This window comes from Ursus arctos, unplaced genomic scaffold, assembly GCF_023065955.2.
Source record: "Ursus arctos isolate Adak ecotype North America unplaced genomic scaffold, UrsArc2.0 scaffold_19, whole genome shotgun sequence".
In the NCBI taxonomy this organism is placed as follows: domain Eukaryota; kingdom Metazoa; phylum Chordata; class Mammalia; order Carnivora; family Ursidae; genus Ursus; species Ursus arctos.
The window spans coordinates 15,935,908-16,007,996 of record NW_026622863.1 but is presented as its reverse complement, the minus strand read 5'-3'; the positions used below and the strand labels follow the sequence as shown (position 1 = coordinate 16,007,996).

Sequence of the window (72,089 nt, the reverse complement as noted above, 5' to 3'; positions counted from 1 at the left end):
GGAGAAATAACACCCAATACCACCAAAATATAAACAATTATAAGAGAATATTATGGAAAACTATATGACAACAAATTGGACAACCTGGAAGCAATGGATAAATTCCTAGAAACATATAAACTACCAAAACTGAAACAGGAAGAAATAGAAAACTTCAACAGACTGATAACCAGCAAAGAAATTGAATCAGTAATCAAAAATCTTCCAACAGACAAAGTCCAGGGCCAGATGGTTTTATAGGTGAATTCTACCAATCATTTAAAGAAGAGTTAATACCTCTTCTTCTCAAACTATTCCAAAAATAGAAAAGGAAGGAAAACTTTCAAATTTATCTATGCAGCCAGCATTACCCTGATACCAAAACCAGACAAAGACTCCACTAAAAAAGAGAACTATAGGCCAATATCCCTGATGAACACAGATATAAAAATTCTCAAAATATGCTAGCAAACTGAATCCAACAATACATTTAAAAAAATCATTCACCACAATCAAGTGGATTTTTTTCCCGGGTTGCAAGCGTGGTTCAATATTCACAAATCAATCAACGTGATACATCACATCAATAAGAGAAAGGATAAGAACCCCATGATTATTTGAATAGATACAGAAAAAGCATTTGACAAAGTACAACATCCATTCATGATAAAAACTCTCAACAAAGTAGGTTTAGAGCAAACATACTTCAACATAATAATGGCCATATGCCAGAAACCCACAGCTAATATCATCTTCAATAGGGAAAAACTGAGAGCTTTTCCTTTATGGTCAGGAATAAGACAGGGATATCCACTCTCAGCAATGTTATTTAACATAGTACTGAAGTCCTAGTCACAGTAAGTGGACAACAAAAAAAGGGGGGGAAAGGCATCTAAATCAGCAAGGAAGGACTAAAACTTTGATTATTTGCAGATGACATGATAATCTGTATAGAAAAACTGAAAGACTCCACCAAAAAATTGCTAGTACTGATACGTGAATCCAGTAAAGTCACAGTATACAATATCAATGTACAGAAATCTGTTGCATTTCTAATACATCAATAATGAAGCAGCAGAGAGAAAAATTAAGGAATCTATCCCATTTACAATTGCACCAAAACCAATAAGGTACATAGGAATGAACCTAACCAGAGGTGAAAGACCTGTACTCTGAAAACTATAAAACACTGATGAAAGAAAATGAAGATGACACAAAGAAATGGGAAAACATTCCATGCTCATGGATTAGAAGAACAAATATTGTTAGAATGTCTATACTACCTAAAGCAATCTACACATTTAATGCAATCCCTATCAAAATACTGATAGCATTTTTTGCATAGTTAGAATGAACAATCCTAAAATTTGTATGGAAACACAAAATACCTCAAATAGCCAAAGCAACCATGAAAAAGCAAAGCAAAGCTGGAGGCATCCCAATTCCAGACTTCAAGTTATATTACAAAACAATAGTAATCAAAACAATATGGCACTGGCACAAAAATAGACCCCCAAATCAAGATCAAGAGAACAAAACAGAAAACCCCAAAATGACATACAAATATATGGTCAATTAATCTTCAACAAAGCAGGGAAGACTATCCAATGGGAAAAAAACCCATCTCTTCAACAAAAAGTGTTGGGAAACTGGACAGCAACATGCAAAAGAATGAAACTGGACCACTTTATTACACCATACACAAAAATAAATTCAAAATGGATTAAAGATCTAAATGTGAGATCTGAAACCATGAAAATCCTAGAGGAGAACATAGGTAATATCCTCTTTGACACTGGCCATATCAACTTCTTTTTAGATCTAACTCTGAGGCAATAAAAGCAAAAATAAACTATTAGGACTTCATCAAAATAAAAAAGCTTCTGCACAGCAAAAGAAACAATCAACAAAACTAAAAGACAACCTACCGAATGGGAGAAGATATTTGCAAATGACGTCTCTGATAAAGGGTTAGTATCCAAAATCTATAAAGAACTGACAGAATTCAACACCCAAAAAACAAAAAATCCAATTAAAAAAGGGGCAGAAGACATGAACAGATGTTTCTCCAAAGAAGAAATACAGATGGCCAACAGACACACGAAAAGATGTCAACATCACTCATCATCAGGGAAATGCAAATCAAAAGTACAATGAGATATCACCTCACACAGGTCAGAATGGCTAAAATCAGCAACACAAGAAACAACGGGTGTTGGTGAGGATATGGAGAAAAGGGAACCCTCATGCACTGATGGTGGGAAAACTGGTATAGCCACTCTGGAAGATAATATGGAGGGGCCTCAAAAGGTTAAAAATAGAAATACCCTATGATCCAGCAATTGCACTACTGGGTATTTACCCAAAGCATACAAAAATACTAATTCGAAGGGATACATACACCCTGATGTTTATAGTAGCATTATCTATAATAGCCAAATTAGGGAAACAGCCCAAGTGCCCATCAACTGATGAAGGGCTAAAGATGTGTGGCATATATATATACAATGGAAATTACTCAGCCATAATAAAAGAATAAAATCTTACCATTTGCAACAGCCTGGATGAAACTAAAGAGTCTTATGTTGAATGAATAAGTCATTCAGAGAAAGACAAATACCATATGATTTCACTCTTATGTGGAATTTAAGAAACAAAACAAATGAGCAAAGGGGAAAAAAGAGAGAAAGAGGCAAACCAAGAAACAGATTCTTAATTATAGAGAACAAACTTGATGGTTAGTAGAGGGGAGGTGGGTGAAGGGGATGGGTGAAATAGGTATTGGGGATTAAGGAGGTACTTGTGATGAGCACTGGGTGATGTATGGAGGTGTTGCCTCACTGTATTGTACACCTGAAACTAATATTACACTCTATGTTAACTAACTGGAATTTGAGGAAAAATTTTTTAAAAAAAGATTGCCAATACACACACAAAGATCAATCAATCAGTCAGAGGTCATTAGACTTCTCAATTATTAGTATTAGCTATCAAATCCACCAAATTCCGATGCCATAAAAGTGGATTGTTTTCATAATTGTGGCATATTCTTCAAACTGTGTGTCCCCAGATTCCGTCATCTGATCACCAGCCAATAGACTCCCCAGCATCCCATCACACAAGTGTTTGTACTTGTTGATTTATGTAACACCTATAATAAACTAATGCCTTCCTTACAAAAGTTCCCATTGTTTTATCTCCTCCATCTTGATTTTCTTTTTAAGATTTTATTTATTTATTTGACAGAGATAGAGACAGCCAGCAGGAGAGGGAACATAAGCACGGGGAGTGGGAGAGGAAGAAGCAGGCTCCCAGCTGAGCAGGGAGCCCGATGGTGTGCTCGATCCCAGGACCCTGGGATCACGCCCTGATTCAAAGGCAGACGCTTAACGACTGAGCCACCCAGGCGCCCCTCCATCTTGAATTTTTGTGAGTAATGTTCGGATCCCAATATAACTATTCTCAATTACTCCTGCTGTTTATCTCAGAGTCCATACCAGCATATTTGGATCTCTGAGCAAGTAGAGATGAGGAAGAAATTTCATTAAAGCTTGCTGACATTAATCAATAAGTAATGGCTGCTTTGACTGTGAATTGAAAACTATTCTGAGACCAGTGAAAATGAATGTTATAATCAACGAGGGATGCCTGCCATGGTGAGGAGGGAAGGGGATGGCTGCCTGCAGGCCATTTTTACCTAAAGAGCTGAGATATCAAATACATAATGCATGAAAGTTTCCCTGGATACCATGTGTACGTGGTCAATGTTTGCCTTTTATGGGCTGCTTTCTGCTATCTTCTGTCTCATTTCCCAATTTTTAAAAAGTCAGACGCCACCAGGAAGAGCACCTCAGTCAACATATGTCCAAGTTTTAAACATTTAAGGAGTTCTTCCAAAGCCAAATGCAATTGTGAATGTTGTCTGACTAATTGATCGTACAACCGAGGAAAGAAAAGTAGATAATGGCAGATAGGTAAATGAAAAACAGATAATTTAATGAGAAGAGATTCTATAAATATTATCAGATGGAAGAATTATCAAATGAAAAAACCCACAAACACACAGACAGATCCTCTGTTCTTTCCATACAAAGAGAAAACTCATATAATCAGAAACTCATAGATGCATGTTATCCAGGAACTTAACCATACTGAAGTTAAAAACATGCAGAAAAAAACACTTTAAGAGTTCTTTTTAAACAAAGCTAAAAAGTGAGGTGGTACAGATTATTTTAACAATAGAACGCGTTTGGGGCACCTGGGTGCTTCAGTCAGTTAAGTGTCTGCCTTCAAATAGGGTCATGATCTCAGGGTCCTGGGATCGAGCCCCACATCGGGCTCCCTGCTCAGTGGGGAGACTGCTCCCTTTGCCCCCCCCCCCCACTCATTCTCTCTCTCTCTCTCTCTCTAAAGTACATAAATAAAATCTTTGGGAAAAAACCCAATAGAACGTGTTTAAGAGTTAACAGTATTTTAAATGATCAACGGTAATGATGATGATGATGACAATTGTAGTCCCAGGTGCTGTACAAAGTGCTTCTCATGAATTACTCAATTTAATCAACACAACTGAAGAAGTAGGTATTATCAATCTCCCCATTGTCCAGAAGAGAGAATGTATTTGAGATACTGAACGGGCTCAAGGTCACACGGCTCTAACACCACGGAGTTGGGACATTACAGCTTACTTCAAACTCCTGACTCACAACAACCCCATGGTACTGGCACAGGAACAGTAACACAGTCACCACTAATAAGTCTTACCTTCATCCAAACTCAGGTCAATTTCCTGTACCACGCATAAAAAAGACTATGATGCTAAGTGTAGCAGTATAAATCCTGAAAAAAGTTGCATTTGTAAAGATCCAGGGACAGCGTCTTTTATATTTCCAGGGCCTGTGCCTCTGTCTTTCTCGGTAGTTTTATGATCTGTCACTACTTGAGCAGACAGCACATCAGCAAGTTTGCAGGGTAATCTTTTTGGACTGATCTCATTTATGCTTGCCCATTTCTTGCCAGTAACAAATCTTGTAAAAACACTTAGCGTTCCAGGGCTTTTCACATATAACTCATCTACCCGAAGGTTTAAAAAAGTAATTCACAACACAGCTCTCCATCAAAAGAGATAATCATTTCCATTTCTGTCTTCATGTAAGATATAATAATTCTGTAATTTATGGGGCCACAGAAGCTCTATGACTTATATCATTTGGAGCATAATGTGATCTTCCCTGATTAATAGCTGCCATTTATTCAGAGACTGTGCAGGACACTTTATATTTATTGAACATTCTCACTTAATTCTCACAACAATTGTAAGGGAAGCTATCATTACCTCCACTTCACAGTTTCAGCAACAACTGTAGGTCATGCAGCCAGTAACCAGAGCCGAGATCAAACCTGGGGAACATCGATTATTCTGTCAATGAATAAAGGGGCAGGAAAGCAGATTGAAGGTTGGTGCCATCTGTTTCATATTAACATTTGCCATTTTATGATTTATTTATTCAATCGACCTTTGCGAAGCTTTATCTAGATATAAAACACAATGGGATTATTAAATTATACATCTAATGGGTGGAATATTGAAAAGGGTATCACCACCCAGAAACCAGTTGCTCAGCTCTATGGCCGCTACACTGATTCTCAAAGCTGCATCTCTTACCTGTTCCCTCCCATCCTTCTAGACCAGGGTTTCTCAATGGTCTTGCTACTGACTTTTTGGAGCAAAGAAATCCTCATGAGGGCCGTCAGGTGCATTGTAAGATTTTTAGCAGCATCCCTGGCCTCTCCCCCACTCGATTGCAATACTTCATCTCTCCCCGGTCATGACAATCAAAAATGTCTCCAGACATTGCCAAATGTCCACTGAGGGACAAAACTGCGCCTGGTTGAGAAACCCTATTCTAGACTAGAAATTTCATCTAAAATAATAATAATACTATGTCTCAATAATATTCGTCATGCTTTTTAAATTTAACTTCTTTGGTTAAATAAACTCTTGTTGTGTATGACTATGACCATAATGACCACACAGCATATGGCACCTAGTCAACGCTTAAAGAAAAGTTGGTTAGATGAACATATGGAATGACCAAAGCCAACTCATCTATTTATTAAGACACTGCTTTTGAAAAGAGGCGATAATGATTATCAGGCAGAATACCCAGATGAGTATCATGGAGAGTAGTACCAAGATGACCACCCCAGAGAGTATCAATATGGCGACCAAGGCACTGATTATTAGATTGACACAGAGGAGCTCAGTATCTAGCCCATTGTTTTTATTCAGGGAGAACCAAGCTAGCCTTGAGTAATTTTTATCTTGTCTTCCTAAAACACAATTACGCTTATTGTACCTAAAAGAAATATTGCCTTACATACATTCCCTTTTCCTTTTTCTGCCTCTTTCCTAAATAGTTGCTTTTTAATGCTGTAACAGTTCAATCCCACAGCAGAAGCAATAACTTGCATCTGAAGTAGAAAAGAATACTGTGAAAGGGGAGTACTCTTGTACAGTCAATTCTCTTATTCAAGACCTACGCATTTTTACAATCTACTTAATAAACTGGGATTAAAAAAAAAAAAAAAACCCTCATTGAAAATGAGTTTTTAGACGAGCCAAACAGGGTGCAGTTTTTTGGTCAGAACTGGCCTTAAGAGAAGTACAATGTAAAACTAGTAAAAGCCAAGCCAAAGAGACCTCCTTAGTGCCCATCCAAAAGTATCTGCAGAGCAAATGGCTTTGGTTTTTCTGGCAGACATATATTTGACATTGATTCTCAGCAATGGAAATATCAATACTCCAAGGTCATCTTCCAGGTGTCCCATTTCCAAAAGGAATTGGAAAGCATTTTTCTCAATACAACAACATAAAATCTTAATACTAAATTTTATATTAATCATATCATTCATTCTTCAATCACTCTCTACACTGTAATTGAATCAAGGTCAGAGGAGATTTCCAGGTTTATATGTTTATCACATTAAGCAATAAATGTTACTGAGTGAAAGAATGCATAAATGAAGGAGAAGAAGAAATACATGTTTAGATAAGTAAAAATAAAACATCCCCTGCATGATAACTTTAGACCTTAACTCCTTACCCCAGACAAGTCGCACAAATTCAGGCTCAAACAAAATCTTTTTCTCCAGAAAATTTTTAATTGTCTTATCCATAACGTATTATGTAGTTCAAATAAAAAGTTTTGAGCATTTGCTTCTCTAGTAAACATAAATTTGTTCCACAATATTCAGGTAACAGAAACATTTAGTGTTTCTGGCACCAAGTTAATTCTTGAAAGGGTAAACCAGATTTCAAAAAAAAGTTATCATTATCTTCCACTCTACTTTCACCTCGGACTCCTCTGAGAACCATGATCTAATGTGGTAGAAGGGGCAGATCTACCAGAGCCAACATAGATGCCATACAGACTGAAATTAAGCATCTTCTCGAATGTTTTCTGGAGCAGCACTGCCTGCCACAGATCCCTCTGAAAGAGGTCTTCTCTACGACCAATAAGCTCAACCCTACTATTCCTCATCAAACCTCTGAGGAAACGTCACCTAGAGTTTAGCTTCCGTAAGTAACCTAGGACCAATTTCCAACAAGAGCATGTGAATGAACAGGCCCTTGATCTTCATGGTACTGGAACACTCTTTTCCACACCTCCTTGCCAAAATAGCTGCTCATCCCCTCTCTACTCTTTGGAAGCCTCTCCTTCTCCAAGATGGGATACTTTTGTCTCCCTCACCCATGGACCTTCCCTTCTAGGATTATCCAACATTATCATCCATTAATTTGCAGGTTTTTCATATTTTTAAAGGTCTGTTTTCACTGGGGATGAAAGTGGCCTCACACCTCCAGAAATTAAAGACTTCATTATCTAAAATAAGAGAAGGGAAATGACCTCTCATTATCTTAATTATCTTACAGCATCTAAAACCAAAAACCAATTCATAGCTCAGGGGATTACCATGTGACACCTATTATGAGGTTTGTAATAAGGCAAATAACCAGATTCTTCAGAGTTATGCCTATGAGTATTAGAATTATAAGCTATATGAAGCGTAAAACTGACCTAAAAACCCCAAAATGTAAAGCACTGAAATGAACACAAAATCTGTGCCACACTTTGGCAGTAGAAAATGTCTTCTCTACCTTTGAGTGGTGGGAACTATTTAACAATTTAGAATATAGTTATCTCTATAATTTTTATAGTTATTAATAATATAGATATGTATATTAGAAAATTGTATAGCTCCAATTTTCTCCAGGAATATAAAGTTTTTTTGTCATGGCCTCCAAGCAAGAATCAGTTCATCCAGCATGTGCTAAAGAACACTAAATTTTAATAGGTTACTAAATATTTCATTGAATGATACCTTTACATTGGAAATTAATTCTATATTTGGTTCTTAGTGATATAGAATTGGATGCAGTAAATGTTTTCCATCTTAATGGTATATTTCAAGAAAATAAATGAATTTGTATTTTCCAAGAAAGTATTTTCCATGTAACATTGGCTATTACCAACTATGAAGAATTGAGGACACCTGATTCTAGAATTTCTATATACCAAGGCTTTGGGAATTTGATCGGCCTCTTAGAATTATATCCAATATATACATAATGACATACCCACTTCAGATGTTACCTTAAAAGATAGCAAAAAACAGAAACAGGGAGGCTTAGAAAACTGACCAAAACCTGACTAAAAGAAAACGATTGGAAAGTGTCCATCCATTGTTTACATTTTTATTGAAATTGGCATTAATGAAATTATTACATATACAGAGACGGTGTCTTTCAATGAGGTTGTCTCAACATTAAGCTTTCTTTTAATTAGCAATTTAAAATGTGCCATATGCTTTTGTACACTGTGTTGTATATTGCATATTTTAGAAAAAAAGAAGATTCCTTATATAGTACTCCTCTAGCTAACAATGGAAATTTGGTTCTCACTCTACCCACTATTACTGCCAGAAACTGCTACGTCTCTGAACACAATCTTGGAAGTGATACATCTGTCGAAAAACTGTAACAGAATATGCTACATGGTCCACACCACATGGATGGAGCTAGGAGCCCTTTGCTGTAGTCTTTGACATTGTTGCACATATTCCTGGATCACCAAATTTACTCAAAGATTTTTTTTACAAAAATAATAAACTGAACAGGTTACAATGTAAGGATACATTTATGATAATATGTATGCTAATTATGGAAAAATTAGCACAGCCTGAAATTTCATGCTTTATCTTAAGTATTAATTAAAAACAGGGGTGTCTGCGTGGCTCACTTGATTAAGGGACTGACTCTTGGTTTTGGCTGGAGTCATGATCTCAGGGTCATGGGATTGTGATCTCAGGGTCATGCCTGTGTCAGGCTCCAAGCCCAGTGCAGAGCCTGTTTTAAGATTCTCTCTCTCTCCCTCTGCCCCTTCCCCTGCTTGCTCATGTGGGCATGCTCTTTCTCTCTCTCAAATAAATAATAAAATAATTTTAAAAATATGAATTTAAAAACAACTTTTGCTCACACTGAGCTCATTTACCTCCTGATGCAAAAGCCAGGATACAGGACTTTTGTCATCTAACGCCACACGATCTTACCCATGTTGTTCATTAGCATTTACTTCCTCATTATTTTTTTTAAAGCTTTTATTTATTGAGAGAATGAGAGAGAGAGAGCATGAAAGGGGGGAGGGTCAGAGGGAGAAGCAGACTCTCCCCTGAGCGAGGAGCCTGATGCGGGGCTCAATCCTGGGACTCCGGGATCATGACCTGAGCCAAAGGCAGATGCTTAATCGACTGAACCACCCAGGCCGCCCCTTCCTCATTATTTTTTAAATGACTTTAAAGTTCTTAGAAGATGAGGTATTAATCAATCAATTCTTTATCCATTTCTCCTTATTTTGATCTGATCCCGTAATCCCAAGGAAACCTTCTAATTTCAACACGTTCCTTGCAAGAATTCTAAAGATGTCTCTGTAGAAAGATACAACTATTTTAAAATTCTAGTTTTTATAGAACTACAAAAGGTCTTTCCCCTGTGAAAAGTTCTAAGTTTGTACTTGCCCCTGATAATATATTTGTGTTAGAGCTTCTCTAAGCATGACCTGGCGTTCAGATTGGGTCCCAGACTTGGTCCTACAAATGCCTCCCTGTATTCCCATGAAGGGCAATCACAGAAGCCTTCCATCTGACTGCTCGCTGAAGCAGTCCTCAGTGACTAGAAGGTTTGGAGTGTGGAGTAAGGGAAAGAGAAATGAAGAGAACTTGATAATATAATTACTTCTAAATGTGAAATAAAGATATCACATTTTTAATTTCTGATAATATGAAATCTCTGCTATGCCCAGATTAAAACTACCTAAATTGTTTTTCCTCTATTTATAAAAACAATACATGTTAAGAAGAATTTGGAAAATTAAGAGAATGAAATTAGAAAAACAAAACAAAACAAACCTTGGTTCCATCAATTCAGATATAATTGGTAAAAGTAGTTTGAAAGAATATACACAAATATATGATATTTTCATACATATGCACACACATACATATATTCTTATGATATATACCTCTATAAATGCATATATGTATTAATAAATATAGATGTATTCACACATAAACATTTGTGTGAATGTAATTGTATTGCTCATCCTAATATGTAACTTTTAACCTGACAACCATCATCAGCATTTTCCAGTCACTGACCATTCATCTACAACATTGTTTTTACAAGTTTTGAATGTTGGTTTATAGATGGACTACCACTTATTTAACCAATTCCTTCCTGTTTGGTACTTACATGTTTATGTGCCATAGTTTATCTTTTAGTAGTAATACCACAATAAACATCCTATCACTTAACTCTCTCTTCACAAACATAATTGTTGGGCCAAAGAGCACAACGAATGACAGCTTCCTTTGCCCGATTTCATGTTAAAATAAGTTGAATCATCAATAGCTTTTTGCTCTACCATTAACATAGATCACAGCAATTTTCTAATTTCTAATACAATGCACACGTATGTTAAAAAATGTTAGACCTATTTGAGTGAAAAACTTCAATAGATAAGGAAATTTTAGTGACCTGCTTGGGACCTTTTAATCCATATGACACTATGCCTATAAAATACTTTCATTTATATTTACCTTTCCTGGCCCAGCCCCCTTCCAGTATGAATTGATATGGTACCTGATGATAGAATATTAAATAGGTCATTGGTTAAGATTTTGAAATTATATATCACTTAAAGATATGGGAGAGCAGGTAAAAACTGTTTAGAAGGAGAAGTATTCAGTGCAGGAGAACTGGAAAGCCTGGGAAAAGAATTTGATGGGAAATCATAATTCCTGACGGTGCTGTTTTTTACTTCAAACAGTTTAAGGGGTATTGTGGATTATTACTGGTTTATATATGGTTAGGACGGTGGGGTTCTGCATTTACAGAAGACCCGTAAACATCAGAAAGACAGTTACTGTAGAATTAAGTGTCAGAACAAAGGAATAAATAATGGCATGAAACTGGGTGATAAAAATGAGAAATAATTACAAATAACAAAAACAAATATTTAAGAAACCTCTTGCTTTTTGCCTATTAAAACCAGAGAAGAAAATGGAGAGGAAAAGAAGGAGAGGAAGAAAAGACCATTTTTGTGGAGCATTTTGTATTATTTAACTGACTATAGAAGGGCAGATGTTTCATTATTTCATTGCCACCCTATCACACAGAAAGCATTCCCATTTTCTCTAAATCCTGCTTGAACGTTATACTGGCAATTCCCCTTTACGTAGAGTATAGCTTGAGTCGGAATGCGCTCCCTGTTCTCCTTGAGGGCCATGGAATATATTCAAATCATCTTTATTTTATTTAATGAAGACCTGAAAAGTGAATGTCACCTTCTTACATATTGTATGCCCTCACCGATAATAGCTTCATTTGGCATGAATCAATTGATGGCCCAAAAAGTCCTCACTTTTCAGTAACAAGGTAGAGAATTTTAAAATAATCATATAACATGTTGAATTATTCAATAAATAACCATGAATAATTAATGCCAAGAAGTATAACAAAAGTCATCACAGCTTGCTTTACAGAGAGTTTCCCTCAGAAGATAGGTGTCATTGATTTTCAAAAGAGAGCTTCAGAATTGGGAGCCCAAAAGCTGTAAGTGAAGCAATTTATATAAGAAGTCTACACATGAATAAATAATAGCGGAATGAATGAGTCACCTCACTAAAGATATACTTCATAGCAGGGATTGAAATAATGGTATATTGAATATACTTCCTCAAATGCGTTGAGTGATCATGGAACCAAAATGGGCCTCCAGCTAGAAAGACCTTGGAGAGGGGTTTTTGTACCAAAGACACAGTGAATGCTGGTCTGGCATCCACCAGTCAGTTTGAGTTAGATCCCTACAGAGGTGGTAACTGAGTCTGCCCTGGGAAATGTAATTCTACTTCCTCTTTGTTCACAGTACTTAGGTATTCTCAAAGATAATTAATCTCCTTGGCGGGGCGGGGGGCAGGGTGGAAATGTTGGGGGGAAGGAGGAGGAGTGTAGTGGAAAAAAACCCATGAACTTCAGTTAACTTTTCACAACTGTACCCCATGATATGACACTCACACCAGTTAGACCATTAACTTATTTTAATTCACGATGCTTTTTTTTTAAAGGTCCTCCTGCCTAGACAAGAGGTTCAAGATACACTCATTCTTAACAAAATTCTGAGATACAGCCAGGAAAGAGACATCTGAATTAGCTGCATGCTTGTACTTTACCACCACATGAATACTCTTTAATCCGTTACACTTAGCTTCTAAAATGAAAAGGTGTTCGCACTAAAGGTCACGCCAAATTATTCTTCTAACTTAGAAAATGGCTTCATAATAGGGAACAATTTTTAGTATTTACTTAATGTCAGACAATGTTACAAGCTAGAGTTTGACCAATGTTTTCTGTAAATGGCCAGATAATAAATATTTTCAGGTTTGCAGGCCACAGAGTCTCTGTCACAACCACTCAACTCTGCCTTTGTTGAGTGAAAGCATCTGTAACCAATACATAAGCAAATGAACACAGTTGTGTTATTTATGGACACTGAATATCATGTTCTTCATGTATCAAAAAATATATTTTGTTTTAATTTTTTCAATCTGTAACAAATGTGAAAACTATAGTTTGTGGGCCAAACACAGGAAGCAAGCTGAACTGGGTCCACAGACTAGTTTCTCAACCTTTTTGTAAATTCAGGTGTGCACACACCCACACACACATTCATGACACTTAATCCTCACAACAACCATGTAAAGTAGTACTATTATTATCCCTAATCAGAAGATGAGAAAATTGCTTAAGAGGTTAAGCAACTTTATCAGTCACACAGTAAATAAATGAAAAAGAATATTTGAACTCCCTTCAGAGCTATGTTTCTAAACACAGTGCTAGAGTCTTTCCTCCCTGGAATGTGCAGGCAGAACTTTATTCTTTCACTTGTGAAATGTACTAGAAATATGTTATGCTCACGCGGTCTTTTCTCACGGTTGACATCTGTGAGAAATCAGCACTGGGACTTAACTCCCCCTTTAAAGCTTGCCTGTACTTCGCCTTCATAACTGGTCAATAGGACCACCACGTGAAGCCCCCTGAAATATACTGGCACCCAAAAATATTTACTGACTTAAAAACTTAAGAGTGCATGAGAAACAATGTTGAGTAGAAATAAAGCGGATGAGAAGTTGGTGCCATGCCCTAGTTTATTAGGTCTACTCAAAACCAAATGAAACAAAGAATGCAGCCCTGTAAGAGCAAAAAGCAAACCCACCAATGTTCTTTCACTTTAATAACTGAGAGAATGTCAGAGAAGATTAAACTTCCTCCTTATGTAATCAATTACAGATTTGGATATTTGATTCAACTAATTGTCCATTTCAGAGTTGATCATCATTTTGGAAGATTACATCTATTTCTTACTGATATTATCAAACGTGAGAAGTACAAATGCATTAAGAAAATTAAATCCAGCAAAGTTATTCAGTTGAAATGATATTCAAGCAAGTCCCTTACTTTGCCACAAACTGCAAATTGCCTCGCTTATAGAACCAATTAGCTCTCATCTCGCTGGCTAGTACAAGAGCATACAGAATTAATTATATGAGTGGTGTCATTCACCGTGATCACCATGGCTTGAGAAGCTTGTTCTTGGTAACTTGCCCTTTGATGTTGCTGGTAAGACGAGGGCTACTGAGAATCAAAAAGGAGACAGTCCAATTATTGGGCACATCATCTGACAGTAACAGGAGAGGAAGTAAATAAAAATATGTGGGAAAACTTATTTTTGATAATAACTCAAAAATTTACTCCAACACCTTCCAGCCCGGTATGAGATTGGTTTAATTTTCGTGCTTTTATATAAGCCCCTTCCTCCTGTTCTGTGCTCAGTACAGATGGGGAACAGCTGGTCACCCCCTCATTATGACTTCCCTCAAATATATGATGACGGTAATTAAGTCACATTTCGACATTGCATTCTCGAGACTCAATAATTCAGATACTAAATTGTAACATAAAATTCTTATGAAATTACCTCATTTCTAATTTTAGCAAACTAAATCATTACCTACATTAAAGCCTGGATTCCCCTCTTAAAATAGAAAAGTGTGTTTAGTAGAAACTTTCTCTCACGTATATAGTAGCCCCAGATGTGACTTTGGAATCAGATATTCACTCACTCTTTCAGCAAATACTGTTGACATGACAAGTGTCTTTCGTGTAGCAGGCACTACACCACATGCTGGGAAAGTAACCGAGAAAACACGGAAATAGACTCTGCTGCCATGAAGCTTTCATTTTGGTGGAACAGAAAGAAAAGAGAAAGTAAATAATTAATTGCACATTGTGATAAATGCTACTAAGTAAATAATGGAGACACCAAGATAAAGAAAGAAGAGTGATTCAAGGGGAGAGCGGGTTCAAAATTCCAATTTTGCTACTGGCTTGGGTAAGTTACCTAATTTTTCTAAGCTTTTATTCCCTCATCTATAAAACTGATAAAATAGTATCAGCTACTCCATAGGGCTGTTTTGCAGATTAATTCAGGTAATAATTATAAAAGCAATTGAGGCCATGCCATAGACTTTGTAAAAACTCATTAAGAATAATGATGATTACAGGGTGCCTGGGTGGCTCAGTCAGTTAAGCTCCAGACTTGGTTTCAGCTCAAGTCATAATCTCAGGGTCATGAGATTGAGCCGGGAGGAGGGCTCTGTGCTCAGTAGGGAGTCTGCTTCCCTCTCTCTCTCTCTCGTTTAGCACTCCTGCCTTGTGCCCTCTCTCTCTCTCAAATAAATGAATTAAAAAAAAAAAAGAATAATGGCGATTATATTGGCTAACACTTTTTGTCCTTTTCAACATGGAGACAAAAGTCAGAACAACCATTCTGGCATCAAGAATATAATCTAGAGGGGTGCCTGGGTGGCTCAGTCAGTTGAGTGCCCGATTCTTGGTTTCAGCTCAGGTCCTGATCTCATGGCTCCTGAGATCCAGCCCCACATCAGGCTCCGTGCTCATCGGGAGTCAGCCTGAAGATTCTCTCCCTCTGCCCCTCACCCCACTCTCTCGCTTGCTCCCTCTCTCTAAAATCTTAAATATATATATATATATATAATCTAGAGGCTTATGCTGAAAAGGAAATACAAACCTTCATGTATTTAAAGCATTTACACATAAATTATCTCACTGATGGTTGTTACATATCACTTAAATTGGTGAATTATTTAAATAATCTGTATAAGGTGGTCAGTGTTATAAAAGTAATTTCCATTCACTTAATATATTATGCAAAGACATTGCTTAGACTCTACTGTGTGCTCTGGCCAGAGAGGCGTAATGTCCACACTGAAACGATTTGGCTTCTGTTGTGGATAAAATGACCAACAATGTGAAGCAAAGTAAAGAAAACAAATCTAAGACAAATCAAGAAACAGACTCTTAACTCTAGAGAACAAACTGATGGTTACCAGAGGGGAGGTGGCGGGGAGTGGGGGGAATGGGTGAAATGGGTGATGGGGGATTAAGGTGTGCACTTGTCATGAGAAGCACCGGCTGCTGTATGGAAGTGTTGAATCACTATATTGTACACCTGAAACTAATATTACACTGTGTGTTAACTAACTGGAATTTAAATTAAAAAAAATTAAAAAAAAAGAGAAAACAAGTCTGTATTTGAAATAAATCACCTCTCTTCTCTAAACTATAGTTTTCCTATTGGTAAAATGTGTAGCTTCATGTACCTGGCCTTTGAGAGAACCTCCTAAATTTGATATCTTCATTCTGTGACTCTAAGACAGCAATTTATAAAATGAATAGAATAATAGAGACACAGATCTTCCCTAGGAGAAGGTTACAGTCACTGTCAGTATTAAAAGCTCAACTAGACCCCAGGCTTCTAGATGACCAGCTCACATTTACTTGTTCCTCTTTTCCTCCTAAACCAGCACCTCAAAGCCAATGCTCGTTTCTAGCTGACAATGATCACATTTGCAAAATAAGTTCCAACCTTCACTGAGTGTATGACTTTGGGAAGAGGTCTCTAAGACCCAGTTTCCTCATACATAAAGAAGAGTTAATAAAATACTTACATCAAAGCGCTACTGTATGAAGAGAAATGAGCAATAAAAATGCTAGGATATTACTTTTCACTGATAATTTCTCAATAAGTGTTAGCCAATTATTATTCAGTGGCATATCCATACATATTCTTCAAATATAAAATGTGAATAGTAGTACCCCATGGCATAGATTTTGTACAATTAAAAGTTGCTTTCTATGCTGAGAGAGGAAATCCAAAATCAATAATCACAAGAATAGACAGGCAATATCCACAGGAATAGTTACATCAGAGTTTCCCAAATCATGTTTATGAAGCACTAGCCTTAAACCCTGTGGGAAGCAAAATCAAGCCTTCCCTCTACCTTTGGATTTACAATACACCACGGCACACTAAATTCACTGACCGATGGAATCCCAGTACCAAGCAAAAGTTGCCGAGATAGAAATATTTCAACAAGCTAGAGTGATAGAGTCCCCACTATTCATCGCTCTGTGGGGAAGACAGCAACGATAGCATAAGCATTCCCAGGCAGAATTCTTCACATTTTCACAGTGAGATCATAAAGGCATTAAGGTACATTAAATATGTATCTTCACATGTTTAGATCCATTACAGTTTATCGTCTTAAAATGAAATCTGAAAATTGCCTACTCCCCAAGTATAAATTAATAAGACGCGTGATGGGATTCCGGAATATCAGCAGTATTAGCTCAGTGATTCAATTGGCCAGGTCTTGTGGGTGTTCTCTTTTCTACGGTTGCTTTTAAAACGAATGCAAAGCAAAGCAACAAGCCTAATCATCATCAGAAAATACAATATTACCCTCATGGATATCTTCAAGTTAGAAGTTTATTCCCCGGCAATTGTTAAAGCTAGAGTAGAGGATGTTGCATAGGGAGGGCCAGTGGAAGTATAATTAAAATTACTAGTTCAGAGACGAAAAGCCACACATTATCAACTCTTCAGTAAGTAGTGAAGACAGCCTGAGGGCAAAATCCAGGGTCGCTTTCCTTCTCAAGAAAGATATTTCTAAGGGAGCATAAACGGTGGGGGGTGGATAGTGACCTACACAGCAGAGTCAGAAAAGAAAATATAAAGCCAGTGCTGTAAAATAAGAAAATAGAAAGTAGAAAGTCATGGGGAACAATCGAGGAAACAAAACATATTATAATCCTTGCATTATTAGCTTGAATTTCCTTATGAAACATTTCCGGTTGCACGACTTCCTGGTGGTACGATGAGTTGCCCTAAAGGAACTTGCAAGCATAGTCAGTACAGATGGCTAGGACAGAGAGCGCGCGGAACATCCAATGCAGTCTAAGTTCTCCCTGTGCTTCGGGAAACTTGCTGAATCATAGGCATTCATCTTCCTCTCCACTCTCTTGTCCCCCTTGGCGATCCAGAATTAATCAATATTTAGTCATCAGTGTTGCTTTATAAATTCAGATCAGACTGGAAGTGATATATAAAAGATATATCGTATAGAAAAGGAATGGAATATCCAGCAAAAGGAGGAAATTCTTTTTTTTTTTTTTTTTGACCTCCCACTTTGGTAATTGTCAAAAGATATAATTAAGCTGATTCAGTTTGCAAAGAATTTAGATGTAGAAAATAAACATTAAAAACTAATCTAGGACTTTCAATTTAGGCAATTAACATATTAGATATGCTGAGAAACTACCCCACTCTATGATAGCTAAAGGTGCTGAATAATATACTTCTAAAACTCCTTTGGCTAAATAAAGGGAAACCCTCAAAATCCAAAAATAAAACAGGAGTTGGAACCCAGAGGGGTAAGGCAAGGTTTTAATAACCATATCAGGAACACAGACATAAGGCCCCAAATCCACATAGCATGGACAGAAGATCATAAATCTCCCACATTGTGCTGAATCTTCATAGTGCCAGACTTTCTGTGAAACTGTAAACTAGGAGAAAAAAATATCATCCCACAAGGGGAACTGGTAGGAAAATCATCTTAAGCCTAACTTTAAATAGAGGAGAAAACAAAATCTCCTATGATTATGCATAATCACTCACTGGCCATCATTTGCCTTCAGACACAAATTCAAGTCAAGAATTTAAGGGGTGCCTGGTTCAGTCAGTTAAGTGTCTGCCTTCAGCTCAGGTCATGATCTTAGGGTCCTGGGATCGAGCCCCCACATCGGGCTCCTTGCTCAGCGAGGAGTCTGCTTCTCCCTCTCCCTCTGCCCCCCACCCCAGCTCATGTTCTCTCTCTCTCTCAAATAAATAAAATCTTTAAGAAAAAAAAGAATTTCATTTTAATGATTAAGGTTGACAATGCTCTCAGGCATCTGGAAGTATTTACAAGGACTACAAGGAAGTATTTACTAGGACTCAGGAAGCACCTACAGGTAAAGTTCCAAGGAATAGAAGCTCCTAATTAATAATAATAAAACAAGGTGGTTACAAGGTCCAGAAATAAAACAATAGAATATATTTAAGAAGCAAAAACTGGAAACTGAAAATATGAGATAAGAAAAGAGACAACTTAAAATGATCCTTCAAGTTAAAACAAGAAAAAAAGATACATATATATGTACATATTCATACATATACATTATAGAGAGAGAGACAAAGACATTTAGACAGAAAATCTAAATGGCAGAAAAGACACATATAGGAAAAATCCATAACTGGAAGACAAAATTGTGGAAAATATGCAGAATAAAGCACAGAGCCAAAGAGATGGCACATACAAAAGAAAATCTGAGACAGGTAATGAGCAGTTCTAACAGAAATGTCTATTCCACATTCTAGAAGTTAAGACTAAAGGTAATGTGAGAAGCAATATTCGAAAAGACAATGGTTGAAAATTTCCCCAAACTGGCAAAAGACCCTCAGATATTAGAAGAATATTTCTCTTAGACTATAAATAAAAGAAAATCCACTCCTAGTTAGAGAAAAAAAAAAAAGACAGTTGATTCTTATTTTTAAAAGATTTTATTTTTAAGTAATCTCTACGCCCAACATGGGGCTTGACCTCATAAGCCCAAGATCCAGAGTTGCACGCTTTATGAACTGAGCCAGGTAGACGCCCCGAGACAGCTGATTTTTAAAAACAGCATTTGATTAAAAGCGACTTGCAGCAGCAACATATTTAAGCAATACCTTGTTTTATTGCACTTCATTTCACTGCACTTCTCAGATACTTTGATTTTCCCAAATTGGAGATTTGTGGCAACCCGCATCAAGCAAGTCTATTGGAGCCATTTTTCAAACGCTTTTTGCTCACTTCATGTCTCTGTGTCACATTTTGGTAATTCTCCAAATATATATCAAATATTTCCTTATTATCATATCTGTGATGGTGATCTGTCATCAGTGATCTTTGATGGGACTATCGTAATTGTTTGGGGGCACCACAAACGGCGCCCATATAAGATGGCCAACTTAATCGATAAACGTATGTGTTTATCCTACAACTTTGTATCCTTTGACCACTACCACCCCATTTTCCCCACCTTCCTGGCCCTAGTATATGTTTCTACTCTCTGCTTCTGTGTATTCGACTCTTTTAGATTCCACGTGTAAGTGAGATCATGCAGTGTTTTTCTGTGTCTGGCTTATTTCACTTAGCAGAATGTCCTCCATGTTGTTGCAAATGGCAGAATCTCCTTTTTTAAGGCTAAATAATATTCCTTGTGTGTGTGTGTGTGTGTGTGTGTGTGTGATGATTTCTTTATCCATTCATCCATATGACAATGTTCTTTACTTCTAGTAATGATTTTTATCTTAATTTTATTTTCTTTTATACAGCAAGCCAAGCATTTTTAATTAATATTTTTCTGTTATATTATTTTGCTATTTATTTTTTAAATGTTTTTCCCTCACTTATTTTTTTCTTTCAACCTTTATATTTTCTTATGATGATGATTTATATGTATAGATGTAGATACAAATAACTAGAGATTCAATGTATACTCTGATGACTATAGTTACTAATACTATATTGAATATTGGAAATATGTTAAGCGTAGAATTAGGTACTGTCATCACAAAAAAAGTGATAACTGTGAGGAGATGATACATTACTTAGTTTGACTATAATCACGTCACAATGTACATGTATATCGAACCACCATGTTGTACACCCTAAACGTATATGCTTTTCATTTAAAAAGGAACATTGTCATAATATAATTAAATTTGTCATTGTGCAACCTAATAAAATAGTTCATTTAAGTATTTTTTTAAATCACAAAAAAGGAAAATTTGAAAAATTAATATGATGATGAAAACAATACCCGTATCTCTTAATAGCTGGTAGCCTACCTGGACAATAAGCCTCCCGAGATGTAAATAATAAAAGCTCATGGAGTACGTATAATGAGCATATTTAGAATATTGTGGACAACAATTTCAACAACAGATATGGCCTACTCGTTTTAGAATGTTCATTGTCAAATATCTCACCAAATTTCAAAAGAGCAGTATCACGTAGACCTTTTCTTTATATGACAAAAGAAATAAATTAGAAGCCAAAAGCAAGAAGATAAGTAATATGTGTGCATACAGATATATATAAACATATATATTTTTATGTGTATGTACATATGCATGGGAAAATTTAAAACATTTGAGAATTTATAAACAAACTGCTAAATTGCAAGTAGGTATAATAAAAAGAATAAAACAATGATTAAAAATGAAAATATTTAAAAGTTGTGGGGATACACTTAAAATGGCAAAAAAAGGAACAACTACATGAGTTTAAGTACTTGTTAGACAATGAGAGACTGAAAATTAAGGTTCCAACTTGAGAATGTAGAAAAAAAGAAAACAGATTGAACCCAAATTAAAAAATAATTTAAAATAATATGAGCAGAAATTAATTGAGTATATATTAAAAGTTACAACAAAATAAAATCAGTTTATTTGGAGAAATAGACTTATCAAGTCTGATCAAGAAAAATGGGAGAAAGCACACATAAAAGACATTCAGAATGTCAAAATGAGTAATAAGCTGGTCTCCTAATGCAAGAGACTTAAAAGAATACTATAAATAACTGTATGCCAGCAAATTTGATGCAGTTAAGGTCCTCCTACTCCCCTGTTCAACTATGTAAACTTCAATGGTTCAATATCTTCTACGGAACACAATGAACTTAAATTGACAGAGTTGAAGAAGGAGCACGTTCCAGTCTGAATGAAAACAAAGTCAGAAGAGCCACTCCTATTCCTGAGGCTTCCCTCACTGCGTAGACTCTGCCCATAGTACCCTCTCCTACCATTTTCACCTACAGCTCCACAACTCTTCTTTAAGGCCCAGTGCCAAGTAAGCTGCCTAGAATCATGTCTTGGGAATTTAGAGATAGTGCTGATAATTTTCAACTGGACTGATGAAGGAAAGTTCACGTGGGAGATAGAATATATCCTACCTTCTACTTTAGTTCATTGTAGATTTACCTTCTCCCCACCAAAACTGGGAGATATTCAGAGTATAAAGACCATCTTATTCGTCGTTGAATTAACTGTACTATCTCACATAGTGTTTTAATCATCACAGTGATTATTTGATTTGTTGTTGAGAGTATTTGATTTTTTGATAAAAACTACATTGAAACGGCAATTAGCATTACTCAATTATCCCTTATATTTCAGGGCTGCTCCCTGAGCAGCAGAGTTAAATAAGGAGGGCATTATAACAATTGTGCTGTTTTGAAGGAAGGGGAGGATATGATTACACAGGACAGAGGTAGATCATTTCCTTAAAATCTGCTGTCACTTTGGGCTACCTCTGTCTTGCATGAGGACATGTGTAGCTGGTACTATGGGTGCCCTGCCTGTGTCTCCTCAGCACTTTTCATTCTTGTACACACTCACCTGTGAATCCATGACTCTCTTCATGAGGACTTTTGAGTCAGGGAAATTGCCTCATCCCATGGGTGCAGAGCAGCCAGAATCCCTTGGGGTAATATCCCTAGGGAGTAGCCCTCAAGCAATGACTGATAGAAGATACAGAACAAATAGCCTTTTTTTATATTTTTTTAATCGATCTTTTTCCTTCCATACCTCACTACTCTCTTCCCCTAACCTGCTGCTTTCCATCATGTCTGAGACAAATTCCTTGCACTCATCCCCAGGGTCTAATTGTAGGGCAAAACAATCTAAGACACTCCTTATTTCCATGTTTCTGTATAAAAATGCCTCTCTGACCCCAAGTGGAATTCCTATGTAAAAATCATATAATGGGAATTAGGAATCCACCAAAAAACAAATTTCATAAGCTCTAAGGGGGATTTACAGCCCATTCAGAAGTAAGTTGCATTCTCTATGGCACTTTTCCCTTGGCTTAGTCCACTGTGGTTATCGAGAATCTTGACTTATGGTTGTTAGGAAATAAATAATTCCCTGAAGAGTGTTGTAGACATATGAGTGTGGGTGTGTGTATGTTTACTTCTGAAGGTCTCTAACTGGAAACTATTTAAGTGATGCCCCGTTCAAAAATGGACACATTTATATGCAATGAACTTTAAAATGACGACAACGGATTCTCATAAAAATTTCCAATTCAGCTAAAGATAATGTCACTTTTGATACAGTATTATTCTTTGCTTTTTCATTTACTCCATATGCAGACCTTATTAGAGTTAAGAGCACAGTGTCTTGAGTCAGAAGGACCTGGATTTAAGACATGGTTATTTCCTAGCTGTGTGGCATTCTTCCAGTTGCTAACCCCTCTATGTATAGTCACTTTATGTGAGAAAAGGGGGAGATTATAAGAATGAAAGGAGATGATGTGCATAATGCACTTAGCATAGTACCTGCCTCACAGATCTCACTTAATGACTGATATCTCCTCCTATCTCTCCTGCCCATCCCTACACCTCCTTCTCCTCCCTCTTCTTTTTCTCCTCCTCTTCCTTTTTGTTCTCTCCCCTTTTCCTTCTGCCATTTCTTCTTTTTGTCCTCATTTAAATCTTTATTGTTATAATTATGTTATTATTTTATAATCTGAATCTTTATTATTGCTCCCTATGGCAAGTTTTGCTCCATAAGAAAGTGCTTTACAAAATGCTAATTGAGCTGAGTGATTCTAGAGATCTCTTTCTTTCCAAACTGTGAGCTCCTTGCCTGTCTCCTCATTGGCATAACCAAGTTCTTCTGGGCTATGAAGTACCACTGTAGTTCCGTTTGGTCTCTAGGGTCTTTTGTTTGGGAAAGGAAGAGAAAAAGTACCTATTGTACATAGAATATTATTGATAATGTCATTGCATTCTCACTGCTAGAGAGAGAGAGAGAGAGAGAGGTGATTATTTTATGATTTACTCAATGAAGTCTATAAAACTTCTAAAACTAGTAAGACTTTTGTTAATTCTGTGTTGTCATTTATTAGCTGTATAACATCACTTAGGTTACTTCACTCTCTGAGCCACAATTTCCTCATCTTAAAATATATATATCGAAATATTACTCAGCTGTAAAAAGAATGAAATCTTGCCATTTGCAATGATATGGATGGAGCTAGAGAGTATAATGCTAAGAGAAATAAGTCAGTCAGAGAAAGACAAATATCGTATGATTTCACTCATGTGGAATTTAGGGAAAAGACAAACAAGCAAAGGAAAAAAAAATAAGAGAGAGAAACAAGTAAGAAACAGACTCTTAACTCTAGGGAACAAACTGATGGTTACCAGAGGGGAGGTGGGTGGGGGATGGGTGAAATAGCTGATGGGGGATTAAGGAGTGCACTTGTCATAATGAGCATTGGGTGTTATATGGAAGTGTTGAATCACTATATTCTACATCTGAAACTAATATAATACTGTATGTTAACTACCGGAACTAAAATTAAAACTTAATAAATAAATAAACCAATAAATAAATAAGGATAACAAATAGGTATTACTCTAGAAAGCTATAAAAAAAAGATCAAGTGAAAAGTGTTTCAGACGGTGCCCAGCACATAGTGGCACTCAATAAATGGTAGTTATTATTGTATTAAAATGTCCACTTATAACAAGGTAAGTTCAAATTAGGTTCAAATTAGAAACAAGGGTTAATGGAATATATTATGGAAGACTTTCCAAATAAAATGATTAAAATTAAAAAGTGGCTGCTTTCAGAAGCAAACCATCAGCTCTCCAGTTTGGCCCCTGTAGAAAGGCTCAATCCTTTAAGATCTTAGATAAATGACATTTCACATTTTATTTCACATGCACGATAGAATTTAGTGTGCTATTTTGGGCTCCGTGGTTCTCTTCTCCCAATCACCCTCCTTATCAAGCCCCTGCACAGGTTGTGAAGCTTCTCGATGCCTAAATCTTCTCTCAATCCATTCGCAGCCATCCCCACCTCCTAGAAAATATATTCCTGCTTATGTATTGGACAGTAGAGCCAATAGTATTCTTTGTGCAACACATTTTTCATTTATGTTTTTCAAAAAACATCTAACTTAGTTTCTTATGAAGATTGTTAGAAAATTTCAACCTCCTAGTAACTAAGGAAATTCAGAAAAAGAATGAAAATCCTATGAGTATAAACCCTAAAGAAGGTATTTGGAGGTGGCCTTTTTTTCACACCATCAGCAAGTCTTGTCATCTCTGTTGTTACTCTGAAGAGACTTCTCTCCATCTCCATACTACCTCTCCAATTTAGTCTCTCACAAGACCACCACAATAGTCCCTATTTCCAATCTTGTTCATTGCAGAGGCCTATCATTAAAGGGCACATCGGATTCTTTTACCACCCTGTATAAAATTCCCCAGGAACTTTAGAAAAAATGAACCTCACTTGTCTGCGCTCACTACCTACTCACTGCCCATCACAGTGGCATTGCTGTTCCTTGAACTTGCCAAGGTCATTCTTGTTTTAGGGCCTTTGCACCAGCTGTTTGCTCTAGAGTACTCTTCCCTCTGTCTACACCAGCACATAATTGGCTCTTTCTAATCCTGCAAGTCCCAGCAAAACCATGACCTTCTCAAGAGAACATCCTTGACCACCATATCAGCATAGCCCTCCCCCATTCTTGTCATTTTCCATCACACCGTGATCTTCATCCATTTGACAAACATTTACCCAGGATCTACCTCATGTTAACAAAACAGACAAAATCACTGCCTTCCTGGAAAGGACATTTTAGTGAAATACTTAGAATTATTTGAAATAGACTTGGACATTTAGTTAATTGTCTCCTTCCCCCAGATTGAAGAGACTTGAGACGAAGAGTTTTATAGATTGTGTTCATCCTTTTTAGTTCTAAGCAAGCACTATGGATAAAAGTAGACAGCCAATAAATAGAATTTAATTAGTGAATTATGTCACATCTTTGGCATTCTAACTCAGCCCCATTTTGATTACAATATGAGTCTATATAGGAAAGTTCAAAAGAAAATAAAATAATTATAGAACAAAAATTAATAAGCATCTCTGTAAATCACTGGCATTCTCTATTAATATAATCACATATAAAAGCATTTTTAAAGGATATTTGAATGTAGTTTCTAAAGAAAATTTATTCTATCAATTAAGGACACTTGAAAGCAAAAGCTAATAGGATGTTGTGAAGTCTGGGATTGTGAAGGCCACTTAAAGAAAATATTTTTTTATGGGCTTATAACTCTTCAGAGCCAGTTCTGGCTGCAGCAGCTCTCAGAAGCACTTACTCTTTCCCATAAGTCAGAGAGTGATGCTTCTTTGTCAAGGAGAGTACCAAAAGGGCACTTTTGTCCCCCCCCTGAATTTGATGGGAAGTTAACACAGATTGATGACAGGTCAACTGAAAATGCTTGTCTCTTTTATTTTCAATTTTGCTGGGTGGAAGTTGACCATATTTTGTCTGTTTGACTCATGTTCCAAGCCTTTTTGAGTATCTGACACTATCCTTGAAACAATTAATGGCCAAAAACTAAAACAATTTTGCCATTTTTCAGGACTTTATAATGTAAATATTTCATCAGTATCAGTGCTAAAGCCATTGCCACAAATCAGTTTGGTATACCTAGCAAAAATCAATTATGTCAGGGAATAATTATATAGTTATAATTTATGGCTGGTCCTGGAATTTTTGTTCACATACGTACCATCACATTTCAAATATTTATACCAAAGAATATATATACCTCTTGTCATAATCACAAAGGTATGCCATCTACAACTGAGAAAAGAACTATGAAATTTATACGGAACTCTTCCTTAGTATTTTTATTTGTCATTGGCTTGGGTGCTATCTTCTTTGAAAAAAATTATAGACATGGTACTTATTTTTCCTTAAGGAGGGATTTGCAAATAAATGAAGCAAAGTTAAAAGAAACATCTAGTCACTATTGTTTCTTTTTCTGTCTTAAATTTTAGAGGGGCGCCTGGGTGGCACAGTGGTTAAGCGTCTGCCTTCGGCTCAGGGCGTGATCCCGGCGTTATGGGATCGAGCCCCACATCAGGCTCCTCCGCTATGAGCCTGCTTCTTCCTCTCCCACTCCCCCTGCTTGTGTTCCCTCTCTCGCTGGCTGTCTCTATCTCTGTCAAATAAATAAATAAAATCTTTAAAAAATTTTTTAGAAAACTGTAATCTAGACAAAATGCTGAGATCTTACTTCATATTCAGTATTTACCTAAAATTCTAGAATTTTTCTATCATCAAAACTCTTACTATTACTTTGTGTCTTATAAATGACATTCCAACAGATTTATGAGGGACAGATTGAACTCTAACTATGGAACATATCTGAGGTTGAAATCGTGTGTACCTGCATGTACACTCCCCCTCTAGCTGCTAAGTCAAGAGCCCTGGCTGCTGATCCCTTCTTGAATGCAAACTTCTGCGTAAGTCTGACCAGGTCTCAACCACTTCTGTAACTTTCTCATCAGTACACTAAAGGAAACACACTTCAGATACAATCTCCAAATTATACCAGTGATTCTCACTTCCATCATACTTCATGATGTTTGAGTAGAGAAAATTTCTGAAATACTTAGACATAATATATTCGGCTATCCAGTCCTGGTCAGAAGGCAAGGAAAAACAGGCACTTTTGTGCACCTGCTACAATCTTCAAGGAAAGCCAATTCACAACACGTAGAAACACACTAGCCTCTATACCCCTTGAAATGGCATTACAGATGACCCTGGACTCCTCGGGTTCTATTTTGATGTAAAAGTTTATTACCACGTTGTTAATGTGAACAATAACTGAAAACACATTTTTTAAACTGCCAGTAGAAAACTCATCCTAATACAAATTACCAACTCAAACTACCAAGATCCTACTCGAAAATATCAAGACAATTGAGAAGGAAATTTAATCAACCAAATCTACAGTCGATGTGGAAAACTGGATACCCAAGGATAGCTAGAAAGATTCTGAGAAAGGGGAGTAATGGAGGAGGACTTGCCCTATTAGATACCAAAATATATTAGAAAGATACGGGCATGAAAACATGTTGACTTTGGCATACCCACAAGAAAAGATAGGAGATTCTGCAAATAAACTTGAAACCCCATGGGATGTGTCATATGATAAAGGTGCATTCAGACAATGGGGTATAGATGAATATTTCAATAAATGAAATGGAGAAAACTGGATAACAATTTAGGGCTGATATTCTGTATTTCTATCTCTTGTACCCCAAAATAAATTTCAGATAAAGTTAAATAAAATATTATTACTGGAAGAAAACATGCCACTGAAAATAATTCTTCAGCGGGAAAGGCATTCAAGACTGCAAAGAAAAATACTGATGACTATCTTTTAAAAATGTAAAATAAGTAAATAAATTAGAAATGAGCAAGTTCTTTCTAGTATATATAATACTTCTAACTGTGATTTCCATAAAACATGAATAAGTAGGAAACATCAAAAAAAGAAAAAGAAAGAATATACATCAGAACATTCTGGACAATAGGAGTGAAAACCTCACTGGAATGAAATGATTAAACACATATAAAGGAAATCTAAATTTTTCCCCGTGAAGCTTGCTTTATAGATTTGACTTTGAAAACCATGTAAGTGGTTAAAAAATTGTAAAACAAAGTTAATCCAAAAGAAAATAAAAGCAAGTTTTAAAAACAAAAGCAAAATTAAACAAATGTTTTTGTGTGTTGATTTGGTATTTACACCATCCAGAAAGGAATTACTGCATTCTTAAAAAAGATTCTACCTCCAACAGAGGTAGAATTGGGATTCAAACCCAGTATGACAGCTCTAAGCCTTTTGCTTCCACCACCAATGTTGTCTGTACAGATCTCGAGAACCCACAGGTCATCCTCTATACACAGGAGCCTGGAGTCTACCATTCGCAGAAAGCCACCAACCCGTTCACCATCTGTTTCACTGATATTCTTTATTCTTTCTCATTCTTGCTTCACAGGACCAAACATGCAGCAGCATAAGCTACAGTTGGGATTCCCGTGTGGCCACAGGCATCTGAGAAATTGTGTAGCATAATCCAGACACCAATGAGGACAGACTTAATACATGTTTTACACAGACCCTCTGTAAATCACCATGCCAAACCCTCTAGAGGATAGGATAATATAAATAATTCAATCACTCCTGGGCTCACTTTCTACCTATATACAGTGGAGATAAAAATAATTTGGACTAGGTTCAAATTCTGATGATCTCATGTACCAGCTGTGTGTCATTAGGTAAATTACTTCCCTCTCTGAACCTCACTCCTGCCTCTCACTATTCTGAACAGTGAGAGAATATATGCCACAAATGCCTGTGCAAAACAACATGCCAAGCATTGTGTGAGGTCAGTGATTATTTTTCACCAAATGTATTTTTATTTGATTTGGTTTTGTTTTGTTTACTTTTATGCTTATCTGTTTTAGGTTATACAAAATTTTGTTAAAGGTGAACAATGTGATGATTTAATATACATATACATTATGAAATGATTATAATAATGGAGGTAATTGTTTATATAGTTATTTTTTGTGTATGTGGTGTGAACGCTTAGAATCTATTCTCTTAGCAAATATAAACAATACAGTATTATTAACTTTAATCACCATCTTGTACATTAGATCTCCAGAACTTATTCATCTTCTAACTGGAAGTTTGTATCTTTGACCAACACCTCCCTGCAGCCCCTGGCAACCACCATTCTGCTCTCTGGCTTTAGGACTTCAACTTTTTAGATTTCACATATATGAGATACCGTACAATATCTGTCTTGCTGTGTCTGGTTTATTTCATTCAGCATAATGTCCTCCAGGTTCATACATAGCGATATTGCCAACTCCAAATGAATTTTAGGACTGTTTTTTCTATAGCTATGAAAACTGCCATTAGCATTTTGATAGAGATTATGTTGAATCTATTCATAATTTTGAGTAGTGTAGACATTTTAACAATATTAACTCTTCCAATCCATAAGCATGGACTATCTTTCCATTTATTTTTATCTCCTTCAAACTCTGTCATCAGTATCTTATAGTTTTAGTGTGAAGACTACAAAGGGAACTAAGATGGTAGCATAGTTTGAGGACTCTAGGCTCCTCTCGTCCCTAGAGCACAGCTGTTCATTCTGAATACCCAAGAAATCAAGCTGGGGACTGAAAGAATAAACTCCACAACTAGGAGGACAGAAGAGGGCAGATGAGGAAGGTAGGAAGCACAGAAACTTGGTTTGGGGGAGAAACGGATCACAGGGGCTATAAAGGGGAGGGAGCCATGGTCTCCAAGAAAGGAGAAAAAGAGACAGACAGACAGACAGACAGACAGAGAAGAGCACACTGAGGAACACATAAGAACATTTTCCCAAAGCTATTTGCTGGGAAGATGAGAGGGGCTGATTTTTGTGAGTTTTTGCAACCAGCTGGGCTCCAAGACTAGAGTTTTAGAGGTCAGTGGTCTTGGCTGGGAGACAGCCCGGAGGGTACAGCTCTACTCCTTGAGAGAAGGCAGGCCAGCAACTCCAGGACAGACAGCATGATCTGAGGAACACCTCGGGCACACACTGGGGAAATTGTCTGCTGTTCGTGGAGGTCATCTGTGAGAGGTGGGGTTCACAGAGTCACCTCTCTGGGGACAAAAGAGCTGGCAGGCACTATTTTCCTCACCCACCCCTCAGCACAGACACAGAGCTGACTGCCAAGGTCAGCTTGGTCCTGACTGGCTGCTTAACCTGCTTTCTCCAACCCCCACATTCCTGCACTCTGGTGCCACTGCCCTTCTCAGTTGGGACTGCATCAGTCCCCGCACACTGACACACTCCCCCAGAAGCCCAGTGCAGGATCCTGCCACACCATGTCCCTAAAGTTTGGAGTTTTAAGTCATCAGGCTTGGCTGGGATAGAGCCCTGTGTACACTGAGCTGCTCCTGGAGAGAAGACAGGCAAAAAACTAGAAGCAGAGAGCATGAAAACAGCGATCTGGAAAACTCCTGGGATGCATGGGGAGAGATTATTCACTCCTCTGGGAGAGCTCCCTGAGAGCAAGCAACAAGCACAGAGACCCCTATCAGGGGACGAAAGAGCCGCTGGCACCATTTCCCTCCCCCACCCTCAGCATAAGCACAGACCCAGCTTCAGTAAACAGCACAGAGCCAACACTGGCTGCCTAACCTGCTTGCCCCAAGTCCCACTCCACCCTGCACTCTGCCGGCAGTGCCCTTCTTGGTCAAGTATGCCTCAGTCCCAGTGCACTGGGCCACTTCCCTAGAAGGCCGGCAGAAACCCCCGCACGCCTACCAACCATAGAGTTCTCCAAGGTTTCAGTTCTAGTGGAAGTAGCATCTGGTCTCATTTACCAAGGAAACCAGAGCACATCTAATTAAAACATGCCACGTTCTGACCAAGGTCCAAACACTACCCACTGCAGGCAAGGAGAGCCTCTACGGACGACTGGCCTGAAGGATGGAGCCGCCAAAACGCAGGCGGCACAGCTCACGCAGCACACGCCGCAGACACCCACAGCCCAAGGCCCTGGAAGCTGTATGAACTCTTCGTCACCAAGCCATTATTCTCAGGATTAGGAAACATAACAGGCTTTTCTAACACACAGAAGGAGACAGACTTAGACAAAATGCCCAGACAGAGAAATTCATCCCGAATGAAACAACAAGATAACGTCACAGCCAGAGATCTAATCGAAACAGATGTAAGTAACATGCCTGATGGAGAATTTAAAGCAAGAATCATAAGGGTACTCGTAGGGCTTGAGAAGAGAATGGAAGACTTCGGGGTAGATCTTACCACAGAGTCAAGAATTAAAAAATAATCCATTGGAGAAAGATAAATACCATACGATTTCACTCATATGTGGAATTTAAGTAACAAAACAGAGGAACATAGGGGAAGGGAAGGAAAAATAAAAGAAGATAAAAACAGAGAGGGAGGCAAACCATAGAAACTCTTAACTCTAGGGAACAAACTGAGGGTTGCTGGAGGAGGTGTGCAAGGGGATGGGGTCACTGGGTGATGGGCATTAAGAAGGGCACTTGATGTAATGAGCACTGGGTGTTCTGTGCAACTGATGAAACACCAAATTCTACCCCTGAAACTAACGATGCACTATATGTTAACTAAATTGAATTTAAATTTTAAAAAATCAGTCAGAAATGAAAAATGCAATAATTATGATTTGAAATAGACTAAATGCAATAAACACATGGATGGAACAAGCAAAGGAATGAGTAACTGGTATAGAAGATAAAATAGTGGGAAATAATGAAGCTGACCAAAGGAGAAAAAGAAAAATTTGGAGCACAATAATAGACTTAGGGAACTCAGCGACTCCATCCAATGTAATGACATTTGTATCATAGGAGTCCCAGAAAGAAGACAAAGAAAAGGGGGTAGAAAATTTGAGGAAATAATAGCAGAAAACTTCCTTAATCTGGGGAAGGAAACAGACATCTAGATCCAGGAGGCACAGAAAACTCCCATCAAAATCAACAAAAGCAGGCCAACACCAAGATATATTGTAATTAAAGTTGCAAAATATAGTGATAAAGAAAAAATCCTAAAAGCAGTAAAACAGAAACAAGCCCCTAACTTACAAGGGAAGACCCATAAGGCTAGCTGCAAATCTCTCAACAGAAATTTGGCAAGCCAGAAGAGAATGGCATGATACTCTATATAGAAAACTCAATACACAAGAAACAGGTAAACAAATCATAAAATGGGCAGAAGATATGAACACTTTTCCAATGCAGACATACAAATGGCTAACAGACACATGAAAAAAAATGTTCAAAATCATTAGCCATCAGGGAAATTCAAATCAAAACCACACTAAGATACCACCTTACGCCAGTTAGAATGGCAAAAATTGACAAGGCAAGAAACAACAATTGTTGGAGAGGATGTGGAGAAAGGGGATCCTTCCTACATTGTTGGTGGGAATGCAAGTTGGTACAGCCACTCTGGAAAACAGTGTGGAGGTCCCTTAAAAAGTTAAAAATTGAGCTACCCTATGATCCAGCCATTGCAATACTGCGTATTTACCCCAAAGATACAGACGTAGTGAAGAGAAGGGTCATATGCACTCCAGTGTTCATAGCAGCATTGTCCACAATAGCTAAATTGTGGAAGGAGCTGAGATGCCCTTCAACAGATGACTGGATTAAGAAGATGTGGTCCGTATATACAATGGAATATTACTCAGCTATCAAAAAGAACGATTTCTCAACATTTGCTGCAACATGGATGGCACTGGAGGAGATAATGCTAAGTGAAATAAGTCAAGCAGAGAAAGACAACTATCATATGATTTCTCTCATCTATGGAACATAAGAACTAGGAAGATCGGTAGGAGAAGAAAGGGATAAAGAAAGGGGGGGTAATCAGAAGGGGGAATGAAGCATGAGAGACTATGGACTCTGAGAAACAAACTGAGGGCTTCAGAGGGGAGGGGGTGGGGGAATGGGATAGGCTGGTGATGGGTAGTAAGGAGGGCTCATATTGCATGGTGCACTGGGTGTTATACGCAACTAATGAATCATCGAACTTTACATCAAAAACCAGGGATGTACTGTATGGTGACTAACATAATATAATAAAAAGTATTATTATAAAAAAAATAATAAATCTTTTTTAAAATTTAAATTAAAAAAAGAAAACCCAAAAGACTCCACCAAAAAAATTGATAGAACTGATACACAAATTCAGTAAAGTCACAGGATACAAAATCAACATAAAGAAATCGGTTGCATTTCTATACACCAATAATGAAGCTGCAGAAAAACAAATCAAGGAATCCATCCCATTTACAATTGCACCAAAAACAAGATACCTAGGAATAAACCTAACCAAAGAGGTAAAAGATCTGTACTCCAAAAACTATAAAATACTGATGAAAGAAATTAACGATTACACAAAGAAATGGAAAGCATTCCATGCTCATGGATTGGAAGAACAAATATTGTTAAAATGTCTATATTACCTAAAGTAATCTATACATTTAATGCAATCCCTATCAAAATACCAAGAGCATTTTTCACAGAGCTAGAACAAACAATCCTCAAATTTGGATGGAACCACAAAAGGCCCTGGATAGCCAAAGCAACCTTGAAAAAGAAAAGCAAAGCTGGAGGCATCATCACAATTCTGGACTTCAAGTTATACCACAAAGCTATAGTGATCAAGACAGTACGGCACTACCCTACGATACGGCAATTGCACTACCTGGTATTTACCCAAAGGATACCAAAATACTAATTCAAACGTATACATGCACCCCAGTGTTTACAGCAACGTTATCAGCGATAGCCAAATTATGGAAGCAGCCCAAGTGTCCACAGATAGATGAATGGATAAAGAAGATATGGGGTGTGTGTGTGTATATATATATGCAATAAGATATCAGTCAAAAAGGAATGAAATCTTGCTATTTGCAGCAACATGGATGGAACTAGACAGTATAATGCTAAGCAAAATCAGTCGGTCAGAGAAAGACAAATACTATATGATTTCACTCATATGTGGAATTTAAGAAGCAAAACAAATGAACATGGGGGGAAAAAGAGAGGCAAACAAAGAAACAGATTCTTAACTATAGGAGCAAACTGACAGTTACCAGAGGGGAGGTGGGTGGGGGATGTTTTAAATAGGTGATGGGAATTAAGGAGGGCACTTGTTGGGATGAGCACTGGGCGTTGTATCCAAGTGATAAACCACTAAATGCTACACCTGAAACTAATATTACAATGCATGTTAACTAATTGGAATTTAAATAAAAACTTGGAAAGAAGAAAAAAGATTCTATGAAGATTTGTGGCTAAAATTTAGCAGCTTAAGAGATGGGGTTATAGATTAAAATACCATAAATAGGTACTTTAATAAAAGAAACAGAAAAAGAAAGGAATTCCATGCTAATACAGATCACACTGAATAAAACTGTCCCTCAAGCATAAGTATAGCAATCGAGTTTGCAGATGATTCATTGAGTGCCCTGTGGAAGAGCACCTGGGCTATATTCTGATTTTTTTCTGAAGTTTTGCTTCCAGGCAAGTGCCATATGGATTGTGTATTAGATAAGGTTCTGTCTGGAACACATCCCGATGTCATTGCCCAGAGAATTTATAGTCTTTATTGCAGCATTCTATAGATAGAATTGTTTATATAACAGAACGATTTTTAAACCTTTGCATTTCTGAATAAAAAATATGTAATGAGAAAAAAAAAGACTATAAAGGCTATAACCTTTCACCTCCTTAGTTTAAATTATTCCTAAGTATTTTGTTGTTTTTTATGCTATTGTAAACTGGACTGCTTTCTTAATTTCTTTCCAATAGTTAATTGTTGGTGTATAGAAACAGAACTGATTCTGCATATTGATTTTGTATCCTGAAACTTAAGCTATCAGCTCTAACAGTTTTTTGGGGCGTGTTTTTATACTTTTCTATATATAAGATCATATCATCTTGTAAACAGAGACGATTTAATTTCTTCCTTTCTCATTTCAATGCTTCTTCTTCTTGCCTAATTGCTCTGCCCAGGAATTCCAGGACCATGTTAACTGAGCACGCCTGCCTTATTCCTGACTTCAGAGGAAAAGCTTTTAGCTTTTCATCACCAAGTATGATGTTAGCTGTGGGCTTGTCATGTATGGCCTTTATTATGTTGAGGTGCACTCCTTCTATACCTAATTTTTTAAGTTTTTTTTATTCATGAAAGGATGTTGAATTTTGTCAACTGCTTTTTCTACTTACATTGAGATGATTATATGGCTTTTTGCTTTATTCTATTAATGTGGTATATCGCATTTATTGATTTGCTTATGTTGAACCATCCTTGCATCCTGGGCATAAATCCCACTAGAACATGATGTATGTCCCTTTTATGTGCTGTTGAGTTTAGTTTGCTAGTATTTTGCTAAGAATTTTTGCATCTATGTGCATCAGAGATGCTGACCTGTAATTTCCTTTTTTTTTTTTTCTGGTATCCTTGTCTTGTTCTGGTAAAAAGGTAATGCTGGCCTTATACAATGAGTTTGAAAGTTTTTCCTCTTCATATTTTTGGAAGAGTTCGAGAAGTATTGACATTCTTCTTTTAACATTTGGTAAAATTACCAATAAATTTGTCTGTTTCTGGAATTTTCTGTGTTGGGAGGTTTTGTTTGTTTGTTATTACTGATTAAATCTCCTTACTAGTAATTTGGTCTGCTTAGATTTTCTATTTCTTCATGATTCAATCTTGTGGGTTGTATCTCTCTAGGAATATATCCATTTCTTATAGGTTATCCAAGTTGTTTGTTCATAATTGTTCACAGTAGTCTCTTATGAGCCTTTGCATTTCTGTGGTATCAGTAACATCTCTTCTTTCATTCATACTATTCTCAATTATTTGCATCCTCTATCTTATTTTCTTGTTTAGTCTAGCTAAAGGTTTATCAATTTTATTTTTTTTTTAACCCAATTCTTAGTATCACTGATCTTTTTTATACTTTTTTCTGGTCTCTGTTGCATTTATTTCTGTTCTAGTCTTTATTATTACCTTCCTTCTTCTAACTTTGGGCTTAGTTTCTTCTTTTTCTAGTTTCTTGGGGTTTGGCTTTAGATTGTTCTATTTGGGATCTTTCCTTTTTCTCACTATAGGCAATAATCACTATACATTTCTCTCTTAGAACTACTTTTCTGCATCTCTTAAGTTTTGGTATGTTTTGTTTCCGTTTTCATTTGTCTCAAGATACTTTTTAAATTTTCTTTCTGATTTCTTCCTTGACCTATTGGTGTTCAGAAGTGTGCTAATTTCTTCTTCTTTTTTTTAATATAAATAATGGAACAATAATTTGAATCCGGACAAACTCTAGCACTCTTCTTTTCTCCCTCCCCTCTTTCCTTTCCTCCCTCCCTCTTTTTCTCTTTTTCTCTCTCTCTTTCTCTCCCTCTCTCTCTCCCTCTCTCTTTCTTTTTTGGCTCCACACCCAACACGGGGCTTGAACTCATGACCCTGAGATCAAGAGTTGCGTGTTCTACCAACTGAGCCAACCAGGCACCCAGCAGTGCATTAATTTCTATGTATTTTTTTATTCTCCAATTTTTCTCCTGTTGTCAATTCCTAATTTAATACTATGGTGGTTGGAAAAGATACTCTATATGATTTCAATCTTCTTAAAATGTGGCCCAACATATGATCCATCCTGGAGAATGTTCCATGTGCATTTGAAAATTTTTCTTGTGCTACTGAATGGAATGTTCCATAAATGTCTGTTAGACCCATTTGGTCTATACTGTTGTTCAATCCCTCTATTTCCTCATTGATTTTCTGTCTGACTGATCTATCCATCACTGAAAGTGGGGTATGAAGTCCCCTGCTATTATTGTATTGTTGTTTAATTCTCCCTTCAGTTCCAGTAATGTTTATTTTAAATATTTGGGTGCTTCAGTCTTGCATGTATATATATTTACAATTGTTATTTCCTCTTGATGAATTGATCCCATCATCATTATATAGTGACCTTCTTTGTCTATTGTGACCAATTTCAACTGAAAGTCTCTTTCATCTGAATTAAGTATAGCCATTCTCACTCTCTTTTGGTTACCATTTTTACATGCAATATCTTTTCCATCCCTTTATTTTCAGACTACGTGGACCCTTAAAGCTGAATGAGTCTCTTATAGGCAACATATTTTTGGATCTTTTTTAAATCCATCTAGACACTCCTTATCTCTTGATCGAAGGATTCAATCCATTTACATTTAAAGTAATTATTGGTAGGTAAGAACTTACTGTTGCCTTTTTTTTTTTTTTTTCTATTCTGTAGTTCCTTCATTCCTTACTTTCTCTCTTGCTGTCTTCCTCTGGGATCTGATAACTCTTTGTGTTAGTATGCTTTAATTCCTTTATCTTCATCTTTTGTTTATCTACTATAGGTTTTTTCTTTGTGATTATGATGAAGCTTACATAAAACATGTTATAGTCATAACCGTCTATTTTAGGCTGATAACAACTTAAGCTTGATTGCATACAAAAACTCTACATTCTACTTCTCCCCTAACATTTTATGCTCTGTCACAGTTTACATCTTTTTATATTTTGTATCCGTTAAGAAATTACTACAGATAATAAATTATTGTAGTTATTATTTTTAATACTCCTGTCTTTTAACTTTTATACCAGAGACAAAAGTGATTTACACAACACCATTACATGATTAAAGTATTCTAAATTTGACTATATATTTACCTTTAACAGGGAATTCTATACTTTCATGTATTTTCATTTCATTACGGAACGTCCTTTCATTTCAATTTGAAGAGGTCCTTTTGGCATTTCTTGTAAGGCAGGTCTAGTGGTGATGAACTCCTTCACCTCTTGTTTGTCTGAGAATATCTTTATTATGCCTTTCTGAAGGACAGCTTCGTTGACTATTCTTGGTTGGTGGCATTATGTAATGAGTCATTTTCCCCTTACCATTTTCAATTCTTTCTCTGTCTTTGACTCTTAACGATTTGATTATGATGCATCTCAGGATAATCTTTGCATTATCCTACCTGAGGTACTTTGAGCTTCATGTACCTGGATGTCCATAGCTCTCAAGATTTAGAAAGCCTACAGCTATTTTATCTTTAAATAAGCGTTCCGCCCCCTTTCTCTTTCTTGTCTCCTCTGGGACCCCCATGATGTGTATATTCATCTGCTTTATGGTATTTTAAAATTCACATAGGCTTTTTCACTCTTTTCATTCATTTTTCTTGCTGTTCCTGTGATTAATTTCAAATGATTTGTCTTTGAGTTTACTGATTCTTTCTTCTACATGTTCTGTTGTTGAAGCTCTCTACTGAATTTTCTCTATTAATTTTTCTTTGTTCAATTTGGCAGTTCTGTCACTGTATTCTTCAGCTCCAGGACTTCTGTTTAGTTCTTTCTTATGGTTTCTATTTCAATATTAAACTTTTCATTTTGTTCACACTTTCAAGATTTCATGTAGTTGCCTATCTGTGTTCTCTTGCATTTCACTGAGTTTCTTTATTAATTTGAATTTTTCATCAGGTACAGATATCCATTTCTTTGGAGTCAGTGACTAAAGCTTTGTTAGTTTCCTCTGGTGGTGTCTTTTTTTTAAATATTTTATTTATTTATTTGACAGAGAGAGAGAGACAGGCAGCAAGAGAGGGAACGGAAGCAGGGGGAGTGGGAGAGGAAGAAGCAGGCTCCCAGTGGAGAAGCCTGATGCGGGGCTTGATCCCAGAATGCCGGGATCACGCCCTGAGCTGAAGGCAGGCGCTTAACGACTGAGCCACCCAGGCGCCCCTCCTTTGGTGGTGTCTTATTTGCCTGACTCTTCATGATATGTGTGGCCTTGTGTTGTTGACTGTGCATCTGAAGGAGCAAACACCTCTTCTGGTCTTTGTAAACTGGTTTCATTAGGTCGGAACCTTCTCTGATTGGCTACCCTAACTGTTAGGATTACCTCCAGAATTGCAGCCTAGCTGGATAGGAGCTAACTCATGTGGCTTTTGTTGGGTCCACAGTGGGTCCACATTTGGTGAGTCTGTTATCAGTAGTTTTGGTGGGCATAGATCCTGCTTTGTGCCCGCATGTACAAAACTGCCCGAAACACCTTGTTTAAACTCTTTATCTTGTAGACATTAAAGACCTGGGTCTCTTTGTCCCTTAATTCTGTCAAGTTTTCTCAAATTATGAAAGTCTTTTATTAGATGCATATGCATTTATTATTGTTATGTCTTTCTGATGAATTAACAATTGATCTTTCTAACTATATGAAATGCCCTTACTTATCACTGATGATGCTCTTTTGAATCCAATTTTGTCCGATATTACAATTGTCCTCCAGTATTCTTAAGCTACTTGAATATGTATCTTTTCCCATCCATTCTCTAATATATCTATATCTTTATATCAAAACTATTTTTATTTTATACACAGTATAAAGTTAGGCTTTTCATTTTTACCCATTTTTTAAATATCTACTTTTATTTGTAATGTTTCTCTTTTAACATTTATTATAAATATCATTATGGTTGGATTTAGGTCTAGATTTTTATATTTATTATTTTTGTTTGTATCTTTGTGCCATTTTTTTAATCCTCTTCTCTCTTTCCTAATTTCTTTAACATTATTTGATTAATTTTAGAATTCCATTTTAATTTATCTAATGGACTTTTAGGTATGTCATCTTACATTTTTTATTGATGCTCTAGTAATTAATATATGTATAATATATAATATTATAACTATTATATATATAATTTTTTAGTCTTAGAATATTGTACTACTTCATGTAAAGTATAGAAAATCTATAACCATATGAGTTCATTTATCCCCATCCTTTATGTTCTAGTCCACAAATGTATTATTATATCTGTATGCTTATAAAGCCCCCAGGAAAGTGATATAAATTTTGTTTTAAGTAGTCACATGTAATTTTTTAAAACTAAGAAAAAAGTCTATTTATTTACTAAGGTATTTACCATTTCTAGTACTCCCCATTATTTTCTGAAGACCTGAATTTCATCTAATATAATTCCCTTCAGTCTGAGAAACTTCCTTAAGCATTTCTTTGAGTTCAAATCTCCTGGCAACAAATTCTCTTAACTTTATCTAAAAATGTCTGTATTTCACATATCCTTGAAAGAGACTTGCACTGGAAAAAAATATGGATTTTTTTTTATTCTTTTAGCACTTTAAAATGTAATTCCACAGTCTTCTGGCCTCCATACTTTCTGATGAATTATTCAAATTGTTATTCAAACATTATGAAATGTCTCATTTTCCTCTGACTGCTTTCGAGGCTTTTCAGTTTATCTTGGGTTTTCAGCAGTTTGACTATGATTTGCCTAAATACGGTTTTCTTCATCATTTGCTCACTTGATGTACACTGAGCTTCTTGGATCTGTAACTATATATCTAACTTTAAGTTTGTAAAATTTTTGGACATACGCTTTTTTGCCAAAATGATTTGGCTACAATTGCACATTTTTCTTTGAAGTAATGGGAACTTCCAGAACTTGGCTGCCTATATCCTGTCTGTATTACAGTTTCTGAGATATGGGTCAAATGGTTGGGGTACCACACCTGAATCTTTTATTACTGTCATTTGCTTTCATATTTCAAAGAATATGAAAATATGCTTTATTCTAATTCTTAAATGTTCAGTATTGGTGACTTTCCTTTCTCTGTTTTTGAATTGCTGTTTGATTAGGTATCAAGGGAGATACCAGTTAGGTATCAAGGGAGATACCAATCCAAAATGTTGGTCTACAAAGAATATTTCTAATGGCCTCTGGCTCTTCTCAAGTGACATGCTCTGTGCATTTGACGTACTATGTTAGTCTGTAAAACAAGAGAGGTTTATGTTTCCTCAGAGCCGAGACAAGTATTAAAACCAAGTAAAATTAGTTGGAATTGGAACTTTCCTAAGATCATAAACTCCAGGGCTCTTGAAGATACTCTGTCTAAAGTTTCCTTCAGACTTGAAATATTGTGATTCTTTTGGGTTTTTTTAGTTCTGAATAGCCACAGGTTCTGGATTCAAATCCCAGTTCTGTACTAACGAACAATTTTTATATGACGAATTACTTAACCCTTCTGTATCTTGGTTTCTTTATAAAAATCAGAAACATAGTCACCATTTGACACGTTTGTGGTGAGAAAAAAGCATAAAGCTGGCATATTTCTTGTCACAGAATGACAATAAAAATTAGCAGTTACTGTATTAGTATTCATTTTAGAAAGTCTTGTGTTATTTATCTAAGTCTTAAATATATAATCAGGATTAGGGCTAGTAACATGATTTCATTTTCAGTTTGTCAACTCTATATTTCTAGTACACTCATAGTTGAAGGGAATGTAGCAGATGATTGGTGGCTTGTTATGTGCTCTCACTGGGAGAGGGCAGTCTTACTGATGGTTTGGGCTAAGCCTGACATACAGTGCTTCAGCAGTAATCATTGATGCCATAATGCTCTGCTACTTAAAACCACTCTAGGCAGCTTTTAGCTTTCTCACCAAATGTCCAATAGCTTGGAGAACCACATATTCTGGACGGGCCAAATTGCAATATTTTGTTCTACTGTCCGTATGAGTAGAGTCCAATTTCCAGACCATAAAACATAAAAACAGAAACGTCATACCAATAGCTTAATATTACGGAAAAAGGAAATTATAATGTATTGAGTACTAAATAAATTATCAAGTAGGATTTATTGTGCCAGTACATTTTACATGAGTCATCTCATTTAATCTTCATAAGAATACCTAAAGGCACAAATTATAGCCCATATTGTATAGAAGAGGCAACTGATGTTGAGGATGTTTATGTTCACTGCCATACAGACGGTTAGTGTCAGAACTGAGATTCAAACCCAATCTTACATGGTGGTCATATTTTTTATTCTTTGTGCATGTGTGCATAAGAAGATACATCTGGTTTGGCCCATGTTCCTGGTCATACCCAGAATATGTTGTGAGGGAAGAAGAAGCACAAAACATTCAGTTTACTTCCTTGGGTTGGCAACGGCTACAGTGATCACAGTCTTTGTTGATTCATGTCACTTTGGATAGTCCTAACAATCAATAAAATATCTTTGCATACTGCAAAATCGGAGGCCTTTAGTGATTAACTTGGTATTACCCATGCTCAAAATATAATAATAGCAAAAGCACATTAATTAGACTTTTTCAAAAGAATGTGATTATCCAGGTCTTTTAGAAATGTAATTGTGGAAGCAGATGCCACACAGTTAATGATTAACAGTGCCTTTGCTTACCAGCAATTAATTTCTTCTTCCTGAAAGCATACTGATTAGCCAAAGACACTCAGAGTCCGGATCCCATATAGAGGGCTGGGTCTCCAGCCAAGTTTCATGGCAACTCTGTAAATAACAATATGTCCCTCAGACCAGATTCCTAGCCTGCAGGCACCATTCTATCACATTTCCCAGCCCTGTGCATTGGCGACTGCCCATGGACTCCAAGCTTAGAAGAAAGTCAGTTAGAAGTGGAAAGAACTTCTGGCTTTTCTAAACTACTACTTCAAATAAGTGAGCAAGCTTCCAAGACAATTGTATTTCTAGGTAGCCAAGAAGTCTCCATTACTCTGTTGCTATTGGTAAGTACCAGGAGAAAAAGGACAAAGTTGTCACCTTCAAAGACATGAGAATCACACAGTCAGAACTCAGGACTTCTATGGACAAATCTGCAAGTTAATTAGCCTCTCTCACACTTAGATATCACCTCTGGGAAAGAGGGTAATAATAGCCAGTGAATATTATTGCTCTGAAAGTTTATTATTAATGTAAGAAAATACTATCTCAGTCTGGAACATATTTGTGTGAAATTAAGTTCTTTAAACTGGAATGATGGATTCCCTCTTTAAGCCTCAACTTCCCAGTTTTTAGAAGATGTAAGCACTTACGAAACCCACTTAGATTTCCAAGGCTTTAATTAATTTTGAAAGTCCCACCCTTACACTACCATGCCTTAATATTTTCTCTGCTTATCCGTCTCCACGTATCTGTTGAATTGCATCCGCCTAGATGGCATATTTATAAAGTGCTTCAAATATTTCAATTACTGTGCTAAGCATTCCTTTCACACTTCCTCCTAAAGTCAACTAGCTCAAATGAAGACACCCTTGCTGCATCCTGGGACCAACTGAATGTCTTCAGAAATATGGCCTATTATTATATTTAAGGTGTATTCTATACTAGTTAGAACAGTTAACTAAAAATATCCCCCATCCCACCATGTTGTACATTATAAGGAAACCAAGGGAAAAACTTTAAATTATTTGCATAAGCTCCCACATTGGAGTGAGCAAGAATTGGGAAAAGATTTTAGGCCTCTTGAAGCCAAGTTTTGATACTTATTTAATGCAGAGAAAGCACCAGAGACACATATTCCATTTTGTCCATCTGAAATCGTGCTTGTGAGGGAGTTAGTGGGGGCTATTTATGCCACCATTTACTTCCCCTACTGGGTAACAGTCAGCTGGGAAATTGTAGCACATTTTCTTAAAGTATTTAAATCTCTTTTCTAAAATGACTGAATCAAAAGATTGACGTTCCAATCTTTTGAGAATTTATCTAACCATGACAAGTGGATATATAAATAGAATACCAATATTAGAGCCCCATAATGTCTCCTTATCTGAGCATTCTTCTGAAGCAGAGAGTTTCTCTTTATAGGAGGTTTACGTCTCCCACAGACATTTTGTTTAAAACCAGGAGGTTGGACTCTAATTAAATTATGCCATTTGTCAGCTGTTTCCAAGAGGCTGATCACATGCAAGGGAATTTTTGTGCCCTGTTAAGGATTGACTTGCAAATCTGAGTTATGCTTAAATCCATTAGCTAATTACTCCAGATCCAACTTCTGAAGGTTATGCCACATTTTAGAGACCTGCTGGACAGCACGCCCAAGATGGCCCCTTGTACCAAACTAAAAATATCTCTCTTCTTAAATAATTTAGAAACTCTCCCTGACCTCCTCCTCCAACAATACAAAGTTCCCAGTGATTCACGTTCAACATTGTAATGTTCCCTTTGCATGTAGGAGTCAATCTGTCTTCAAATCCTACCACTTTATTTCCATAATCTTCCCACTGGATCATCCTGAGTCCTCTCTACTTCCATCCAGTCTGAAAGTTATCTAGTTGGGCAAAAAGAGTCTTCCAACTGGAGTCTCTCAGCCTTTTGTTTCTCTGTTTTCTTTTTCAACTTATCTATGAAAGAAGATTAATCTTTTTAAAGTACTGCTTTGATCCTTTCTCTGTCAAAAACCACTTTGTGTCTTATAGGTGTCTGCAAAGCAAATTTCACAGGCCAAGGCTGTCACCAGTTGGGTACCGAATTACATTTCCAAGCTTTCCATCCAAACTTAAATCTTTACTATTCCCCATAGCCACCAAATGTCTTCACATGTCTATAGTGTTACCTCTGGGATGGAGTGCTTTCCTCTCTGAGGTCTCTCCCATTATATGAGATCCAGCTTCAAGAGAATGTTTCCCAGACCAGCAATTCAGGCTGCCCCACACACTTCCCACCCCAAGCTAAAACTAATCCCATCTAAATCAGAACTCCCAAAGTCCTCTTTTAGGGCAATCATGGATTCATCTGTTAACAGAATTGCTTTTTAGGTGTGTGCCTTATCTCCTTAAACACTGTCAGAGCCTTGAGTGTAGGAAGTATCAGTCATCAATCCTGCCCAAAGGATAAATGACTAAATGATACTAATAACAAATTATAATAATTGCTGCCATATATTTATTGATCACCTGCTGTACGGAGGCACAGAACCATTTCACTGAAACATCACTGACACTCTTGGAAGCAGGTGCTGTCATTATCCCTATTTTAGAGATTAGAAAATTGAATGTTGGAGTTCAAGTATTTGACTAACCATTAAGTATATGGCAACAATATATGTACCTTTTCCATTCCATTTCACTGCCTTGCTAGGACAGCAGAATTTCAAACCCAACCACCTAAAATCCTTTTCAGAAAGGCAGGGTAAGAAGAAAGAAAGAAAGAAAGAAAGAAAGAAAGAAAGAAAGAGAGAGAGAGAGAGAGAGAGAGAGAGAGAGAGAGAGAGGAGGGAGGGAGGGAGGGAGGGAGGGAGGAAGGAAGGAAGGAAGGAAGGAAGGAAGGAAGGAAGGAAGAAAGAAAGAAAGAAAGAAAGAAAGAAAGAAAGAAAGAAAGAAAGAAAGAAAGAAAGAAAGAAAGAAAAAGATCCCCTGGAGAGTTGTCTTCAAGTCATAGGATTACTTCTTCTGAGGCAACAAGGACAGAGAATAATGTTCTTTTGTCGAACGCTGCTCTGTTACCCTGGACGGCACACCCACCCAGGATGACAGCGGCAGTCTTTCCCATCATTTTATTTCATTCCTCACAATGGACAGCTTCTCTTGAATTTGTAGAAAATCTCAACATACAGACATATGTTTCCATACCAGGATATAGATAACTAAAGCGGCAGACGGCTCTTATGTGGCATCTTCAATCCCAGAGCCTTACCTAAAAACTACCTTACCTCACAGAAGGCAGTCTCCTGTTAGGCTGGATTTTCCTAAAAGAGTAAGGGATTAGGATGTTTAAAAAAAAAACAAAAAACAAAAACCTCTCACTTTTTCAAAACAGATTAAGCGGCTTTTAAAAATCTTATTCTATGGGAGTTTCTGTCCAATGACATGATCTAATGATAACATGCAGAATTTTCCAAGAAGGGTTTAAAGAGAAATCACAAAGAGTACTTGACTATGAGAAAGAACATGAGTCAAATGCACCTTGTGTGCATATTGTAGCTGCTAAAAAAATTTCCTCCCATTAAATTTATAAAATGTAAATTATCTATTGTCTCTTTAAGTTTCGAAAAGACAGTTATGTATAACAAAGGGGCAGAGCTTTTACAATATACTTATTTGTAACTGGATAAAGTTTATATATCACTATGGATTTATCCTCATCACTCTGAATCTCACGAAAAAGTAAATAAAAGATGAATAAACTGAGGTAGCACCAAAGTCACTAGCATCCATGGGAAAGGTTGGAGAGAAAACCACTTATCCATTCATTCAAAGACTTTTTGAGTTAAGTGGACACTTGGAGCTTAGAATAGAAAAAAAGGAAGCACAGTTCCTGTCCTGAAAGATGTTTATGTAAGTGGGGAAGATAGACATGAAAATGGAGCATGGTGAGTGTGTCCAGTAAGGGTTGAAAAGAATGGAGAAGCAGAGTGTCTCTCTCAAGCTCAGTAGCTAAGTTCTGTGTGAAGATGAACTATTTTGAAACCAATCAACTTTTAGGTGAACGCATAATATGCTGTGCAGGTGGGGTAGCAAACACCACCTTTTTAACAATGAAATATGAACTCAGAAATGTGAAAAACCCTCTTCAAGCGGAAACTAGCTTCAATCAGTAAATTGTCTTCATCAGCTAGAATTCTTAAAATTATCTTAAAATCAGATTAAATGTTTGCTATAAGCAGTCCTTGCTTATTCTTGAGCCCCAGGGGAAAGAATATAAGTACTATACTTTTCTAGGCTTCAAGTTTTAAAATACCTATTAGGAATCTTTATGTTTGATTTGGTTTTAAGTTTTGTTTCAATAAATGCGCCAAGTAATAAATCAATGGCTAGTGTGAAAAATAATCATTGTTCTCAAAATATGTTAGTTAATGAAATCAATCAATGGTAAGCTTATTAAGTTTCTTACTTAGAATCTACTGTATTCCCATTTATAAAATTCTTCGTGTAATCCTTGGTATTTAAGATGGGAAATTAATTGTCTGATCTTCCAGCTGAAGCAGTTTGTGAATAAGATATTTTTGACAGTTTCTTGAAACTTGAATACAATTCAAAGGTTTTGGGTGTTGTTTATTTTTGTTCTCTATGATTTGATAGGCACTCTGACATAATATTTTGTCATTTCATCGACTAAACAATCTCTTGGAATTACTCCTGTTTTACTCATGAAGATAAAGAATCCTAGATTAATATTTTTTTTTTTCCTCCAAAGCTCCCACTTCTAGTAAGGAGCAACAGGAGGTTGGGAATATCCACATAGGGAGGTAATCATGGAACTGAAGAATGAATAGAAATTAAAAATAGTTCAAAAGGGAAAAAATATATTCTCATTGGAAGCAATACATGTGAACAAGGCTCAGAGACATAAACTCTTTAAAACATGATATTTTTCAAGAAATTCCTAAAAGACTCTTATTTCGAAAAACTGGTTTGAGGAAGGAGCCATCAGATATGTGTCTGTGAAACATCACTTTAACAGAATTGTGGGGGATGATTGTGTGTAGGAGAATCCCGTGGTATTAGGACACAATAGGAAAAAAAAAAGGTATCTCATAGTCTTAATTAAGAGTGACCAGATATCCCAGTTTGCCCTGGTCAGTCCTAGTTTACGCTTGTTGTAAGGTGTAATTATTTTAGCACCCCTTTCTCTCTCAAAAGTGCCCCTGGTTTGGATGATAAATTATATAGTCATCCTACTAATTAACAAGCTGATAGAACATATGGTAACATTCACCATCCTGGAATCTCAAGCAAATCTCACCAAGCCACCTGTCTTTGTCTCTGACTTAGAGACAGATGCAGTTTGGTGTCAGAGGTATCATCGCCTCATAGGAATTATTAGAAGCACAATGCAGAATGATGGCTACACAACAACAAAGTGTCATCAAAGACCATGAAAACTTTAAAAAGAATGAAGTAGATACAGTTTCATTTAACATGTGCATGTCCTGGACAGTACCCTTCCTTCATCAGCCGGAACAAAAGCAAGATGTAGAATAACATGCAAATTTGATCCCTTTAAGTGAGTAAATCCTTAAAAGCTACCTATGTGCCAGGAACAACTTTAAAAAAATATGTAGAAGTAATTTGGATAATTTGGGGATGACTTTTTTTTTTTCATTTTGTTACTTTGGTAGGTAGGTGGAAAAGTAGACTTAAAAATTCAAAGGTAAGATGATTATCTGAATGGAAAGATTTTTCATTCTTTTGTTTTATTTTGTACATTGAAAAAAAGTCTACTATACATTGTTGCTCTTAAGAAAGGAAAAAAAAATCATTGGGTACTTATGGAATTTATTTTCTCCTCTTTGAATGATGCAAAAGGTGGAAGGCATCTCCTTCTAAATTTTCACTTCCAAACATCCACCCCTGTACTCTCAGACTCCAAAACTGCACTCAAGGGACCAAGACTGAACAAATTCTTGATCTACTTGTTAGCACAGTAACACAATATCATCTTCTTCTTACAATAAAAGGAAGTGAGAAGAGTTTAATGAGAATTTATATCTGGATATATAGCCCTATCCAAATGTAAGAAATTTTAATGTTAGTTGAAGTGTCATTGCCAAAACGATCTTGACAAAGAAAAGCAAGGCTGGAGCTATCACAATTTCAGATTTCAAGCTACACTGCAAAGCTACAGTAACAGTAAGGTACTGGCACAAAAACAGGCACACAGATCAATAGAACAGAAGACAAAGTCCAGAAATACACCCATGTTTATATGGTCAATTAATGCTTGACAAAGGAGGAAAGAATATGTAATGAGAAAAAGACAGCCTCTTCAACAAATGGTGTTGGGAGAACGGGACAGCTACATGTGAAAGAATAAAACTGGACCATTGGCTTACACCATACACAAAGATAAATTCAAAATGGACTAAAGATCTCAATGTGAGACCCAAAACTATAAAAATCCTGGAAGAGAGCATCGGCAGTAATTTCTCCTACATTGGATGTGGCAACTTTTTTCTAGACATGTCTCCTGAGACAAGAGAAACAAAAGCAAAAATAAACTATTAGAACTACCTCAAAATAAAAAGCTTCTGCACAGTCAAGGAAACAATCAACAAAACTAAAAACCTACTGAATGGGAGAAAATATTTATAAATTACATCACTGACAAAGGATTAGTATCCAAAATATATAAAGAACTGATACAACTCAGCACTCGAGGAACAAATAATCTCATTAAAAATAAGCAGAAGACATGAAGAGATATTTCTCCAAAGAAGATATCCAGGTGGCCAAGAGACAAATGAAAGGATGCTCAACATCACTCATCATCAGGGAAATCCAAATCAAAACTACAATGAGATATCACCTCACACTTGTCAGAAGGGCTAAAATCAACAACATAAGAAACAACAAGTGTTGGAGAGGATGCAGAGAAATAGGAACCCTCGTGCACTGTTGGTGGGAATGCAAACTGGTGCAGCCACTGCGGAAAACAGTATGGAGGTTCCTCAGAAAGTCAAAAATGGAACTATCCTACAATCCAGTAATCTCACTACTGGGTATTTACCCAAAAAATACAAAAACATGAATCAAAGGGATATATGCACCCTTATATTTACTGCAGCATTTTTTACAATAGCCAAATTATGGAATCAGCCCAAGTGTCCATAGACAGATGAGTGGGTAAAAAAGATATGGTATATATATGCAGTAGGATATCATTCAAAAAAGAATGAACTCTTTCTATTTGCAGCAAAATGGATGAAACTAGAGAGTATAAAGCTAAACAAAATAAGTCAGAGAAAGACAAATACCATATGATTTTACTCATATGTGGAATTTAAGAAACAAATGTGCAAGGGGGAAAAAAAAAGGAGAGAGACAAACCAAGAAATGAACTCTTAAATATAGAGAAAAAAATGATGGTTCCCAGAGGGGAGGTAGGTGGGTGAAACAGGTGATCAGGTTTAAAGAGTACACGTACCATGATGAGCCCTGAGTAAAGGATAGAGGAGTTGAATCATTATATTGCATACCTGAAACTAATATAACACTGTATGTTAACTATCCTGGAATTAAAATTTAAAAACTTGATAAAAAAGTGTCATTGCCCACTTGAACCTATCGATTCTATTCCATTTTAATTTAATGTCTGTTGTTTTCCAAAAGAGATAAACCAATTGGAGCTAAACATCTTGGTGGTATAATCAGGAAGCAGTGGAAACAGACTCAGAATAAAAACTAGAAATCATATAGAGCTACTTTTACAACCTTCCTACATTTTCTCAAACTATGTAAATTCAAACAAGCTTATTATTCTCTGAATCTCAGTTACTCATTTGGGTTCTGTGCACTTTGCTTCCTGGACTACATTCTACATTTTTCTATTCTCTCTCCTGGCTTGTCCTAATAAATTCAAACTCTCTAGTTCCTGCCCCCAAAGCAATTTATATTAAAATATTTGATGTGCAGAAGAGCTACTGACATTGATCGATTAACTTCCAATATCTGATGTATTAGAATGGGCTTGGCAAATATATTATATGGAAAATCATGGCTTTAATACATGCATTTGCCATTGGCTTTGAAATAAGTTCCAAAGTTTAAGAGGTCTGCCTTTATTTCAAAGTTTCCTATTTGGGGATATATGCATAAGGTTCAAAACATCTATGAACCTCTTGAAAGTATTCAAAACTTCGTCATGTGTCTTGTAAATATGTTCTTTAGCACTTGAGAACTATTCTTTCAAATGAACATGAACCAAGAAAACTGTTTACACAATTGGGGAATTTAGACAAGATTCTGAATATTGTCCAACATGAATATAGAATGGATCTGATTTTTTTTCACTAAGATGAAAAAGGAATAAGACCATCCAAATAAAGGCAACAGGGTCTAGAGGGAGAAGGACTAGCTTTCGGATTTAGCAGCATGTACTATCTTATGAGCCTCCCAAACTTCATGTTCTCCATTTCACCGAGAAGAAAAAGCAGTACACTTCTATTCATTCTTTTTTGCAAATATCCACACACACTGCCCCCACCCCCGCCCCAGCTTTTGCCAGGGATGCATAAATCAGTTAATGAAAATGGAAAATCTAGCTTTCCTGCTTCCCAGCCCAACTCATGAAATCAGCAAGCTTACTTAAGAAATGGAATGCCTGTGACATGATTAAAAGAAGCTGTCGAACAGGTTCTAAAGGGACTTTTATACCTGTGAATAAAAATACTTTCCTTCCTTGGAGGTGGGGGGCGGGGTTTGTTTTAAAATATATAATGACATTTAACTAGCTAGCTGGAGCACAGGACCTGTCACCTACAAACTTATCTTAAACTAATTAAACTATCCGCCTTCTTTTGTTAAACAGAACACAGTCTCTGTGCTTGTTTCTGGTCAGCACTTAATAGGAAGAACGTGAAGTCATTTATCTTTCCCAGGGTCCCCTCCGCTGTATCTAAACGACTTTCCTATAAACGCCTTAAGATTTTTAATTCAGGCCTACATTTAGCAAGATATATAGCAGCCCGTTTGACAGCAATTGGGACATACACCATGACAAGCTCTATAAAGAACGCTGAGAGTCCTGCCATGAAAAGAGCAAGTGGCATCTTGCTGTTTCTAACCCTCAGAAATTGAGATTTAATACTGTTTGACGTTCGAGCATTGAAACTCAACTCTGACTTGTTAAAGTTGTTCTCGTGTAATTCTTGGTTTGCTTAGGAGTAGAAAGTGTTCAGAACGAATTTAACCAAGCCCTGTTTAAGTCCAAAATTGTATTACTATCTACATTTTCCAACTAGATTCCTTAGGGTTCTGCCGGAAAATAATTTCCAGGTGGCCTATTTTCATTATTGGTCTAGAAAAAGAAATGCGAATTTCTTAATTGCAAAGAACCCATTTTATTTTGTAAATCACCAGGAAGTCAGTAAACTCTCTCCGTATATCTAGAGGAACACTGTGTTAAGGAAGGACCTACACAGTGAGGGGGAATAAACAGGAGTAATAGAAGGACTCGAGTATTTGTTATGCAATGTTGGAAAATTCAGTAAGAGAGAATATATAAATTTAGGCTATCTCTATTTATACAAAATCTTTCTCTCATTCCACAGTTAGAAGTTCTTTGTAACATATATATATTCAACAAAGGACTTACATCCAAAATATAATAAACCTTTACTAGTCAATGCCAGAAAGACAGATAATCCAGAAGGAAAAATCTGAATATATACTTCATAATAGATATGCCAATAAGCATATGAAAAGGTATTCAGCATCATTTTGTCATAAGGAAATGCAAATTAAAATCCCAATGAAATCCTTACCATGATGGCTAAATTGAAAATTTGTTTCAAAGGTGAAAAATGTTAAGCATTGGCAAGGTTGTAGAGCATTCGGAACTTTCAAATACTGCTAATGGCAAAACAAATTTGGAAAAATACTTAGCAATAACTACTACGCTGAATATATACATAATTTATGGTCCAGGAATTCCACTCCTAAGTAAAAACTCAAAAAAAAAAAAAATGTGCCAATATGCTCTAGCATATGCTCATAGGAACACTATGCAAAAACGGGAAAAACTCAAATGTTCATTAACAGAAGGACTAAAAAAATAAATTACAGTATATTTGCACACTGAAATACTGTACAGCAATGAAAAGGAAACATCAACAGCCACAGGCAAAAAAAAAAAAAAAATTAAGTGATGATGTCATTTCTATAATGTATAAGAACAGGCTAATGTAATCTATGCTGGTAGAAGTCAGGATAGTCAAGTTAGTGGGTCTCCTTGGGGAAGGAAGAGGATTAGTGCCTGTAAGAGACCATGAATGGGGGGAGAGTGGTCATGGGGTGCTGGTAATGATATGCTTTTTTATCTTGGTGCTAAATACAGAGGTGTGTTTAGCCTGTGCCACTTCAGGGGGCTGTATATTTATAATATGTGCATTTGTGTATGTATACTATACCTAAATAAATTTTTAAAGTTAAAAAATAATTAGTCTTGGGGTGCCAGAGTGGCTCAGTCATTAAGCGTCTGCCTTCAGCTCAGTGCGTGATCCCAGGGTCCTGGGATCTAGCCCTGCATAGGGCTTCCTGCTCTGCTGGGAGCCTGCTTCTTCCTCTCCCACTCCCCTGCTTGTGTTCCCTCTCTCGCTGGCTGTCTCTCTCTCGCTGTCAAATAAATAAATAAAATCTTAAAAAAAAATAGTCTCTCTTGACTTAGTTTACATAAAGCATCCAAATACTAGCTGGATACATAGTTCTACTTCATGAAGGCAAAGACAAAGCCCTTACACCAAAGAATTTCACAACCAAGGGAGGAAGTTTAGCCGTTCACTCTATCATTTTGAATAATTTTAGGCAGGCTTTTAGGGTTCTACTAATGCTAATATTAATAATAATTTAGTTTCTAACAAAATTTGCATTATGTGGTTTTTTTTATTATACTCAGTTATTTCCACTGGGCATGGCATGCTGGCAATTGAACTACCAGAAATGTTACAAACATTAAAAAGTACGACTTCTGGCATCAGAGAAAACTCATTTTGAATTTCAGCTCTGTTGTTGGCTCACATTAGGGGGTTGTGCAAAATTACTCAGCCTCTTTGAGCTTCAGTATCCCCATCACTAAAATGAGAATAATTATCTGTCTACATGGTATGTGAGAATTAAATGAGATAAATTATGAAAAAGACTTAATTCAGGACCTGGCTTTTACTTAAGAGCTCAAAAATGGTAGATAATTTTGTCATTATAATTATTATATATACATTATGTGTATTCCATTAAAAGTATTATGTATTATCCTAATCCTTCTTGAACCTCAGTTCCAACCATGTTTTAAAATAGAGAAAATAGTAATCATAGACACACACACACGCATGTGCATGTGCACACCCACGATATATTTATTTATTTAACAAATTTATTGAGCATCTACTATGAGCACTGTTCTGGATGCTATAGATGCAGCCATGAATCAAACATAGTCCTTTCACATGCAGTTTTAAATCTGCTTATATATGCAGAACATTGTGATTTGTGTAATGTAAGTATGCTTCATGCAATAAAAGCAAATACTGAGGAAGTATTAGACTGTATTACCCAATTTCAACAATCAGAACTACAATCACAGGCACCCACACACCTCCATAGACCTACAATTTCAGTAACAGTGAAACAGTATTTATACATAAGGATTAAACACTAATCTTACTGTTATATATAACATATATGTTCTGATATAGGTATGGTATATATTGTATGTAACAGTAAGATACATATGTCATATGTAACACTAAGATTAAGACTGTTACTTATGTAATGGTAGGACTAATATTAATCCAGAGTTAAATATAATATATTATGCATTAAAATGTTACATAATATATATATGTGTGTATTATATATAATATATAACATAAATAACATGTGTCATATAACCTATAACATATATGTGTTATACAGCATATAACATATGTAACATAAAACATATATATTACATTACACATAATATGTTATATATATTATGTTATAATATGTTAATATATATTAATTTATATATTGATTTATATATATATATATAAATCTGGTTGTTAGTAAATTTAGTTCCGGTAAGCCCCCCAGAATGGTCCTTGACAGTGATCTACTACAGTGATAGCTTCTGTCTCATATTATTACCATATATGCATCATAGCACAACACCCAGAACATGGTGGGCGTTTGGTAATATTGTTAAGCAAATATAACATATTTGTGCTGAGAAAAACAACATGATGGTACCTTAGCTTAATTTCCAATATGCACCACCATCCTCCTTTGTAAAGACAATAAATTTGGTCTTGAAAGCTTCTCAGGTAGCTTCCCAAATTGACATTCTGGCCTTCAGATGTTATCCTACTGAGATATAGGCTTAAATATCAGTTTTGACTGGAGAGCCTGATATTTTCAGATAATTAAGTCATTTGCATTCTAACCCTATTTTTCCTGGATAGCTTCCACCACGTTGGAGACTTGTGAGAGAGAAAAAAGAGATTTTATGAAGATTTTCTTGAGATATGGAATGTGGAATAATCCACAACACTAAATCATAAAATTAACCAAATCACAATTTAGCAGGCACCTGTCCTTTTTATTTTTACGTTATTCTTTCTGGGGGAAAACATATATAAATACTGAATAGTTTTGAAATAATTGTGTTGCAATGGATTTTTCCAAATGCTTACAATACCATCTAAATTCTGATAATCTGTTGCAGGCTTTAAAACAACATGTCCAGCATCATGTCCCTACATTAATATCACAAGCAGAGAATATTAACTATATCATAAACTGTAATGACAATATATATATATATATGATCACTTACAGTCAGCATAAATATTTTAAGTAATGCATAGCAAAGATGTTATATGAAATCCATTATTCATGGCTTTTCTCATACATATATTTGAAAATGGAATGGTACTGGTTGCCCTGGGAATTTGTGTCATAGTATGTTATATAGTTCATAACTTTCTACTCTGCCACATTTTTTTGCCTAAAAAGAATTCTCTAATTGGATTGTCAGTCATTTATACATTACCTTCTTCCTACCTGGAAGGTGACATGTTCCCTTTAACCATTTTTCTTCCCCATTCCCATGGCTCCAATACTCACTGCCTTTGGCTCTCTTGCCTTCATACACACCCTTCCACTTATTGATTGCTTCTCTTATGTTAAAATAGGATCTAAGATCTAATTGTGCAACTAGATTGCTCAGGCAAGAACTGTTTAAAAACAAGCAAATGATATGCTGTATTTAACAGGACAAACCAGCATTTAGTATTTTTGAAATTTCCAAAATAATAATAATATGAAATGTGACCAATGCCAAAACTTCAACTTGATGCTTTGACTTAAAATAATTTACTTTCTCTCTCTCTCTTTCTCTCTCTCTCTCTCTATATATAGATATAGATATATATGGACATATAACTACATATGTATGTGTATTTATATCATAAAAAATAACACTAGACTAATCTGAAGAAATTCTAAAGCAACCACCACCCCCATTAAACTCATTACTTAGTGACATAATTTCCAAATATATGCCCTCGGATTGTACTTAAAGGAAAAATAAATGTAGAGTGAATTAGAAATGTAATGGCAAGTACAAAACAAACAAAAAAGAACTTCATTTAAAAATGGTTTGAGTAGTCAAAATGATATAGCAATTGACTCTATCAATTTACTGAAATTCTAAAAATTTTATGCAAGGAACTCTGGTTGGTGCTGTTGAGATTCAAAAGGTGAAGAGGAATGGAATAAAATGCCCCCAAGGAAAAATGTAGTTTTTTGAAGACATGTACACAGGCTGTGGAAATAAAATATGATGTGATAATGCAATAATGAACATAATTCTTTATGTTAAAAGGCAGAGATTAATGACCATAGAATGACCGTGAGGGAAGCTGGTATTGTGCTGGGTTTCAAAAGATGAATGGAATATTACCAGAGAGAAGAGGGAACGCACTGGGGCAAAAGAAATGGAGTAAGCTAATACATGACAGTGAATACTGCAGACGTACTTGCCCTATGTGAATAGCACCCAGGGTGTTAGAGGTTAGAGCAGATGATAAAGCTGTAAAACGGGGATAAGTACGGATAGCGGTAAGTGTAGAATGGAAAACCCGATATGGATTTTAGCCATTGCTTAGAAACCATGTGGTGATGCTGAATGCTTTAAACCAGGAAGTAATGTGCTTAAACTAGGGTTTTGATGAATGAATTCAGGAGAAAGTCAGTTAGGGAGAAACTACGAAGTTTTAGGGCAGACATTATTACCTGAACTAGGCTACATGCGGTTGGGATCGAGAGAAGAGAGGTATACAACAATAGGGAGTGAAATGTATTGACACACTACTCTGAGTAAAAAGTCATGGCCAGCAGAAGACACATCTGATAGGGGTGCCTGGGTGGCTCAGTCAGTTAAGGACTGCCTTGGGCTCAGATCATGATCCCAGAGCCCTGGGTTGGAGCCCTATGTCAGGCTCCCCGCTCAACAGGGAGTCTGCTTCTCCCTCTTCCTCTGCCCCTCCCCCCACTCTGGCGCTCTCTCTCTCTCTCTCTCAAATAAAAAATAAAATCTTTTTAAAAAACATAAAGGAGTGTTATCGAAAATATATAAAGAACTCCTAAAACACAACAATAAAAAAATAAACAACCTATTAAAAATGGGCCTGAGACCTTATCAGATCACCTCATCAAGGAAGACACACAGGTGTCAAGTTAGCATATGAAAAGATGCTCCACGTCACATGTCATCAGGGAAATGCAAATCAAAACAACAAGGAGATACCATTACGCAGCCACAGCCCTTGGAATGGCCAAAATCTGGAGCACTGACATTACCAAATGTTGATAAGGATGTGAAGCAACACAACCCTCATTCTTTGCCAGTAGGAAAGCAAAATGGTAAGGTCACTTTGGAAGACAGTTTGGCGGTTTCTTATAAAACTAAACACACTCTTACCATGTGATCCAGCAATTCATCTTCCTTGCTCTTTACTCAAAGGAACTGAAAATTCACATCCACACAAAAACCTGCCCATTAATGTTCATAGCAGCTTTTTTTATAATTGCCAGATTTAGAAGCAACCATGATATCCTTTAGTAGGTAAATGTATAAATTATGGTACCTCCAGACAACGGAATATTTATCCAGCACTCGAAAGAAATGGGCTATCAGGGCATGAAAAGATATGGCTCATAAAATGCATATAACTAGGCGAAATAGACCAATCTGAATAGGCTGCACACTGTATGATTCCACTGTGTGATATTCTGGAAGATAAAACTATGGAGACAGTAAAACGATCAGTGGTTGCCATGGGTTAGAAGTAAGAAGAAAGATAAACAGGTAGAGCACAGAGTTAGGGCAGTAAAAATACTTCATATGATACTATCATAATAAACACATGTCATTATACATTTGTTCAAACCCACAGATGCACAACATCAAGAATAGACCTTAATGAAAATTATGGACTCTGGGTGATAATGATGTGTGAATGTAGATTCAACAATTGTTAACAAATGTCCCATTCTGGTGGGGGATGTTGATCGTGGGGGAGGCTGTGCATGTGTGGGGACAGAGGGCATATGGGAAATCTATGTGCCTTCTTGTCAGTTTTTCTATGAACCTAAAATTGTTCTGGAAAATAAATTGTCTTAAATTTAAAAAGTCATAGCCACTTGTTGAACATTTTTTAGAAGTAAATTTGGCCACACTGATTAGTCAAGATAATCAGTCAACTGTATGCACCGTACTGCTTGCTCATTCTTTCAGTTACTCTTAGAAAAGTCCAAGAGCAAGGACTTTAAATCCTTTATCTCTGGAGCATCACTTTCCAGTATGTGGCAAACATGCTACTTCTGGGGAAGGTTCAGTATATATGACTTACAAGCTGCCTATTCACAGACTCTTGTGGAGGTGCTTATGTGAAGGCCCTCGTTCCAAGGCCAGTTATAAGAAAGAATTGAGGACATTTGGGGAGATACATTGACAAACATATGTGTATCAACACTGGTAATGATTCAGAATCTAGAGAGGTTAGTTTTAGGTTATTTTCTAAATATACGGTGGTCTTCTAGGGCTCCCAGACTACATAAGCATGAATAAGGAATTCCAAGAGATTTGGGGCTTGATTCTATGTCACAGAAAATGCCATTCTACTTCTATGCCCCATCACTATGACCACAGATAAGGGCCCACTAGTGATGTATGTTACATATTATAGCCGACCTGCAAGGAAACTTTCTACTTATGGACCATCTGACCCCTTCTTTGAACCCAGAAACACAAAAGTTCCCACAGCTACTTAGTGAAAGAGCTGAGAGCAGAAGTGCTCTTGATTTCATTCCAGAATTATTTCCATAGATCAAATAGACATTTACATTTCCAAGGACTCTTTCTGTCAATATATGGGTTTATTCATATCTTTCTGTCTTCGGTAAACCCTACAATCTGACTTCCAAAATACAGAAATTCACATTCTGCTCAAAAAATAATATACTCATTGGAATGACTCCCTTAGAAGGTGTGTATTTGACGACACCAGGTCTCAATGATTGATTACATGGAAACATCCTTTCCTCTGAATTAGTGCTTTAAAGTTTTGTTACAATTTGCCACTTCCAAAGGACGCTTTTGATATTTGGATTGGCTAATCACAATGCATTCATTTTGGAGCTTAATGAGAAAACAATGCAATCACTTAAGCATACAGAAAAGGGTTATTCTTTCGGAAAAGCAACCCTAGAAATCACTTCCAAGTGCTTTGAAACGAGAAAAGTTTTCATGACCAGAAACATAGCAAGGAAACCAGTACAAATAAAAAGAGTATGATGACAAAGTAATGCTCAAAAAGATATTTCTCCTGAAGCAAAAGTCAAAACTCAATTTTGATACATGACCTTATAGCTGTTCGTTTAGATCACTGGCACATAACAAATAGGACTTTGCCCTCTTTTCACAATTCACTTTAGTTTTTAAGTATTTCCCTCATCTACCCAGTTATATTTTAGGGTTCCAGTAGAGGAATAATACTGCCCACAAACTCTTCACTGAGGAAGAGTTATCTTTTCTCTGGGAAAGTCTTTATCTCTGACGCTCACCGTAGTTTGGTGGGAAGAAGGATTTTGATAGGGAATGTTCACTCAACAAGCCAGAAGTTTAAGTAAATACCTCTTAAAGATCAATGTGATGACAGACACAAGATGTCAGTATTTTATACAAAGAGTCCATCAATATATTATTAAATTCAAATGGGGTATCAGAATATTGGCTTTTGTAAGGTTATACATTATTTGTGTTAACTTTGATAAAGATGAAATTAAGGAATAATACTAAGATAATCCTTACACTAACAATACTAATAATTAAGCTATGAATAAGTTTTTGCTTTCTGTGACTTTTATCTGTTTCAATCATAAAAGTCAGGACTAAAGAGTTCCAAAAGTGACAGTGAAAGGGAGGTAGAAGGGGCTCTATTCAAAAAGAGATTAGAAAGCATAATCGTGTGGTTTCAAAAATAACTATGTTCAAAGTAATTATGTCAGAAGACAGAAACTGAAGACCCCTCCCTCTGCTTTACCACTTCACTGTCAACATCTTTGTCAACTCCTTCAGAAATAAGGCAATATAAGTAATAATTTATTTTTTATTTATATTATTCTTTCCACTCAAAATAGTATTGTGTAGAAATCATGGAATTTACATTAAAGAACAAGCATTGAAAAACAAAATGAACAACCTACCTCCCCTCAAAAAGATTATTTTTGAGCAACAACAACAGCATACAACTATCAGCCAAATTATATAACCCAACCACTAGATGTATATGTGTGTGTCTGTATACACACACACGTATGTATTTTTTTAATGGCCATCCTTCATTATCCCATAGAAGGTAAGTCCTAGGAGTTATTGGTATAATAAAACATTTCTCAAACTATGCTATATGGAAAATTTTTCTAAAATGTTTCTGAGAGCAAATAATTTCAGAAATGGATGAGTTAATAAACAAAATTCACTGCAGAAATTCTAGGAGTGTTCATATATTAAAGAAAAACCATGACTCTCTAAGAGAAAGGTAATCTGAATCAATTCCCTCAGACTAAACCAATCTCTCCTTTCCATCTCTCCTTCCTTCCCTTGTTGCGTTAGTCAGAGTTCTCCAGAGAAACAGAATAGGATACCGAGACTTATTATAGGAACTGGCTTACCTGGTTACGGAAGAATCCATGATCGTCATCGACAAACTCGAGAGAGAACCAGGAAAGCTGGTGATGGAATTCAATCCAAGTCCAAAGATCTGAGAATCAGAGGCTGATGATGTAAGTCCAGATATGAGTCTGAAAGCCCAATAACCAGGAACACAGAAGTCCTAGGGCAGGAGAAGATGGATGTCTCAGCTCAAGCAAAACAGAGCAAACTTGTCCTTCCTCTGCCTTTTTGTTCTATTCGGACCCTCAACAGATTGAATGGCGCCTACCCACATCTGAACTTTACTCAGTTCATCAATTCCAATGCTAATCTGTTCTAGAAACATCCTCACAAGCACACCCAGAAATAATGTTTTACCAGTTATCTGGCATCCCTTAGCCCAGCCACGTTGATACATAAAATTAATCATCACACTTGAAAATAAAGATTAATTTTGGGAAATGCTGGTTCCATCAAAAAGTCAACCATTTCCCAGAAGATAATGGCTACATGATTTGGATATACAAGAAATAACTGGATTGTTTAAATTATTATTGTAATTAATTATGTGCCTCGATAGAATGGTGTCCAAAAGACAGAACATCCTTCACTGCTATTCTTTCTGTCAACTTCATCATGGAGACACCCTTGGGCCACAGAGTAATATCTGAGGGGTCTATATCATTTTCCTGGTTATTTTACTGCCATTCCAGGAACCAGAAACGAAGGACTCTTATCTGAATGTTTCAGATATCACTGGTGATTCGAGCTATATACCTTGTCAAACTCATTAAAAAACTACCAATTTTTCATCTTTTAATGTTTGTGAGTGAAACCTTTGTCCAGAGATAATAAACGTGGGCTATCATGAGTAATTCTTCTATACTTTAATTAATTTACCTCTTATCAATGAGGACAGATCAAAATAATTAACCTAAAACTGGGAAGAAATTTCTGGCTACAGAGGTAGACTCTAGGATTTATTATCAATGTGCTTACTGAGTGTCTTTTTTTGCTTCTTTTTCAGGAAAAAAACAAGAGTGGATGATAACATTTTTAGAACCAGCCCGACTCCAGTTTTAACTTCTGCCTATGTTCTCATGCTTGCTGAATTATTAGTGATCTCAAATGTCTTGACTCAGAAAAAGTTTTGCAGTTAAGCCAAATAAATTTCATCTCCATTCGGGATAAGAAGATGGTAAAGTCTGGCCAATGAAGAGTTAAATATTTGTAGATCTTTTTTTCCCCCAGGTCTCTTCTTTGTAAAGATGTAAGGGTTCTCTGAGATAGAGTAATGGTCTCTGATTCCTCCCTATCTCCTCCACTCTTTCCCCGTTGAATCTTTGATGCAAGCAAAATCAAAGGAAAGGACAGGCTTTCAAGCTATATTGTCTTACGCGTTTCACACAAGTTCCGCATTTCAAATTTTTTAAATGATCTTATGTATCTCAGTGCCATGGAATTTCAAGCCTTGAGTCTCCGCCTTTCCGGAGGTAAGGCCAGTCTTTCTTTTTCTTTTTCTCCCCCACATCACTTTCCTCTGTGCCATTTTTTAACCACAGTGATAACCCAGTTACAGTGTGTTCTTTCAATATCTTTACTCTAGCTCCTTCCAGTGGTAAATCACAAATGTGCTGCAGACAGCAGAGATCTGGGATCTTTTTGATGTGGCAGAAGTGCAATAGTGAGGAAAGAGCATCCCGGCGCTTTACCCAGTTCCTCGTGCTCCTGATTTAAAATTGAAGGTGAAATTCTATTGGACCCTGAGTCTAGATTTCTGGTTTACTCAGAAATTGTAAACGTACTTTGGTTCACTTGGACGGGGCACTTCTCAGGCTGTCCACAATAGGAGTTTCTGGTGCGTGGATGAACACATTCAAACCTTTGCAAAAATCCAGCACCACAATTCCATAGAACACATAATATACACATTTCCACAAACTGAAACTTCCTTTGGGCTCTAGGGAAAATACTGTTCTGTAATAATGGCAGCAGGTGGTTTTACTAATGACTTTTTAACAGCCTTTTTGATGGTTTTAATTAAACCCCAAATATTTCTGTTGGAAAAAATAAAAGACAAATGGCTTCTATGGCAAAATAAAGTGTTTTTAAGGATGCATGCAAACGGGGGGGGGGGGGACTGCTGTTTTCTCATTGAAAAAAGTAAGTAATGCCTAATAAAGTCCAACTGGAAGTTTAAAAACTGAGGTAAGAGGTGATAAACGTTACTGATGGGAAAAAGTGATAGATTTATTAAAGAATGAATATCATTCGCCGACCCTACGTCAATTAGGAACACAGTGTGTATATTTATCGCACTAAGATATTTCAGGCAAATATAAGCTCTGCTATCCATACTGAAGGGGATAAATCTGAGGAACACCTGAATCCTTCTCTAACAGATGACACTTCATTTAGGGAAGCTTTGGATGAACAAGGAGCTTCACACCGGCATCTTTTGTTTGGCAAGTTAAACTAACCTAATTCAGGACTAGACACGTGTTGGCAGAGAGTCGGGGACACAAGCAGATAATTTGTGATATTTGATATTTAGCCTGTGGTGCCACGAAGTCTCACCAAACCCATTTGGGGTAACATGCAATAGGGTATCTAAAATCTCTCCAGTCCAACACATTAATAGGAACAAACATCCCAAGGTAAAAGAAAGGCTCCAAATTAATTTCTCTAGTCTTCCCAGAAAATGTGCTCTCCATCCTTTCCTGTACATGACTTCAGTGATTACTGGAGACCTACCCACACATAGAAGCCGTGTCCATGAAGCCTCTGTGAAAGCCTCTCTAGCAAAATTGAGCTTGGACCAGGCCATTGTCATGTATCAAAGAAGAGAGTGTACAGTTCTGCTAACCTGTGGCCTCTGCTTTTCTTTACGATACTTTAGGACTGACCGCAAAAGTGCTATTGTCACAGGAAAGATCCTTCTTAGCCACCAACATGGTTCATGCTTCTGAAATTTAATCAAAACTATAAACTGGATCAAGTTAGAATACTCAGTTTCCCCATCACTTATGGGGAAAAGTATCAACTTTGCATTCTGGTATCTAGAACCCTCCATATTCTGACCCCTGTGCACTCTCTGATGTCCTCTGCCTCTCCCCTCTGCCTCCCAACCCAGTCCTCCCACGCTATGTCAATGTCCATCCAAGCTCCAGCAATATTCTACTACCGTGAGTGTCAGAACAAAAGATCAAGAGGTTTCGTATGGATGCACATGCTATGATAACATACTTGGAACTCATGTCCCCACAAGTTGTATCTGAGAACAGCCTGTGCACCTCTTAAGACCCCATTTAGATGTGTTTCCTAAAACTCTTCTCCTAGAGTCTCAAGAAAGCTTTAACAATGGAAGGCAGAAAGAATAAGCTGAGAGTGAATAGGAAGTGTAGAAGACTCTTATCTTTGTATTCCTTATCTTCTTCAACTTACAGTTTGGGTTATTTAAGATAAAGCTGACTATTGAATTAAACAAGCTCCAATATATGCCATGGCTCATAGATGATAAAAGTTTATTTATTATTGGGGCACTTGGGTTGCTCAGTCAGTTAAGCATCTGCTTTGGGCTCAGGTCACGATCCTGGAGTCCTGAGATCGAGCCCTGCATTGGGCTCCCTGCTCAGGGGGAGTCTGCTTCTCCTTCTCCCTCTGCCTTTCCCCTACTGGCTCTTGCTCTCTCTTTCTCTCTCTCTCTCTCTCAAATAAATAAATATCTTTTTTTAAAAAGTTTATGTATTACTCATGTAAAACTTAAAATGGTATTTTGATCAAGGACAGAGTCCTCCAAGAATGATTCTGGGACCAAGACCCCTCCCCTGACTCCTCCATTATCCCGCACATGTGACTTTCAAGATTCCTGTGTTCATCTGCATCAGTCTCAGAAAGGGGGGACAGAGACTGGAGAAGGCACACCTACTTTCATCTAGACCCTACACACGTCACTTCTGCTCTGATGCTACTGGACAGAGTTAGTCACGTGGCCTTGCCTACATGCCAGTGTGCTGAGAGACACGATTCCTGGGAGGCAGCTGATTCTCAGCAGCAAACCTCAACTATGAGACAAAGAACACAAACATAGCTGGATAGTTGCAATACCTGTCACAAGTTCATATTTTAATTAGTTAAAAAAATAATATGTGGCAGGTTCTCAACAAGTTAAACAAACAACCATATGCCCCAGCAATTTTACTACTAAGTATATACCTGAAAGATTTGAAAGCAGGTGTTCAAACAAAAACTTGTATACAAATGTTCATAGCAGCAACACTTACAATATCTAATAAGTAGAAATAATGCAAATATCCATCAAAGGATGAATGAATAAACAAAATGTGGTCTACCCATACAATGGACTATTATTCAGCTATAAAAAGGAATAAAGTACTGATATATATGAAACTTGAAAATAGTATGTTCAGTGAAAGAAGTCAAGCATGAAAGGGCATATAGTATATGATTCCATTTAGAAGAAATCTCCATAATAGCCAAATCCATAGAGACAGAGAGTAGATTGGGGATTGCCAGGAGTTGAGAGAAGGGAGAATGGAGAGTGATTGTTTAATGGGTAGAGGGCTTGCATTTGGAGTGATTTTAAAAAGTTCTGGAACTAGACAGTAGTAACGGTTGCACAACATTGTGAATGTACTTAATGCTATTGAATTGTACACTTAAAATGGTTAAAATAGTAAATCTGATATCATGTTTATTTTACCAGAATTTTTAAAAAAATGGTAACAAAGCATGTGCTGAATCAACCTTTGACCCTATAATGTTTTATTATATAATGACAGAAATATTTGCATAAAGCCCTGAGCAGAGAGAATAGTTAGCACTATTCCTCTTTGCTTATTTTTTTGGAATTTCATTTCGTTTTCTCACTTCAACCTAACAAATATTTTTCGAACAACGTTTTGGTTCCAAGCACTGGTCTGCATGTTCATCCTTATCATAAACTCAAAGCTTTGGAAAGGTCCCAAGGTGTATGTAGAGAAGACACAGGTCCCAGGTCAAGATGGATAACAACAGAACCTCATCATTAGCCTAACAGAAAAGTAATATAACTTTATAATGCACCTCAAAAGTTGGGACCCTTGGCCCATTTTGTCATTAGAGATACTTGACCACCGGAAGACTACCAGTGTGTTGATGCTATTGCGATACTGTTTTATAACAGGTATAAAATTGTCATATCATACCGCTTTCAGAGTTCAAAGAAAGGCCTTGCCAGTCCAAACCTTACCGAACATCTGGACATTTCTACTCTGAGGATTCTGCTATTCAGACCTTTGAAGAAAACAGAGTCAGTCCATAATTCTCCATGTAAATGGGTGAGTGTGGCATCCCAAATGACACATAACAGAATATTCCAAAATTTATTTATGGTTGAATTTTGCATTTTAGTTTTTCTTTGTTGTCCCTACTCATTTGCTTTCCTAATCATATTTTAGCTAAATGTAATAGTAAATGTGGTACATTCTTTCAAATGACAGATGACAGTAAGAGACAGTCTTATGTGATATGACAGGCATACTGAGTCAGATTTAAACTTAGTTGAAAAAGTCATAAAATCTTAGAAACAGAAAGACCCTTAGGAATAATTTAATTTAACCTTTTCATTTGTATAGAACAACAAACTCAAACTCAGATATGCATATTTTCATCCATTATCTATAGAGTGACCATGCATTACCTCTTTCTCAGTGTAGTTAATAATAACATCTCCTTTCGTTCTCAAAGATGTCCTGGTTTAGGAGATAAGTGAAGTGCTCATCTATTCTAGATCTGCTTTGGTTTTGTGGATCCCTTAGATGATATTAGACAAACTCAGACCAACTATCCTTAAAAAATGCATAGATGTACATACATACAACATTTGGGTCTAGTTACCAGCAACCTCGAGTTGAGAACCTTTCATGTAGATGTCAGAACCAATAAAACTATACTGATCAATTTCTGTGCACTGCTCAGACCCCTAGTTAAGCAATACTGCCTGTTAAATCTTCACACCTCAATAAGATAACGATTATTGCGGGGCCCCTGGGTGGCACAGCGGTTAAGCATCTGCCTTCGGCTCAGGGCGTGATCCCGGCGTTATGGGATCGAGCCCCACATCAGGCTCCTCCGCTATGAGCCTGCTTCTTCCTCTCCCACTCCCCCTGCTTGTGTTCCCTCTCTCGCCAGCTATCTCTATCTCTGTCAAATAAATAAATAAAATCTTTAAAAAAAAAAAAAGATAACGATTATTGCACCCATCAGACAGGAGAGTTGGTTAAGAAATACCACAACGTGGGTGGTAGAGTCAAGACTTGGACTCCGGCCTTCCAACCCACTGACCTTTCACCATGAGATGTGCAGAGAATAGGGTCCTGGACACAGACTCATAGTTTATCCCCTGACTGACACTGACTAGTTAGGTGGCCTCAGGCGAACTGACTAACTCACTTTGCCTCATTTTTCTAATTTGTAAAGTGCAGGTGATATTAGAAGTACCCGCCTCATCCTGATTTGTGAGGATTGAATAGAAGAGTATTTGAGGGGTTCTTGGAAGACTACCTGCAATACAGTATTCCCTCAATAAATGCTCGATGTTATTACTAAGCAATGTTGCTTCTTTCAATCATGCTAACACGACGAAGTGAAAGCTTATCTAGATTATTGCGTAATTCGAAAACCAAGAGTTCAGAAATAATGGAGAATCTTACAAAATAGGAAACTACCTTCACAGTACACAAGTATCCTCCAAAAATCTCATCCTATAGCAACGGTGATAATGCATCAGAGACAGCGGAGAAATGGAAGAACGTTGACACTCTATGCATCCAGTTAGGGTCAGAAAATTTCAGAGGAGTTTTAGAGAAATGTATAAAACAAAATACCTTGCAACATATATACCATTATTGTGCCATTTTTCTTACAAAAACCATCAGTAACTTTAGCGGACTATCAATATTCAAATTCTGATAATGCCATTCCATCCCTCCTTCCTAAAATTATTCCCCATCATGTGGTGGCACACTGTAGCTCTATCTTATTCTACAGGTTTATTAATTTCAAGGTACAGCCTTGGAGGTGCATGTCAGTGACTTGAAGCGTTCATACGTTGGAGCTTACTTATTCGCCTATAAATAATGAACTAACATATTTTTTAGCCACAGCAAAGTCTCCCTTTAAATATAAGACCAGCTTCCTTATCACAGCCATGTGAAAGGAGGCAGAACGGAATGAAGAGAGATAATGTCCCAGTCAAATTACGTCCTTACATATTCATATAGATTCTTCATTTTCTTCAAATGACAGAATGTGACTTTGAGATTTTTTTTTCTCAGTTGGGACTCTTATTTGCAATAACACAAGCTAAAATTTAAATTGCTTGGGCTAAAAGGGGGCTTTACTGATGGACACAATGACTTTGAGGAAACTGGGAAGTGCTATCTTTTTATGTGTTATTTCTACCTCTCTCCTGCACTTGATTCTTCCCTGAATTTTTTTTCTCCTCAAATTATCTAGCATAACACTGAAAACACCTCCTTAATTCCTATTTCCTATTATAATATTTCCTCAAAATGAATTCCTAGAAAAGAAAAATTTTACTAATATTTTCACATTCACAATAAATAAGTTATGGAAATAAGGCAGATGGATACTTTACAGAACAGTAGGATTAGAGAAATTTTTAAAAATTCATTTTTACTGATTTCTTTGAAATGCTCTATTTTATACACAATTAACCACAATAATAGTTGACTCCATGCCTAAGAACTAATTATAACTTCCTCTTCTTTAAAATCTTTTGCACCCGATGGAAAATATGCTTTTTTAAGTGAACTCAACATTTTATTCACAGGAAATTATAGTCTAATAAAGAATATTATCATATGACTTATAATCAATAGGAATATGAATTGTAAACAGTTGTCCCAAATGAGGCAAACAAATGATTAAAGACAAATTAAAGCAGCAGGTCAAGAGAGCTGAACTTGAAACACTTTGTCAAGGGGGTTAGGTGTCTCCTAAGGAAGGGCTTAACTAAAAAGGAGGTGATGAGGGAAGACATTTGTGAGATCCTTAGAATTCTGCAGCCTTATCATTCTTGCTAATCTTTGTTCCCCAAATCCTGAAAGTATACGCTGATCCATAAAGAAAGATTTCAAGTGCAATGTGAAACAGTAAGATGTATCTTCGGGTCTGGTGTTCCAGTAAAGGTTAGTGTTTCCTGGAATGTACATTAAACAGACTACTGCTGAACACCAATTCTGCATTCCTGAAACAAGCAGAGCTCCCACCATCAAAGAGTTTCCATTTCCTCATGAGGAGGCAGAGGCAGATGCTAACAATGCCCTAAAAGTGGTTCCTGCTAGAACAGAGAAAGAAACAAAGCGTTGGGGAAGGACATGAGGGAATGATCGCTTCAGTCTTTGGATGTTGATCGTGTCTTCACAAAAAAAGGTCATCATGTGCAAGCAAGTTGCATGGAACAGAAAGCTTCTAGGAAAACAAGGCAGTAAGATTCAGTCATGTAGGAAGAATAGCAAGAAGGTTTGAAAGGACTTGACCTGCTTGAGAAATTATTTGGTTGGGGCTGGCAGAGTCCAGTGTATATAAATAGGATAGTAGCAGGAGATTAATAGAGAAAGGAAAATTTTTTTAACTTACTCATTTTTTCATCATTCATTTAACAAACATTCACGTAGTGCCTCCTCTTCCAGGCACTGATTTAGCCCTTAAAAATACAACATTGAAGAAGACTCAGCTTACAATATAATAATTGAACAAGAGATGCAGATAAATAGCCATGGTCCAATGTGGTTGTTCTTGTAGTCAAGAAAGGTGTCAAAAGGTATCAAGGTGCAGAGGAAGGGACAAGACCAACTGCAGGTCAGGCTACACTTCAAACGAACATGTGGTCTGGGTTTTAATAGAAGGTTCGGCTCTCACTCGTGCAATGAACTCAGGAAGGAGAGGGTGGGCAGCAGGGTAGGAATCCTCTGTCACAGGATTCTAAACATCCCCAAATATTAAAATGTAAGTAATTCCTGCAAGCTAAAAAAAATTATTTATTCTCTTTTGGAAGTAGCAAAATGAAACACGTAAATACACAATAGATGAAGCTCTACACAGCAAAACTGGAGCAGGAATATATAATTATGAAGTCTACTTCATATTAATGTACTTCCTAATGCCAAACAATAGTATCAAAGACTAGTGATGTTAAGGGTATCAGGCCTTCTCATACCTCTATGGTGTGCCTGTCAGAAGGCCTCATCCAGTTCATCTCCATGCCCTTAGTTGGCTTGTCTCTAAATCATTATTTCTTCTCCACATCATGTGTTGACCAACACATGAACATCAACAGGGAAATATAATTTCGATTGTGGAAAATCATTGTATAATTTTAATATAGAGATGTTATCTAACATGATAGAGGTTAAAAGAGATTTCTTTTCAAATTCTATGATGTACATTGGTGATAATAAATGTTTCTAGGGGCGCCTGGGTGGCACAGCAGTTAAGCGTCTGCCTTCGGCTCAGGGCGTGATCCCAGCGTTCCGGGATCGAGCCCCACATCAGGCTCCTCCACTATGAGCCTGCTTCTTCCTCTCCCACTCCCCCTGCTTGTGTTCCCTCTCTCCCTGGCTGTCTCTATCTCTGTTGAATAAATAAATAAAATCTTTAAAAAAATAAATAAATAAATAAATGTTTCCAGTTTGGGGAAGCTTTTCAGGACAAAGCAGAAAATTGATCAAGAAGATTCAAGTTCAATTACTATTCCAGTTCTTGATTCTTCTCTCCTTAAGGAAATACATAAATAAAAAGAATAGCTTGCACCATCTCTTCCTTCAATTATAAAAAAAGTAGTTAATTCCCATTTATCTTGATAGATGACTAACAGGATGGAGAAAAACAATCTCAAAATACTATTACACAAAGCTCGAAGTATTGAGATTTACTGAGCTTATTAGTAGGAGTCTATTCTGATTTCATGTATGTGGGTTTACAAAAACACCTGCCATGTGTTCCACTCACAACTTTGAGGACTATATACTAAAGACACACAACGTTTGTGCTAGTTTGTTGATTTTCATGAAGCAGCTACAACTAGTGACTACATATCCTTGGGAGCAAGAGGACCAGCTGAAGGAGATGCTATAGCCCCAACATTAAATGTGATCACAGAGTGAACATCAGCACATGATCTGAGACTATAGGACATACCAAAGCAGAACAAGGTTTCACCTTCTTCTCAATAGCAAATAGATCCAGTTTGGGTATTAAAAACATATATTTCACATGGGCTTACACTTGTAGAGGGGGCTGGGGAGCAAGTTCTTACAGCACTTGTTTTCAGAGACTTTGATAAAGAAACTAAGTGAGCAAGATGAGAGGTGGCATAACTATGTCCCTCCACGTACATGTTTCTCTTGCTGCTTTCCAACTCCTGGAATTTGGATCTTCGGGACTGTCTCCTTATCTTCTCTGGAGATCATTCAGCAAATTAGGGGTACTTGTGTCAGGCACAGCTCTAATTTAAAAGTTGATCAAGGAAGTGATTCAGGTAGCCTTAATCGTGCCATTCGCTTTTAAAACAGTCACTCGAGAAAACATCTATGGAACAGCGGAGGTTTTAAAGCTCATAGAATAGTGCCTGGAACATAATAAGTACCCAATAAATATTATTTCTATTTTTATTGTTATTATTATCATCACTGCTTGGCAGTCAGAGAATTAAAGGCAGATTTCAGAGACCTTAGCAAATAGAGCAAGATACATTACTATTTCCCAAACTGCATAGTCAAGAACACTTTATAATAATAGACTATTCCTACTATGGGGTTCCCAACAGGACTTCCAACAGGAACACTGTGCTACAAGCTCATGTGTTAGATTAGAGGTGAGCAAACTTCCGCTATGAAAGGCCAGAGAGTAAAGGTCAAGAGACAGTGTCCCCAACTTTTTGGACAACTGTTCTTGCTGAAAGACTAACAGTCTTTTTGCATTTCACATTTAATAATGTAAACATCAGTCTTAACTTGTAGGCATACAAAAATGGCGGTGAGTGGATGTGACCCACGGGCAATAGCTAGCTTTCTGA

At 36.7% G+C, this 72,089-nt stretch overlaps 1 long non-coding RNA gene across 2 annotated transcripts; it reads left to right on the top strand.

The window, feature by feature from the left end:
- Positions 1-12,656: 12,656 nt before the first annotated feature.
- Positions 12,657-67,594, top strand: LOC130544098 (uncharacterized). Of its 2 annotated transcripts, none has more exons than XR_008960087.1 (6): positions 12,657-14,987; positions 60,950-61,119; positions 62,016-62,481; positions 62,595-62,733; positions 66,205-66,327; positions 67,474-67,594. It is a non-coding gene; the product is annotated as an uncharacterized LOC130544098 (long non-coding RNA). The 2 variants fall into 2 exon arrangements; XR_008960086.1 differs by having other exon boundaries at positions 67,469-67,594.
- Positions 67,595-72,089: the final 4,495 nt, after the last annotated feature.